Source organism: Dendrobium catenatum, unplaced genomic scaffold (genome assembly GCF_001605985.2).
Source record: "Dendrobium catenatum unplaced genomic scaffold, ASM160598v2 fragScaff_scaffold_716, whole genome shotgun sequence".
NCBI classification, from domain to species: domain Eukaryota; kingdom Viridiplantae; phylum Streptophyta; class Magnoliopsida; order Asparagales; family Orchidaceae; genus Dendrobium; species Dendrobium catenatum.
The window spans coordinates 20,865,335-20,937,423 of record NW_021319178.1 but is presented as its reverse complement, the minus strand read 5'-3'; the positions used below and the strand labels follow the sequence as shown (position 1 = coordinate 20,937,423).

The 72,089-nt window shown below is 35.4% G+C and overlaps 2 protein-coding genes and 1 long non-coding RNA gene across 3 annotated transcripts in view; 1 reads left to right on the top strand and 2 right to left on the bottom strand.

Annotated features, from left to right (window-relative positions):
* Window positions 1–5,593, bottom strand: part of LOC110105169 (phospholipase D alpha 4) — a 14,615-nt gene extending 9,022 nt beyond the window's left edge. Inside the window, exon 1 of the mRNA XM_020834560.2 lies at window positions 4,850–5,593. Coding sequence (XP_020690219.1) covers window positions 4,850–5,386 — 537 coding nt within the window. The 5' untranslated portion in view covers window positions 5,387–5,593. The remainder of the gene's footprint in view (window positions 1–4,849) is intronic.
* A 36,392-nt stretch (window positions 5,594–41,985) lies between these two features.
* On the top strand, window positions 41,986–43,394 carry LOC110105168. The gene is made up of 3 exons (XR_003701167.1): window positions 41,986–42,218; window positions 42,447–42,563; window positions 43,132–43,394. It is a non-coding gene; the product is annotated as an uncharacterized LOC110105168 (long non-coding RNA).
* Window positions 43,395–50,262: 6,868 nt separating this feature from the next.
* Window positions 50,263–64,072, bottom strand: LOC110105164. Its single transcript, XM_020834555.1, has 3 exons — window positions 63,805–64,072; window positions 51,005–51,471; window positions 50,263–50,967 (listed from the first exon to the last, which is right to left on the bottom strand). The coding sequence occupies exons 1-3, from the start codon at window positions 64,070–64,072 to the stop codon at window positions 50,263–50,265; spliced, it is 1,440 nt and encodes a 479-aa protein (XP_020690214.1).
* Window positions 64,073–72,089: the final 8,017 nt, after the last annotated feature.

Sequence of the window (72,089 nt, the reverse complement as noted above, 5' to 3'; positions counted from 1 at the left end):
CGACTTGCCCGATCAGAATATTTTTAGTTGTAAGGATATTTTTTTAATTCAAATAAATAAATAAAATAATGAATTTTATTTATTATTTGCGAGAGGGCAATTGTCTAAAAATCTTTATAATAAAAATTAAAAAATAAATAGAGGGGGACAAATTACCTAAAAAAAAATAATATAACAAGAATTTTTTTTTTGGGGGGCAATTTCCCCAAATCTAAAGGAGGTTCCGCCCCTGCTCACTCAAGCCAATATTTTTTTTTAAGAGTACCAACACAAACTTAAACTAAATAAGATTTAGCGTTTGCTCAGGCCAACTTTACAACTACTTTGTTTTTCAGACATCAATTATAATTTTATTTAGCTATTGCTTTCTTACCGCTTTTAAAAAATTAAGTTACTTTCTATTAGAACAACCAAATAAATCATTAAATTAAATTACCATTTATTGTATACGTGTCATTATTCTATTAGCTGATATGTATCTCTTAGGTTATATATACCACACTCTGTACATGAATAAGAGAAGCTTTTACATTCTCCTTTCTACCTATCTATGTATTGCTTTCTTGCCTCTCGGTCTTTCCGGTTCTACATGGTATCGATGACCTAGGTTCGCTGATCAGCTCCGATGACAGATTCTATCTCCTCACAATTCCACGGTAGCGCGACGGATGAACACCAGGAGCCGTATATGATCCCTTCCACCCTCAAATTTGTGGTTTCTAACATCAAGAACATCATCCCGGTATCTCTCACTCAAGAAAACTACGCGGTATGGTGACCCAAAATACTCAAACTCTTTCGAGCCAACGGGTATGAGAAATTTCTTGATTCTTCTACCTCTTCTCATCATCCTTCCATTCTTGGCTTGGACGGATCTTCTCAATCGAATACTCAATATCATCACTGGCATATCACCGATCAAAACCTTGCTGCATATTTGTGTTCAACCATTTCTACATCTATTCTTCCATACGTTGTTAATCTTGAATCTACTTCCGCCATTTGGTCCACTCTTGCACAACGATTTCAAGCCACCAACATATCCAAAGTTTTCCATCTTAAAAACACTCTTCACAATATCTCATTCAAGAACACGATTGATTCAATACCTTTCAGAAATCAAGATTCTTGTCGATCAAATTGCTGTCGCGGGAGCGGAAATTGACAGTGAGGATATCATTTTATATATCTTGAATGGATTACCACCTACCTACCAATCTTTCAAAACATCTATACGCACAATGCTTACTCCTATCAGCCTAGATCAGCTATATCCGCTTCTTCTCAGTGAAGAAATTCACATTGCGTCTGATGCTGCCAAGCACAGTCCAGCCGGTGATCCAAATTTCGCTTTATACACGAATCGGGGTCGTGGCCGCCGCAACAGAGGTCGATCTTCTTCCTCCTCCAATCAGCAGAACATATCATCTACCAATCTGCCAATTACATGTCAAATTTGTCTAAAAAGGGGACACTCTGCCTCTGACTGCTGGCACAGACTGAACGCGAACTATGCTCCGACTCCGTCTCAGAATTCAAATCGTGCTCTGGTAGCTGCCGATGAAACCTCTACAAATTCTTGGTTTCTTGATTCAGGTGCTACATCTCATCTCACGAACTCCATGGACAACATGTCAATTTCCCAACCCTATGGCAGCTCTGACAGGATCGTGGTAGGAGACAGTAGATCCATAAGCATCGCAAATTCTGGGGTCGGGTTACTGCCGCCCCCCTCCAGTAAGCTAAAATTATCAAGCATCCTTCATACACACAAGGTTTTCGTTATTACGTTGTGTTTGTGGATGATTTTACGAAGTTTTCATGGGTCTTTCCAACGCATTTTAAGTCTGATTTATTTCAAATTTTTACTGTTTTTAAATATCAAGTTGAGAACTACACTTCTTCGTCTATTAAAACCATAAGAACAGATGGAGGCAAAGAGTTTACAAGCAACCAATTTCAATCCTACCTCCGCATCCACGACATTATTCATCAAATGTCCTGCCCGTACACTCTGGAACAAAACGGGGTTGCGGAGCGCAAACACCGGCACATCATTGAGACCTCTAGGACTCTTCTTAACACTGCCAGTATACCCTATATCTATTGGATGGAAGCTGTTTTAACTTCAATTTATCTGATAAATAGAATGCCTTTTGCTCCTACCAGTAATATCTCTCCCTTTGAACTTCTCCATAGAACCAAACCGCAATATGATCATCTTCGTGTCTTCAGATGCGAGTGTTTTCCTCTTCTCCCCCCTCACTCAAGACACAAGTTCCAACCGAAATCTAAACCGTGTGTGTTCTTGGGCTATTCCGATACTTACAAAGGATATAACTGCCTCGATACTACGTCTAATCGGATCATTATCTCTAGACACACCACATTCAAATAAACAAAATTTCCGTTCCAAAACATATATCCTGATTCCTGTTCTTCTCCCAACTCGGGCATTCCTCCGTTTTTACTTCAACCTACATCCAAGGCTATCCAAATTCAGCCAACTACCTTACCTGCTAGCAATTTTCACATCCCACCATCTGCTGTTTCCTACAACCAACAAAATATTTATGGAAATTCTCAGAATGCTTTTACCACGTCTTCACCTGCTTCCATACCTTCTCCTACCCTTTATAGCAACCCTGCCGGTCCAACTGCTCCTCATAATACGCATCCCATGGCTACTAGAATCAGAACTGGCTCGATTAAACCCAGAATTCGATTGAATCTTTTTCATAACAATGATTTACAGGACCATTTGCAGGCCCCTACATCATACTCAGAAGCAGTGAAACAATCAGAATGGAGAAACACTATGGCTATGGAATTTCTAGCCCTACAACAACAGGGAACATGGAGCTTAGTCGAGCCACCACTAAATTCATCCATACTTGGGAGCAAATGGACTTATCGTATTAAACGTCATGAAGGTGGCTCCATAGCAAAATACAAGGCTAGATTGGTAGCCCAAGGAAATCATCAGGAATACGGCCTGGACTACACTGAAACTTTCAGTCCAGTGGCCAAACTTCCGACGATTCGCATTTTGCTTACTATAGCTCTTCACCATGACTGGCCTGTGCAGCAGCTAGATGTCACCAATGCTTTCCTGCACAGAACATTATCGGAGCAGGTCCTCATGGCGCAACCCAAAGGTTTCGAAGATTCCATACATCCTGGCCACGTCTGCCAACTGAACAAAGCAATCTATGGGTTGAAACAAGCACCTCGCCAATGGTATAACACGTTCACCTCATATCTTGTTTCAATTGGTTTTGTTCACAGCAATGCCGATCCCTCTTTATTAGTGTTTCGCTGCAAAGAAGTTCAAATTTATCTACTTGTGTACGTGGATGACCTGCTTATTACTGGTAACAATTCCAAAGAAATAAATAACGTGATATCCAAACTTCATATGCAATTTAATATGAAGCATCTTGGACACGTTCATGATTTCTTAGGAATTAAAATTGAGCTCCAAAAGAAGTCTTACTTTTTTATCTCAACAGCAGTATGCGGAGTCTATACTCAAACAAGCAAATCTCCAAAACTGTAATACATTGGCCAACCCAAATTGCACAAAACTGTCGTCTGTTATTCCAGAAATAACGTCTCTGTCCGATCCTACGCTATACAGACGGATTACTGGGTCTTTACAATACCTAACACTAACTCGTTCGGATATTGCTTTTAGCGTAAATCAACTTTCAAAACACATGCATGATCCCAATCCCGAGCATATCTACCTTCTAAAAAGGCTACTTCGGTATATTAAAGGTACGATAAACTACGGTATTCAATTCGTTAAATCTAATCTTGTGCTTCAATCCTATTCTGATGCAGATTGGGCGGGAGATCCAAATTCCCGCAGATCTACATCAGGATATTGTTCTTTCCTCGACAACAACATCATTTCCTGAACAGTCAAAAAGCAACCCACAGTTGCACGATCTTCCACGGAGTTAGAATATAGAGCATTAGCTGCCTTAACATCCGATGTGATATGGCTTCGACGTCTTCTAGCAAATTTCGGCATACCTCAAAATCAACCGACCAAGATGTTCTGTGACAATAAGTCAGCTATTGCACTGGCAAACAACCTAGTCTTTCACGCCAGAACAAAGCATATAGAGATAGATCAGAAATTCATCCGGGACCATATACACAATCACAACATCAGTCTACTTCCTATCAAGACAATTGACCAAACAGCTGATATATTCACTAAAGCTCTATCAACTCCCAGATTTATTACTCTCAGACACAAACTGACGGTTCAACAGTCCCCATCAGTTTGCCGGGGAATATTAGAACAACCAGATAAATAATTAAATTAACTTACCATTTACTGTATACGTGTCATTATTCTATTAGCTGATATGTATATCTTAGGTTATATATACCAGACTCTGTACATGAATAAAAGAAGCTTTTACATTCTCCTTTCTACCTATCCGTGTCTTGCTTTCTTGCCTCTCGGTCTTTCCTTTAGCTATTGATTTCTTACCACTTTTCAAAAATTATATTACTTTCTACACACTAACTTTACAATTAAATAAAAGCACCACAAACAAATCATCAATCTCAAAACTAACTACATCAAACAACCACATTATATTATTATATTTCTCTTTGTCAAAAAATAATAAACTTATATATCATCAAAATCTGAATTAATTATAAAATTTGCTGTATTGTTTTATTTTTCAATAATTTGATCATATACATATTATATATATTTTTTATTATTTTCTTTTATTTAAAATGACAACTTTAAAATAAAATTAATTTCATGGCATAGGTGTAAATCTTGTAAATTAAAAAAAAAATGGAAATTAATACTTACAAGAACCAAGTTGGGATTAAGCGACCAGCCAGCAATACACACCAACTTCTCCGCACCATCAATAACTCTGTACACATCTTCCCACAGCCGCCTCGGCCTGTACTCCCCCGCCGGAACCCTAAACTCCTCTCCATGATCCGCATCCTGATACAGCAAAACCCCGCAATTCTCCCTCTCCGGAAACGACCCCAACACCCTATCCATCATCGCATCCTTCCCCCAAAACCTCACCGAGAACTCCAACCTCCCTTTGAAATCCCTCCACTCCCCCTCATCGCCCATCAACTCACTCGCCAAAATCCGCACCTTGGCTAGCACAAGCAGCCGCGCCCTCAGCGCCACCGTCACAACGGCGCCGGCCGAATGGGCGCACAAGATTCTGAAGCTTTGGTTCCATTCATGGTGGCGGTTGCGGGTGGTCTCGGCGACCGTTGTGTCGTCGATGTGGATGGTTACGAAGGCGGTGAAGCTTGATGAGAGAGGTGCGGCCTTGTGGATTATGGCCTCGAGGGTTCCGTGGAAGTAGTTAGTGGCCATTTTGTTTTGTTTATTTATTCGTTTTTGGTTGATGGTATATATATGGGGGTGGATGATGGTGAATGATTGATTTGGTTGGTGAGAAGGAAGGGGGAGGGGGAGTTGTTCTTAGAGGCGAAGTTAGGATGGGAGTTTGCTGGAAGAAATGCATAAGGTTAGTGGGATGGGACGGAAGCACGCATCACTGATTTCAAAATATATCGGGTTGGTGGGTCGTGTCGGCCTGTCGGGTCAAATTCGGATTGACAATATTGATCAGTTTGTAAAATCTGATCGGTTTAGGGTCTATTCGTTCCAAACTCAACCCTCGGACTTGTTTGGACACCCCTACGTATCAGTTGTCTTTAATTCTTAATCTTTGAATTGTTTAAGGGAAGGGAAACAAATGGATAGGAATATGATGATTTTTATTAGGAGTGTAAATTAGTCGAGCTAAGTTCGAGTCATTTTAGGCATGAGCTTGATTAATCGAGTTCGAGCTCGAGCTTTATTCCACGAGTTTGAGACTGTTTGTTTGTAATGAAAGAGAGAAAATGATTATTAGACAAAATAAAAATAAAAATAAAAAATAGAAGAAAAATAATAAAGAATTACTTAATATAAAAAAATGAAATATAATTTTAAATATTTTATCTTTAAAAATATGAATGTTAATATATTTTAAGTGCATTTTATATTAATATATTTTAAACAAGCTAGCACATAATAAGCTAATAAGCCAACTCAAGTCTGACTCAAGCTTGACTTCTTAGCTCATTGAGCTCACCTCACAAGCCATTTATCTAGTCAAGTTGGAGCTGGTTTGACTCTCTTACACCCCTACTTATATCTCTTTGTTTAGACAAATAACTTTTGTAAAACATTAGTTAAATCTATAAAATTTACAGCTTAAATTTTAGTTGAATCCTTTCACCCTATCTGTGTTTGAAATCTTATGCTTCATGTGGGGTGATTTTTTTTATTATTTTTTAAAGCAAATTTTTAAAAATTTTTGTACTAAAAAACTGCTTTATAAAACATTAGTAATTCTAACTAAAGTACTGAAATGTTCTTCTGTTCACAGTTCTGCTACTAGGGAGTAGAGTGGCGGCATCAGCAGCTTCAATCTCTGCAACAGAAGAGGCTCGTGCTTGGCTGATACTTGCATGGGTGAGCACAGTGGCCGGAAATCTCTCTCTTCTTGGATCTGTTGCAAACATGATGTCTGTGAGCAGGCTCAAAGGGCTCAGTTTTATGGTTATAATCTCTCCTTTTGGTACCACTTAAAGTTTGGAGTTCCTTCTACTATTATTGTCACTGCAATTGGTTTGCCCCTCATAATGAGTTACTGATCTCAAACTGATTCTGCTTCCTACAGTAAGTGGCATATCGTATTCAGTTTGTCAAAATTTAGGATATGAAGAAATTGCTTTGAAGCAGAACCAAGTTTATCCTTTTTTTTTTTTTATAGTCTGATGTTACTTCATCATGTAGTAAACTGAAAAGCTTCAGTATCTTTCGAATTCGTAATGATAAGTAAAGTAGTTTTCTTGCCTAAAAAAAAAAAAAATTAGGTGTGGTATTGTCAATGAGATCACAAGATTGGTGGGGATGGCATGCGGTTTAAGGTTAGCCTACAGGGGGTAAAATAAATCTTAATTTTTAGCGTGGACAAAATAGGATTGTAAAGTACATAATTATATAAATGAAATAGGAACTTCATAATATGATTTCTCTAAACCAATAAATATTATTTGCATATTCTCTTAAATCTCTCTATATTTTTCTATCAAACTCGATAAATGTAAAACTTGTATATCACACCTATCTAGCTCGAATTCAAATTTAAAACGATCCATCTTAATTCCCTTAACCCTAAATTATTCTTTCAATATTTGATTGCTCTCAATCATTTCAAATTATACTATTTTAGGATCTTGGATTAATTTAATTGCAATGCTTGATTTGACTATAGAAATGCGAGATTTTAAAATTATTTGATCCTCCAATTAATATCCTACAAATTTTTGTTATGCTTCCTCTGCTTGATTCAGACCAATTTGAAGCTTGATTGGATCAATTTTAATGTCAATAGGTTTGACTCATTTAGAGATTCATTATAGCGATAGTTTTGTTAAAAAATGAGTTACAATTATCCTCAATATATATTCATAAGTTTCTAATTTAATACTTGATTAAGTTGACTTTTGTTGACGTAATAATTTTCTCATATTTTCGAACAAGGAGGCTTGAAACGTATGAAAGTATATAATAAATCTTCAAAAAATTTAACGGATCAACATGACTACTCCCTAGTCATCAACATGAATCTTTCCCTAGAGACCATAACTAAATAAATTATAAATCATAAGTGCAACTTTTTCTAAAATTGACACATCAAATAGAGTAAGAATTATAGAAAATTTTACTCCAAACTTAATAAGTGCAATTAAGACTAAAATATTGAAGAAGAGTCATATAAACCTGCAGACCATTGCCATTGCTTTAATTTTTCTCCACAAACGACACAAATATTATTCTTTGATAGTTTAAAAGATGTCGGAGAAGATCAACACATATAGTCCCTACAATAAAGCTATGATCTTCAATTGAAAAAGGTTTGGAATGTAATCATCGAATGAATTGGGTATAGAGATTCAAGGCCCACAATTTCTATGACGAGGCTCTAATCTTACTCTGAAAAAAGAAGATGACTCTCATCATCAAATAAATCGGGTTTTGAGACAGTCAAGATCACAATCCTTGTAAAGAAGCTTCAATATTGTATTCACAAAAGAATTGACTGCCCATGTTGAATGAATTATATTTGGAGGTGATCGAGGCTCATAATCCCAACAAGGAGGTCTCAATCCCCCATCAATTTAAGATCTTTCAATCTCCAATGGATATTCTTAACAAAGTTTTTATATTATTCTAAAGCATTTTGAGAAAGGTTTATCCATTATTATTAAGGACAACATGCACTATAAATTGTTCTAACAAGTCTATGCCCCCAATATTTGTTTCACCAAAAATTCTCATAAAAAAATCATACTACCATAACCCTTTTTACTTCTCGATTGAAGTGAGAATCACCTAGGGAAAAAATTCATACTTCATCATTAAGCTTGAAGGTTTTTTAGTGATATCATTTTAGTGATCTAATTCAAAACAAATCCGTGAGATCGGTTGGAGTAATCGTTTGGATCAATCAAATCAAAAAAATCTGAAGTTTCTAAATCACAAGTCACAACAGCATAAACTACATTCAAAACAATGAAACGATACAGAAATCTTCTCAAATATGAACAAATTAAAATTTGTAAAAGTTCATGAACACTACCCATAGATGCTGGAGAAATCAATTTACTCAAAAAAAGTTGAATGGTTTATAGATTCCAGGTATTTCACTTGCACAAAAACTAACTACAAAAAGGGCATAAAAATACGAACCACGAAACAGGGGAACTTGAAAATCCAAAGAAAAAGAGAGAGAATAAGAAGGATGTGGGCATAATAGCGAGCTGAGAACCGGTGAAAAACCAAGCTCTAGCTTTCTGAAATGCAACGCTCGATCTCGGATCCTTAAACCAAAAACCATTTTACAGGTTTCTTCCAACTCTCTCTCGGCTTATCCAGGCAAAATCAAGAGAGAAGGAAAAGATCCTACTAGGGTTTTCCTCGATCACTGGCTTAAATAGGCCGTCCAAGTGTTCTTCCTTAAGGAGCTGCTAAGGCCGGCTTAGGACAGCCTTTTATTGATTTTTAATTAATTTTTTAGCACAAAATTTTTTAATCAAAAACATTTTATATTAAAAAATTATTTGAAAAAGATATTATTATCCAGGATTTGAAAATCGGACCGGACAATGAACCGGAAGAAGAAGAGGTTAGCAGTTCGATGGTTCGACCGGGGTCGAACTGGGGTCGAATCGGATGATGTAATAAATATTTATTATATATAAATATTATAATATTTATTTATTTTTATAGTTTGACACGATTCAACAATATAAATTTTTATCAAACAAATACAAGATGCCAAAATGCTAAACTCCACTTGCACTAAAAATTTGAACAGATTTATATTCTTTACAGTACAATACATTTGCAACCATTTAAACAGTTTTGATGCCAACATTCGAACAGAGGTTGGAATTTTGGTTTATGCTTGTGTGTGAAATAAATGGCGTGAGTAACAGAGAAGGATGGGAGCAGTAAGTGATCGTGTGTAAAGATTTATAGCCTTGTGATTTCAAACTTTGAGAAAATCTAAACAATATAGTAAATCAGGTTAAGGAAACACAATCCAAGGAGAAGTAATATTGTATTACAGCGTTTATAAAAACAAATCCAAAATTCATAAATCAAAAGTTGCTTTTAGGTATTGAAATGCTCAAATGCCACCACAATCTCACAAAAGTCGATAATGCATACTCACCGCAAGCGATTTTGCTTCTCGAACTAGATGAGACGACGGAGGCGGAGAAGAAGACGACGGAGTCAGAGAAGATGAAGGAGGCGGAGAATGCCAGCCACGCGAGAAGAATATGGTTTTTTTTTTCTCGTGCCACATGAGCGAATACAAAGAGTTTGCTGTCCGCTCATAACGCATCCCAACCGGCCATTTTTTTTAGCGAACAGACCGGTTACAGGAAACCGGAACCGGTTCAGCGGTCGAACCGCAGGTTCGAGTGGTTCGACGCCGGTTTTTAGCAAAACAGGTTTTAGTTTGACACGTGACCGACCGGTGAGCCGGTTCGCGGTTCAACCGGTTGAACCGGCCGGTCTGGTCCGGTTTTAAAAGCCTTGGTGAAATCTAAATTTTTTAATTACATCTAGGACTATAATTAAAGATTTTATAAATACTAAGATTTAATAATGTATATGTACATATATAGAAATAATATTTTAATTGTATATGTGAACTAAAAAGATATGATATTCCGTGGCGCATAAGAGTAAGGAAATCCACCCAATTTTGAATTGAATAAATAGATAAATTGATAATAATAAGAAAATGTACTTTAATAAAAGAATTATAATTAAACGATAAGATCAATTTTAGTAAACAAAAATATGTCTAACTTAAATAAAATTAATTAACATTAAAATCTTATAAGAAATTATGTATGATTATGGGCATTAAACTAAATGAGACGGAGTTTAAAAATTAAAGGACCAAAGCAAGTTTTCTAAAAATAAGGTGGGTAATTATATTTCTATGTAATGGAAATAATGCTCGTTCCTTAAATCCAATGCATTGATTATAATGTTCTATTTTATGCATTTGATAATGTGATTATTACCAGATTGTTATGAACTTCATGAATTAGAGGCCCTTTTGATGTATTGAAATTAATGTTACTAGAAAGGTTATGAATAATAATTTTGCTATTATTTAATATTAGTAGTAGTATCTAAATTTTGGGCTAATTGTTTGTTCCAGCCTTGATATTTTAAGCTCTCAGGCCAGGTCATAAAAAATTATCTCACTTTCTGTTATATAAATGATTAAAATAGGTTAGACTACAAACGGGAAATTCAATAGGTATAAAGCCCATCCCAAAAAGAAAAAGAAAAAATCATCCAAAGAAAACTAATAAAAGTGAAATCCAATAGATTGTAATAAACTCAATAGAGGGAATGTAAGTGGTTCATAAGGCTCAGGATCCAAAAAAGCATATGATTCAAATACTTCCAATTGAATTAGAACATAAGCATCAAATATAAAAATGTATGCTATATGTTGAATGCTTCAAGATCCAGCTTCTAAAATGCACGAGAGCTTTTATTTGAAGCACATGAAATAGGTTTTTAAAATACCTCAAGAATTCACCCACAATAACAGACACTGGGAGAGGTTTGATATGAAGCACATGAAAAAGAAGCTTCCACACACAATTGCATATACTACTCACAACTTCGCCTTAGACAGCAATCTAAAATGTAGAAAATCTTATGAATAGTTACATTATTTACAAACCTCGTCATCTTTTCTTAGTATAAAAAACCTCAATAAATGGAAAGAGAATTGAAAGCTATTTATTTCAAGTCTCAGGAATGATAGGAATCAACAAAAAATGGTGCTTCAAGTGGACTTCTAAATCATAAAAATAGTAAGTAAATGTAGTCATCAGAACAGGAAATACGAACTATTTAGACGAGGAAATAACTAACCTTAATTTCTGAAAGCCTCTCCTCTCCAACTCCAGAACCTGGATGCGCTTCTTCATCCATAATTGTTGTCACCTGTCTCCTCTTCCTTTAAATCCTGTAAACTTAAAAAATAAATAAATGATTATTGCAAAAAATTAAGTTTAGATTAATTTAGTAATAAAATTTGGCAGGAAAGTGCACAAATTTAACGTAATGTATTTTAGCCCGATTTGAACCAATACGCTAAACCCTGCAAGTGTATGGCTTCACAAGATTATAGTACCGAGCGTTATAGTATGGTCAACTGAATAAGTTCTTAATTTAATGCCAGGTTATCATGCTCTTTTTATAATAAAAGTAGTATCATCATCATCGTTATCCCTATCATCCCCAACTGCTTGGCTGGACTTCTCATTCTCTTCCCCTTATTCCAGATGAGGTTAGATTTATAAATCGTGTGTCTCAACTCTCAGCACGCAAGGCAGATTCAGAAGGCAGTCCTTTGCTCCCTTGGACCAACAATCATTCCTAAGGGTCTCTAGCGGCATCGTTTTTACTAATACACAAATGTGACCAGCTTGTCTAATTGCCGTTGCTAGGAATGTAATGAACATAATTTGAGAAATTTATGGTGATTCATTTCATATTGACCAATGCTCCAACAGTATATATTAATAATAAGCAAAAAATTTATTTATGATAGTATTCATCAATGACATTATTGTCTATTCAAGAAAAGAAAATAATCATACCAATCATTTGTATATAATTTTACAAACACTTAAAAGGAATGAATTATATATATATATACACGAAACTTTATTTGCAAAGAAAAAAATTATGATTAATTTTATTAAAAACTTTTTTTGAAGCCTAACATTAAGCAAATTCTTGACTACATTGAATGCAATGTTATATTTCTAGACTCTAGTGATGTTGAAAATGCCTATTTTCTTTGAATTAATAGCACTATTTATTACATTTTAAGGAAAAGGAATGACAGGAAATTTGACTCTATTAAAAGCATCCTCACTGTTCTTGCACTCTTTCTAAAAGTTGTCAATCTAAAGATTTCTAGCAGGAAAAATGCGCATGCTATTAGGAAAAGCTTTGTTTATTATGGCTTCGGGTTTCCTAACTGGACGATGATGTAAAGCCATCTTGATAGGTTTTAGCGTCCCGTTTTGGATGGTCTTTGTTCATCTTAGGCATCCAGAGGACTATTTTTGGGTTCCTGTCTTAGGGGTATGATATCATATGATTTCTCCCTTCCGCTTGAGTCCAATTCTTCTTCCCTCTTTCTAAGTTTCATGTTTCTTCTTTTTGTTTCATTCCCCCTTATTTTGTAGAGCATTGCTCCAGCTCATGTAATTCCCTCTTCATTTCTGAGTTGTAAACAGGCTTTGGCCTTTGTAACTGTTCTCTAACAATAAAATGGGCTTTCCCCTCATCAAACTCAAAGAGAAAAAGATTTACGTGAGCAAACTTTCGGACTCTGAAGGAGAATCCAGTTTAATGCTCAGTGGGCATAGCAATAATGACAGGTCAGACTATTGGAGCTGAACGTTTTTTTAAAACTGCAGAGGACAATTTTCTATAAGTAGGCAACTTTGGGCAGCGTTAAATGCTCAACCTGGGGATGTTGTATATAGATGCCTGTAGCTCGTTCGAGAAATCACAGACTTGATTATACCGTACACTTGTGATGAGTATGAACATATGAATCAACTCTAAAAAAACAAAGAAATTTATAACAAAAACAGTTGCTACACAAACACTAAGGCTTCGTTAGTGACGGTTTTCTTACTGCTTAAAGTAATTTTTTGTAAAAAATTAAATTTTTTTACTAAAAAATGGCTTTAAAAAGCAGTCCCAAAAAAGCTTAATGTAATTGAGATTTGAAATATGTATAGAAAACTTGAAGAAGTTGAAGACAGCGAGAACAGAGATAAGGAACAAAACAAGATATAATTTGTATATTGCTTATCTGTCCAGTTACATCAATGACCGATATATATAGAGTTTAAGTAGGATAATAAGTACACGTGTAAAGCTATGATTGGAAGTAAGAATAGTTATTTAAGTTATCTGCTCTAACATTCCTCCGCAAACTGACGAGTAAGTGCTAACAGTCAGTTTGGAGCGGAGAACTTTGAACCGATTAGTGGATAGCGGTTTTGTGAGTATATCCGCAAGTTGGTCTATTGTGCTGACTGGAAGCAGCTTGATATGCTTTTGCTGTATATGGTCACGAACAAATCGTTGATCGATTTCTATATGCTTTGTTCGAGCGTGGAAAATCGAGTTGTTTGCCAAAGCTATAGTAGACATGTTATCACAAAATATGTCTACCGGGTTGGACAAGGTGATGCGGAAGTCCAAAAGTAATCGTCTGATCCAAATCGTGTCCGCCGTGGCTGCTGCCAAAGCCCGGTATTCTGATTTTGTTGACGATCGAGAGACGGTAGATTGCTTTTTAACTGTCCATGAAACTAATGTGTTGCCCATAAAAGTGCAATAGCCAGACGTCGACTTCCAGGTGACTGGATCTGACGCCCAGTCGGCGTCCGAAAATGTGCGGAGCTGAAGGTTTGATCTGGTTATGGGTATACCAAGTTCTGTAGAACCTTTGATGTATCGGATCAACTTCTTGAGCATTAGAGTGTGTTGCGGAGCCGGATCGTGCATGTGTTGCGATAGAACATTGACGGCGTAAGCAATGTCTGGCCGCGTCAATGTTAAATATTGTAGGGAGCCAATGATACGCCTGTACAATGGTGCGTCAAAACACGGTTGAGCGTCGGTTTCTGTAACAATGGGTTTAGAAAAGGAGGGGTTAGCGACCGAATTGCAATTCTGCAATCCGGCCATTTGAACGATTGATTTAGCATAAAGAGATTGAGAAAGAAAATACTTATCTTGATTGGATTCAATTTTGATGCCTAAGAATTGATGTGCTGCACCTAAATCCTTCATAGTAAATTTAGATTTTAATTGATCAATAAGATCAATCATGGCTTGGCTGCTGTTACCGGTTATTAATATGTCATCCACATAGACGAGGAGGTAGATTTGAAGTTTATCTCGGTGCAACAGAAGAAGGGACGGGTCCGATTGGCTTTGTTGAAAACCGATTTGAAGAAGATATGAGGTGAACGTAGTGTACCATTGCCGTGGAGCTTGACGTAGACCGTATATTGCCTTTCGTAGAAGACACATGTGATTCGGTTTGGAGGTGTCTTCAAATCCCTTCGGTTGACGCATATAAACGGTCTCGTTGATGTCACCATGTAAGAATGCATTAGCAACATCGAGTTGGTGAACTTTCCATTTGTGAAATAGTGCTATCGTGAATAGGATGCGTATAGTCGGTAGTTTGGCCACCGGACTAAATGTGTCGTTGTAGTCGATTCCAAGTTCCTGTTGGTTACCTTGAGCCACCAAACGTGCCTTGAATCGAGCTATTGATCCATCGGAATTAAATTTCGTTCGGCATGTCCATTTGGAACCGATTATGGAGCCGTTTGATGGTGGCGGTACCAACTCCCAAGTGCCTTGTTTATGGAGTGCAAGAAATTCTTCTGCCATGGCATTTCGCCATTCAATTTTCTTGCAGGCTTCATTGTAGTTTGTAGGATCGCTTAAAGTTTGTTCCTGATGAAGCAGATTAATTCTTTGAACTGGTTTAAGTGTCCCAGTTTTAGTACGCATAGTCATGGGATGAGTATTGTGAGTAGTAGGTGCTTCAAACGTGGCCCGACTGTTGTTAAGAATATTGTTAGATTGAACAGTAGGTGGAACACATTGTGGTGACTGTATAGTTTGTTGTTTATGAGCTTGAGTAGGTTGCAGAATTGTGGACGCAGGAATAAGCAGCGGAGGGGGTATGTTGGTTGTGCCCATAGGAATATTTGAAGACCTGTTGAAGCAGGGAAAAACATATTCATTAAATTTGACGTGTCGAGAGACTATGGTATTACCTGTGGCCGGATTATAGCATTTGTAGCCTTTCATGCTATCGGAATAACCCAAGAAAATACACGCCACTGATTGAGGTGTAAGTTTTGTTCGGTTTGTCGGAGGCAGTAGTGGATAACACTCGCAACCAAATGTTCGAAGGTGTTCATAGGAAGGTGTAATGTTAAACATTCGTTGTAGCGGTGACAAATTTCTGGTGTTTGTGGATGGTAGACGATTGATGATATACGTGGCAGTGGACGCAGCATCGAGCCAATGAGCCATCAGTAGACCGGCTGTTTGAAGAAGAGTTCTCGTGGTGGTAATGATGTGCCGATGTTTACGTTCGGCAATTCCATTTTGCTCCGGAGTATACGGACAAGATGTTTGATGCTTGATTCCGGCTGTCTTTGTGAATTCTTGAAATCTCTTGTTGACAAACTCGCCACCGCCATCAGTTCGAATTATTTTAAGCTTTCAAGAGGTTTGCCGTTCAATAAACGTAACAAATTGAATAAAGACATTAGTTACGTCAGATTTATGCGTGAGCGGAAACAGCCAAGTAAATCTAGAAAAATCGTCTACAAATATTACATAATAGTGGAATCCTTGTTGAGAGGAAACCGGGGATGGTCCCCAAACGTCAGAGTGAACCAGATCTAGTGGAGCTTTGGTACTAGTACGAGATCGTTCAAAAGGTAGTTTATGAGCTTTACAAGAATTGCAGGAATTACATTGAAACTTAGACAAAGAAATATGTAATGAAGGATTAACATGAGAAATGTTTTGTAAAGTTCTGTAATGAGGATGTCCGAGCCTCAGGTGCCAAGCGTAGGACGAACTGCTTGTAGCCGATAGTGCTTGAGGCTGCGTAATGCTAGGTTGAGCTGCAACTTTGTATAATCCATCTTTGCAAGGACCACTAAGGATGATTTGATTGGTCACTCGATCCTTAAATACAAAACCGTTAGCATCAAAAGTTATAGAAATGAAATTATCTTTTACAAGATTGAAAATAGACAAAAGATTATAAGATAAGGATGGTATGTGTAAAAGACGCGATAAGAGAATCTTACTGGACGGGGTTGGAAGGATGCCCGTCCCGGTGTGACTAATTTGGACGGACCTTCCATCCCCAATAGTGACCATGTCATTGCCATTGTAGTTTTGATAGCTTGTCATGTTGTCGGTGGTGTTGGTCATGTGCGAAGACGCACCCGAATCGATGTACCAATCCGTGGCTGTATTGACATCATTGTTGGCAAGAAGTGCGCTTGGATTCTTGGACAGAGGCTGAGATGGAATGTAGTTGATATTGAGACGATGCCAGCAAGCGTCGGCCATGTGCCCTTTCTTCTTGCAAATTTGACAAATGACAGCTGAGGTAGAATTTGGTCTTTGCGTCGTTGAGGAGTCATTTGTTTGCCTGCCTCGACCTCTCTTTGGTCTTCCACGATAGGCATAAAGAGCTGCATTGTTGTCTGGCTGCTTTTGAAGTTTTAGAGCAGCAGATTTCAGATGTATTTCCTCACTGATAAGGAGGGCATACAGGTGATCTAGAGTGAGCGTATTTTGCATTGTTCTGCTGATCAAGTAATAAAGTGAATGAGAGATTGTCAATCTCATGAGAAAATAGATGAATCACAATTAACTCTAATACTACCTACTCAAGCTACAATATTTATCATACACAATGAACTAATGGGTTAATTACTATAAACATTGAGAAATGCAGAAGATAATTAAGTTAAGAAAAAATATTTTTTTGGAGTAATAATGGTGAATGAATCTATGTTCTCCTAAGCAGACTCGTCTAAAATTATTGTTAATCAGAGCTTGTACACCTTTAAATCTCTGTCAAGCTTGTAAAGGTGTAAAGAGAGGTTTATGACCTCCATATAGTTATTATATCCTCATAGAACCTAAAATCCTAATCATCATATATCTAGGCATGAAAGCATTGCATTTCAATACTCCTAATTATTCCAATATTCCTCTGTCAAGGCATTGCATCCTAGATTCTAAATTCATACATAACCACCGCACAAATTAAATTAAGCATGAGAGATATTGAAAATAATAATTCAAATTTATATACAATAGTCTACATTAGGATATATATATACACAAATTTTTACATAATCAGTCCAAAACTAGAAATTTTGTTTGCCATATAAATAGAATTGAACAAAACACTTTTCATCACTTGCTCAAGAAATAAGTACAAATAGAAAAGATGAAGAAATTAACACCCAAAATGAAGAATCCCAAATAGATCCCTGTAGATGGACCTTTCTCCTCATAAATGTGGTTTTTCTCTCTACAACAATGACTAGCCATTCCACAACATATTACTCACTATATGCTAGTCTCTCTCTTACAAAAGAAATTATAAAAAAACTATTTATAAATAGGCTCAAGTGTTGCGACGCTCGATAAGGTAGTGAGCGACGTTACATAAACTAGCACATTGGTGCCACTTAATGTGCTATAGTGCAGTGTTGGGTTGACTTGGCGTGACTGTTAGTTAATCAAGTGTGACACTTTGCTGACTCTATGCTTCACTTCTGCTCTCTAAATGTTATGTTGTGGTGTTAAAAAAGATGAGCATTACAATGTTTGAATATATCATCTGGAACTATGGTTCTCCCAAGATAGGTGGTTAGGAGTTGAATTATTTGCAATTTTTTTAGAGGCCCCGGTGCTATAATATTCTTTTGCAGTGCTAAGTAACACTACGGTGTTAACCTTTATTATTCTAGAGAGCTAAATTAAATAAAATTTTCTGAGGCTCCGGTGTCGCAATGTCTTGTTCTGACACTGGGGCTTTCAAGACATTACCTCATTGGTTCTTAACTTTGTAAATTTTATTTTTTTTAGAGACATTCCTGCACAACATCAAATAAAACACTTACCTTTACTTATGTTTAACAAAATAAAATACATCATAATTTTTGCTTAACAAATTCCCCCTAACTTAAGCTCTTGCTTGTCCTCAATTTATGTTTGCACATTTGATCAACTCATTATTACAAATAAGAAGAAGTTGCAAATTTAAAAAAATTAAAATGTAAGATAATACTCCACTATTTAGATGTGATGTAGTGATCAAAGTGTGACAATTTTAATCTAAACAATCATAAATAAAACATCGTAAGAAATAAACTTCATTAATATTCGAATTGAACTCCTCAACTACAAGTGCAATTGGAATTGGACTATTGATTTAGATTGAAAGGTTTATCATTTAAGAATTGGTTGTACATTAGTTAATTTTGAAATTCATTTTTAAACCTTTGTATATAGCTTTCTTACAATCTCCTTTTTTTAAATTAAGTATTAGAATCATTTAGGAATTAAGCTTCATCATATACTAGTTTTTGATGTTTTAATACTCATTTTTCTTTCTTTTTATCTTTTGGTACTTCATTTTTATTTTCTTTTAATGTATATGAGTACTAAAATAATGATTTTGAATATACTAAATTGAAATTATGTAAGGATTGTATGAATTTATTAATGAATTTATAATGAGTTTTATATATTAATATAATTACTTCCTTTTTTAAACTTAGTTATTCAATCTTGTAATGATCAATTGTTAGTGCTTTGGTATTATAGCTCTTGAGTTCAATGTGAAGTACTAACTTAGAAAAAAATTCTTAGTTGATTGTGATGGTTTTTAAATTAGAAATTATTATTTTTTGTTCATTCAATCTAGCACCTATAATTTTATATTATTCTTAATTTTAAGTATTTTTATTATATTTTTTATGTTGGTCAAATGAGTTATCAAAGTGCAATTATAAGAAGACATTCCAATAGCTAAGCAAATATAAAATTTAATTAATAAAATTTATATAAATAATAAACAATTTAAATATACTAAAGTGTGCAAATAACAAAATGAATAAAAAAAATATTAAAAATACCTTCTTAATTAGCATGATAATTAGTACAAAAGGTTTTTACAATAAAGTCTACTCAATCTATTACTATAAATAATATGTTCACTAATATACTCACCATCTACAAGAATATCTACCATCTTAATCATCACAAGAACTTTCCACGCAAAGAAAATAAAAATTAAAGAAAGTAAAAACAATAACATCATTATCATCTCTCTCTCTCTCTCTCTCTCTCTCTCTATCTCTCTCTCTCATGCAAAGAAAATAAAATCAAAGAAAAATAAAACAACAACAACCAAACAACAAGCATCAATCCCAAGTCTCCTCCTCCTCCTCCTCCTCATCTGCTGCTGGTGCATGGGTGTGAAACATAGCGGCCGTATGTAGGAGCTGGCCAAAAATGAAGATGATCAGAATTTTTTACAAATGGACTCCTCCTAAACATACCAACTAAAACTTCATTGAATTGTGAATCATAATTATATTACCTTTACCGTATGTATATTACGTGGGTAGCCTGATGTGACATCCCTTACTGCCACTTGCTACTCTCATCGCAGAAAGTGGAAACTCTTTCCATTGGCTCCCTAAGATCAACAAACTTATAACATAATAACTAGGGGTATGGACACTCTATTTATTAGAATTGGGATGATCGTTTAAACATGACTCACTTGGTCCTGCCTCTTCCTCATGTCCCCCCTCAAATCTTTTAATTTTTTACCTGGTGACAGCAAAAATATAAAAAAGTTTCTCTTCACCCAAGTTTCCTAAAACAACAACAGCTGCACAAAGGGAGTACACTAAGGAAGGGTGACCTAAACCTACAGAGGTGGAGTGCCTAATGATGTTCATCAAGGAAAAGTTAATTAACTTACCAACATCAACTGAGTGACCCACTTTGATAGTATAATTTACCATTGCACACTCTTGGGTCACTTTACTTATATCTTTGCTTAGCAAAAAGCGTGTAGAGATAAAATAGTGTCAAGCTTTAGAAAGTTTAGTTAAACAAAATGATGGTAAATTAATCACTTCTCTCTCTATCTCTTTCCTTACAACTTCACTTTAAGGACCAATCAAAATTCTAAGAAGCTCCTAGGTGTCAATTGGTGCTAGATTGAATGTAAAATAATCATCAAATTCAATATCCTTAAGTTTATATTTTTTTTTATGCTAAGGGGATCAAAAGATACATACTTACATCTCACAAAGCACTTGTTATTTTGTGTAATAGCCATAAATTTGACTTAGATAAATAATTTTTTTAAGAGTTATCATAAGCTCAATCATCAACCATAAATTTGACTTAGATAAAATATTTATATGAATTTTATACTATAAATTGATTAACTTATATAATTATATTAATATTATAGTATAATTTTATCATAAAATCTAATTACACTATCTTAATTCATTAAAACTATTTTAAACTCCTATTCATCCGACTGGATCTAAAACAAATAAATGGAAAGAAAAAAAAAAGTGAGGAGTGAGAAAAAGAAAATTTATAATTGGAGGCCGTAGAGCAGTTTTATCTTTTGATCCTATTAGGAGTTTTGCTCGTCTCACAGTAACGAATAGGAGTTTTGCTCGTCTCATAGTAACGAATCATTATATTATTTCTTATTTTAATAATTTTTTATTTTTTGATCAAATTTATATTTTATTTTTTAAAAAATGAGGATAATTTTGTATTGGTAAAACTTTCATCGCGTAACTTTTATATGTTATAGAGATTGAGACTATGGACGTTTTGACTATTTTTGCACTAATTCTTAATATGTTTTGCATATTGCCCTTTTTCCTTACGTTGAGTTCAGTTGTATGATTTGGTCACTTGGTGAACTCTTGAACTCATTATATATGGTTAAGAGGCTGCTTGGTTGTCTGAAAAATAAATGCAGTGTAAAGCAAATGCAATGTAAAACAAATACAGTGCATTCTGAATACTTTAAGACTGTTTGGTTGTCTGCAAAATAAATGTAGGAGAATTATTTCTCTTGTTTGGTTAGGTATTATCAGAGTAAAGTAAAAGCAATTTTTTGTAATAATTTATTTTGACATTACAAAAATTAGTGTATTTATAAAAGCATTAGCTACATTCTTCCAAACTTGAATGAACAATTTATTTAGCAACTCATGCATTTAATAATTGACAAATTCAAGTAAAAAGGAAATAACATAATTTGGTAGTGGAAATCAATCATTAAATAGCTCTCATAATTAATCCTTTCGTGGAATCAACTAAAAGAAAATAATAAAAAAAACATAACAAAATATGAATGTTGAAGTTTCCATCTCCGTCGATCACGCCTTCGATGCTTCTCTTGACAGGTCCCCATCAACGTCGACGGAGAAATTTATGTAGAGATATAAACCCTTAAAGACTATAATAGAGATGAGAGCGCTCAATTAAACGATGTAAACGTTTAGTGAAAATTTTAGATTGATTAAATCTGTAATTAAATGAGTTATTGAGTGATTAATCATTCATGAGGTTCACTCTGTCCATGTTCTCATTCTAAAATCTAGTTCCATAGCCTGTCAACATCTGCAATAGAGCATTATGTACAATCGTCACTGAGAGAAAAAAGAATCTCAAACCAGAAACCACAAGAAGAAGAATTTTGAACGAAACCTGGAGCGAGCGGCGCCAGGTCGAAGTTTAACGAAGTCGTAGGCAGGGCCTGTGTGTTGCTTCATCATCTCACTATGGATCTCCGCGAGATTCATCTTGGAGAAGTCTGGAGGCGGCAGAAGGTCCTCCGAGCGAGTCTTCTTTTGCCCCCATTTCTTCCATTCCTTGTCTTCCTTGTCGTCCACAACGTCAGAAAGATCGTCAGGGATGCTAACTCTTCTCTTCCCCGCCGCCGCTCCCAAGAAGAGAAGAGGAAGGCATCATCCTCAAATTCTGGCTCTGCAGGATCAGAAGGATGCATCTCATCCATCGATTGCACTATCGCCAAAGGACTATGTGCATTTGACAGGATTTGGCCGATGAAGCGCGTGAAAGGGAGAAAGTTACCTTCACAACTAACGAGCTCTCCTCCTTATTTCGGATGAAAATGTCGTAACTTTCGATCCGACAGGCAACAGGAACGTCGTCGAAGGAGCAAAGTCGAAGAAGAACGAAGGAGCAGAAGAAGCCACTCGTGCAATCTTACACCTCCTGCGAAGCAATAGACGAGAGAATTTGTAACCCGCTCGATTTGAGCGGGTTTCTATTTTGCTGGAAAGAGCTCCCGTAATACACACCTAATTCTTTTTAGGATTTTCTTTTGTTCCGCTCAAAATCAACCAAACAACCTAATTTAACAAATACATGTAATTATTTTACATTACACTCCTAATTCTGCATAACAAACAACCCCTAAATAATTTCAAGTCAGGGCAAGAAAGTAGGAGTAAGAGATTAATCAGGATCCTTCATATTCAAGTTCATATTATTTTAGCTATTCTTTTGTACTCGTGACATATATATATTTTCAAAAAAACTCTACAGGCCTAAATGACTCTAATGGTCTCTAAGGCTCACAGAATGTGGGGGGTATCATACCCAAAAACTGGAATAATGTAACATCCTAGCAATGCCCACTTAGTGTGGGAAAAACAACGATGCCCACTTCATGTGGGAAAACAACGATGCCAATGGCACAATAGGTGGCCTACTCTACAGGCCTAAATGACCATAATGGTCTCTAGGGCTCACAAAATGGGGGCAAGCTTTAACCTATAGGGCCAAAGCTTCATTAGTGCGCTACCCTATGACTGGCTACCTAAACATGCTAGAATACCTATTAACAATATGTGTGTGGAGTGTAGCAGTTTCGATATATAATTAAAAGACCTTGCTTTACAAGTTGCAGAGATTATACCTGACTGTGGCGCTGCCACTTAAAAGCTCCAAGCAAGCAAGTTATTCTCGACCACGCAAAGCATGTGGCGCAGCCACTTAAAAGCTTCAGGCTAGCAAATCACCCAATGTACATCGCAAGACAAATGAAAGAAAAATACACAAATAAGCGTAGATGCCATTCAGAAAAGAAATACAAATAAATAGAAATGTAACTAGCAGGAAGTTTAATATTAATATTTATAAAACATGTACAAGTAGTAAACACTGAATAACAAAAGAAAATATCGGCCTAACCTAGAGCTAGAAGTCGTGCCCTAACAAAATAAGTCTAGGTGTGTGTAACGATGTGTAGTCTTGGATAGGTCCTATATAGGATGGTTTAATTATAATTGCTTCCATTTGATTTATTAAAAGGGCAAAGAGGAATTTTAATTCAAGTTTAAATATTAATATTTTAGGATTGATTTTAGAAATTTTTATTTTAGTATTTGATTGATTACCACCTTTGTTTCACACCGAGGCCGTGAGGTTTATTTCACCCTCATTGGGGCTAATTTAATAGCCTCGTAGGCCTGGGTTACCCAGTGGAAACCAATTTTTGTTGAATTATTAGTTGGTTATAAATTACAAAAGAAAGATAAGTTGAATAGTTTATTAATCAAATTTGTTGATTGATTTTAAATGTTAGTCTAAGATTTGATATTTTAGGAGTCTATTATCCTAATGGATTTTAGCTTATAATTTGATCTCCTAATTAAATCTACTTCTTTTAAACTTTATGTTAGTTAGGAATTGATTATTAAATTAATTAGATTTGATTTAGATTTATACTTTGGGTTTATGATTTAATGATTATAAATATTAATTACAATTTAATTAAGAATTAAGTGTTTTAATATATTTTAAGAATTAGATTAAGATTGGTTGGTTGATTATTAATGGATTTAGAAGAACTAAGCCTAGAAAAATGTGTCACTAAGTTTTTGTTCTGATGTCTCTATCCTATAAGGAATATGCACCATAAGTCTATATTTTCTAAGAGTCGGTCATTAATTTTTGTCCTTAAGTGTCACTAAAATTGTAGGACTAAAAGGAGTCTTGTTTTCTAACCCTTAGGACTTTCGTACATGTATCAATAATCTTAAGAATCTATGGCAAAGCAGTAGAAAGAAAAGAATGAAAGTCAAATATAAAAGGAAAGTAGGCATTGTTGTTATTGGGCACACTTCTTTGAAGCCAAGTGTGCCTCTAAAACAACATTCTCCCCAATTCAATGTAAAACGAATAGAGAAGAAGGCATTTTCAATGCCCTTTGCTATCCCCACATTCCAAATCAAGCACTTGATACATTTGACTCGACTACCCACAATAAACTCTAAATAAAGCCCAAAACAGCTAAGGGGAACAAGTTCCCAAAATTAAACTAAAAAAAAAAGACAAATCCTCTTTTGTTTCGCATTCTTCCAAAATCCAATTTTAGAAACAAACGCAAACAAGAAGGAAGACAAACCACACATAAATAAGATCGTTCATTCTAAAAAGACAAAAAGTCTTTCAATCCAAAGATAGCCATAAAGCTCCAAACCCCAAAACCTACTCATGAAAGCCCCAAATGAAACAACATATGAAACCCCATATCGAAAAGAAAACTAAACACCAAAAGCACAAATTCTTTTTTTGACACAGAATCAACCAAGTGCTTTTCTTATATTTGGAGTGGGGTAGGAATCCATGAAGCATTACAACAAGAAAGTTTTATAAAACATCTCATTGTAAAGCATTCACGAAACTCAAATCATCCAACTTCTCAACATAAAACAATTCGCAAAATACAATTCACAAAATTCATCATAAAGCTTTCAAACCATAGAGCCATTCATAAAATCTTTCAATACAAAATATTTCCTAAAACTTATCAATCATAAAGAAATTCGTAAAATTCTCACATTAAACAAATTCATAAAACTTTCGTGTAAAGCATGCAACCTTCTCAAAATATTTTGTAAAGAAAATTGCGAACACCTCAACACAAAGCCACTTATGATACCTCTAATGCGTATGCTGTTTTGACTTTCATGTAGAATTTAAGCAAATAGAGAGAAAATAAAGAGAGAAATGCAGATTTAAGAAAACATGGAAAACATCTCATCTTCTACCAACAAATCGAGAGAAGTATTTCATACCACACATAAGAGTGATAGTGCAGCTTCTCTTTTCTAATTTCCACATGAAACATTGCAAAGCATTTTTTACTTATTTTATCACAGTAAGCTACTAATGCATATGACAAATTTAATAGAAGCTTTCAAATTTCTCTCCAACAACCAAAAGAAAAATCCTTTTCAGATTAACACCATTTAATCAAATAGAGAAAGAAGCCTCCAACTCTTAAAGGCAATGAAATGTGATCAGTATTCAATCCAGAAAACATGCTAAATGAAGATCTTGAACATAAGAACCCATATGCTCATATACATGCTTTGTCATTAATGAAAGACTACTTGGCAACGAAATGAATTTCAACACATTGTTTGCAAAGAACTCTAGGCTTATTCTCTATAATTTTAAAAGGAAATTTCAGCAATATTGCATTTAAGCCATTGTCTAGCAACTACGAAACATAACCCCTTCTCATAAGCAACAATAATGTAAAGGTTTTCAAAAGATGTCATGGCTTAAACAATCACCTTTATAAAGTAAATTTTGCTTCAAACAAATTCACACATGTGTATTAATCAAAACAATCCCAAAAGCATTTGTTGATGGGACTCTACATGATCGTCAGATACTATTCATGTAAAATTTTTGGAATTAAAGCCCAATGTAATGCTCTATATGTGTATACGTATGCAAGATCATGAATCATGATAGAAAGACTATAAATTCATATCCAAGTTTTGTATTTCATAAGATATACGAGTGTATAAGGAAAAGATTTTGTTTTGTTCCACTTTCTCGTCGCAAAGGTAGATGAAACAATGAATGAATACAACTTCCAATGGTTTCCCCCTTTAATTTAGATATATATTAATATCTTCACAAACATTAGCACAGACACTCCAAGTGTAATTCCCCACCTCTTTTTTTATGAAGAAATGTTAAAGTTTCCATGATCCTTCACATGCATAAAACAAGAGCTAACCAAATCATCATGATACTAAAACAATAACCATTTGGGTGTGTATATGTATATGTACCCATAACTTTTTGGCATTAAAATTTTCATGAATGACATCCACATATAAGAGGTAATAAAAGAAAGCAATCTCTCTAAGGCATTTAATCATATAGCTAGCATGTAGGGTCCAAGAGATGATATAGAACAACTTCTTTTTGATGTATTACCATGCCACACTCAAACCGCTAAGCCATAAAACATGATTCAAAAGTAAAACTCATACATCAACTATCCATTCCAAAATAAGCCAAGTCAATATATATTATGGCAAGATGAACAATGGCCATCACAAAGTATCAATATCATGAGAGTTCCATAAAGTTACTTGAAATGAGTCAATATGGGAACTAGTATTTTGCATCCACACTTATGAAAAGTTCGTACCCATATTTAATTGGAACATATCACCTAAAACCTTGCTTAAGGTTCACCCATATTTATCATAAACAAAGTGTTTCACCACAAGATTCATGAGTTGTGATTAAAGTGAAGCTTCATCTCAAACCAAAACATTCTCATTATCTTCCAATGGCATTTTACCAAACATCTTGCATGCATATCATGAAGAATGCTAAAGCCTTCTCCTACTTATACATGACATTTTAAACCGCATGTTGTATGATGCAAATCAAAACAAAAATTTCCATAGCTCTTTTTCTACATAAAAAGGACATAACTTCAAACCATTCAAATATTGTCATAGAACGTGACTATACCTATGAGGTCGACTAGCTTTATCTTCTAAATGAGGTATTCATAAGAAGAAAAGCATTTCATGAATCAAGCTATGAGAAATCAACCACAACAATGAAAGGTAAATTCTACACAACCTCTTTTGATAAGCTAACCACTCAACCATTATCACTCTTATTTTAGATTCTTCTTTTTTAGTCTCTAAAAAAAGAAAGGCATGAAGAAACTTCTACTTGAACAAACTCGCCACATAAAGCCTTAATGCAAACAAATATTTATAGCTTTCTTTTGGGAACATTTCATCGAACTCTTGATATGCAAAGTTTCCAAAGTCACATAAAACAAGTTAACATGAAAACCATGATTTGGACACATGCTTGATTGAATACAACTACACAAACTTCACAAGATTACTCATGACTTATGCAATGGCCATCTCAATCGTAAACATGCATGAAGCAAAATGGAATTCAAATACCCTTAGCTCTCAGATTTTTGCAAAGGAGAATGTGTGGTAAGAGAAAAAGTGAAACAAGTAGGAGAAGAAGAAAAAATAATAGGAAGAAGAAGATAAAGGAAGGGGGAAGAAATGTACAGGCTGTCTAGGGAGTCGGTCGAGAGAGAAGAAGAAGCTGACGTCGGACAAGGCGACGGTTCCGACGTCGCCTGGAGCTCGCGATCAAGGAGGACTGGGCGAGGCCGGCATCGGGCTTTCCCCTAGAGCTTGTGAACGGAGGCATGGGGGCTCTGATCTCCAGCAGTGAGACCGGCGGCTAGGGCCGGTTAGTGGGCTCTCGGTCCGTTCATGAACATAGGAGCGGTAGAGGGGAGAGCGGGGGCTTCGGCCTTGGAAGAGAGAGTGACCGAGAGGGGGAGAGAGTGCCGGTTTCTGGATTCAGACGGAGGCAGGAACTATAGGAGCAGGAGCTCGGCCTGGCTCTTCTTGCGAACAGAAGGAGAGATCAGGAGAACGGATTTTGGTCTAGGAACTAGCCATCGAGAGCGAGCGAGAGAGTTCGGATCAGCCAACCGAAGGCTCCCTACCAGCCTTCTAATGTCTCCCGACGCTTTGCTCTGCTTCCGAAAGCTCAAAACGGAACTGCGACATTCTGATCTCTCATAAAGTTGTTCGAATCAACTGCTCATTCGAGGGCTCACACGACCGAAGCCTGCAGCCTCAACAAGGTTTGAATTTCAGGAAATCTGAACCGTCGAAACAATTTCCTGATCTAGGAAATGAGTTCAAACCACTTAGAAAGTCAGATAGATTTAAATTGAGATTAAATTGAGCTGGCTTGGATTAAATAAGAGTTCAACTTGAATCTAACTTGATTCGGGTTGAATTGATTTGGGCTCGATTTGAGTTAGGTTTGGATATGGATTTGACTCAAATTGATTTGATTTAAAATCGGGTTAGGTACGATCAATTTAATCAAATTAAGCTCAAATTGGAATCGATTCGGATCAAATCGAGCTCGAATTGGGCTTGATGAGGACTAATTAAGTCGATCGAAAGTGTTCGAGCGAAAATCGAGGTCAACATGGTGCTCAATGATTAATCATAATAAAAAGGTGAGTGATTAGAGTAGCATTGAATGCAATGTCTCATCACTGTAGATATTAATGATTTGGCATTGCAATGCTACATATGTTGGCTCTGGAACATTATGGGAACATCTATAGTGCTGCGGTACTTAAATTTATAGGGTTGCAGTATTATATTTTGAATAATTTTCTTGAGACTACAACACAACAGTGCCAAGTTTAAATATTATGGTGTTTGACAGGTAAATGATGCGGTGCTTAAAAACCTAACACTGTGACACTAGTCCAATTTTTACTTATAACATAAGATGCTCAAAAAATATAATGTAAAATCTTAGTCAAAATCATAATTAGTTTACTCATCACAAACACACTCATAATAATTTTCACAATACTCATAGACAAAAATACTTTTCACTAAAAATATAAATACACTTATACAAAAAATATAAAATAATAATATAATAACAACATAAAAATAATTTATACAAATAAAATCAGACAGATTTTTCCATTAACAGAATTGGATTGCCTCCCAAGCATCGCTAACTTTATTTTCTTCAACCAGACTTTATCTAGATTTTTTATTTTGGCTGGGTAACATCACTACTATTCCTCAAATGCTCCAAACTTTGATCTTTCCCTTTTTTCTTTGGATTGATTTCAATGGTACTAGGTAAAGTTCCATGGGGCCTACTGCTAAAGGAAAATGCTAACCTCCTTATTGATTCTCCAAGTTTTTAATAGTAGCAGCTTGGCTCTGTAATTGATTTCTCTTTTAAAGTAGTAAATCCTTTAAATGCGCCTTTCTATCTTTGAATTGATTGTTATGATTAAAGCCTATGGGATAAGAAGGTCTAAGATTCATTATAGGTTGTTGAGGATTATTATAATATCCTACAGGGCTAGGCTGATTAGTATTCCACTTATTTCTACTATTGTTATTACTCTAACTAAAATTATGGTGGTTCCCCCAACCTGGATTATAAGTATTTGAATAGGAATTATTTGAACTTCCAATTATATTTATATTCTTAGTTTCTAGAGCATTACATTCACTAACAACATTCAAATCATTCTCCTTTAAATGCATAGGTGATTCTAAAACTAGACTAACTCTAAAATTATCTAACTTTTTAGACATGGTAGATACCTAAGTAGTCAAAACAGATAAAGTATATGACTCCTAAACAATGACTACTCTTTTAAGATTCATCCCATTAGAATGACACTAGAATTTATTTGTTTCCATATCCTTTATTAAGGCATATGCCTCTTCAAAAGGCTTTGATATCAAAGACCCTCCGGCTGCCACATCAATTATTGACCTAAGGGATCCTACAAGCCCATTATAAAAAGTTTGAATCACCAACCAATCAAGTAAATCTTGATGAGGGCAAGTTTTAAGCATCTTCTTGTATCTTTTCTAGCTCTCATAATTTGAATCTCCATCTAATTGAGAAAATGAAGTAATATTATTCTTAAGCTTAGTAGTATTGGAAGGTGGGAAGAACTTTTCTAGGAGCTTATGTGCCAAGTCATTTCAATTTGTTATGGGGTACAAGGACAAGGAATTTAATTATATTTTAGCTTTATTTCTTATAAAAATAGAAATAGATGAAGTTTAATAGCATCATTATTGACTTCATTATCCTTGAATTTTACATAAATTTCTAAGAAGTTAGCTAAATATAAGTTGGGATTCTCAACATAAGTTTCCCAAAACCAAGAATTTTGTACTATTTGGATTATGATTGGTTTAAACTCAAAAGTATTGGCTTGGATAATAGGTCAATTGATACTCTGAGTAATTTCATCGATTAAGGGAATGACATCCTCCCTAAGAAGTCTAGGAATGGTCCTGATTTGGGTTTAGTTTAGTCATTCCTATAGTTAAATCTTTTTAGTTTTTTGAATTTTGTAAGGGTCATCTCTATTTGTAATACAAATAACAAGGGTCCCATACTAGATCTACTACACATAGAATAACAACAAATAAGAACTTAAATGTAATAAAATAAACTAAAAAAAAAATTATAAAAAACAAACATTCATAGATTCACAACTTCACAAAAGAGAAATGAAAAGAGAAATGATAATAAAATAAGATACAAATCAAGAAGGAATAATTTTTTTAATAATATAAAAATAATTGCAAAAGTACACACTACTTCCCCAATAGTGACACTAAAAATTTGATGGGACTTTATATTTGTGTGTTTGTTTATTGGAGTTTATGCTTTGATTATGGTTAAATTATATACTAATGAAATTGTATGCCACTATAGATTCATATGCTTAATACTTCTAACTAATGCAAGTGCACGTGCCGATCAAGTAATAAATTGAATAAGAGTGTCAATCCCAAGAGAAAATTAGTGACTCACAATTGACTCTAATATTGCCTACTCAAGCTATAATATTTATCCTACACAATGAACCAAATAGTTAATTACTAGAATTACTGAGAAATGTAGAAGATAGTTAATAAAACTAAAAATAAAGGTGTTTTAGACTAATGATGGTGAATACATCTATATTCTCCTAAGCAGACTCATCTATAATAATTATGAATAAGAGCTTATGCACCTTTAGATCTCTATCAAGCTTATAAAGGTATAAAAAAAGGTTTATGCAATCTCTACAATTATTATATCTTCATATATCCTAGAATCTTAATCATCCTATATCTAGGCATGAAAGCATTCTCTTTTAATACTTCTAGTTATTTTAGAATTTCTCCATCGAGGCAATGTATCACGTTAGATTTTAAATTCATACATGGCCATTATATAAATTAAATTAAGCATGGAAGATATAAAAAAATAATTTATATTTATATATAAGAGTCTACTTTAGAATATATACAAATTTTCATATCATTAGTCTAAAAATAGAAGTGTAATCGGCCATATAAATAGAATTAAACAAAAATCTTTTAATTACTTACTTAAGAGAAAAGTAAAAAAAAAAAAGATGAAGAAATAACATCCAGAATGAAGAATCCAAAATAGATCCCACCGATGGACTATTCAAGGAGTGATTCTGGCCTTACACCTTCACTCGCCACACTCCTTTCTCCTTCTAAGTGTAATTTTTCTATTTGCAAGGATGATTAGCCACTCCACTACATGTTACGCACTATCATCTGGTCTCTCTCTTAAAAAGAAATTATAAAAATTATTTATACTTAACATAAACATGATCAAGTGCCATGGTGTTCAACAAGGTGGTGCCACATCATTATTATATGAACTAGCACCTCATCACTACTTAATGTGCTTCGCTATAGCATTGGGCTGACCTGACTAGACTGTTGTCTGATCCAGTGCGACACTTAGCTGATTTGGCACATCGCTTGTTTTCTTTTACTACTATATCATGATGCTATAAAAGATGAGCACTATGACACTTGATTACATCATCTGATGTTATGGCACTCTCGAGGTTGGTGCATCAATGTTAAATTATACATAATTTTTCTTGAGACCCTAATGTTGCAATGTTCATTTATGATACTATGGTGTTGAGTAGCACTACGACATTGACCTTTATTCCATCGAGGCATTGAATGAAATGAATTTTTTTAGGGCTTTGGAGTTATAATATCTTATTCTTGGGGCAGGGTATTCAAGAAGGTGTGGTGCTGATAGTTATAGTGTTATATCACAGTGTTAGGTGTAAATTGTGTACTATTTATTGTGTTTAAAATCAATAAATATGTCTTATTTTAGTTGTATCTTTGCATAAAATATTTAGAAAATGATAAAATTCACATGTATTAAGCATCACCGCAGTTCCCATATGTATAATGTCGCAGCATAGACATCTATGATACCTCAATGCCTAATTTTAGCATTACACTATTAACCTCATTTTAGTATGAGTACACTAAGACCCACTTGGGTTTCTTCCTGGTGACCTAATGACTGGAAAGTATCTACTTCATAATCATATAGATCCTAGGTAAGACCCAATTCAATCCATATCAAACTCACCTCGACCTTCCAATTCAATCCCTGATCCAGCTTCCAACCAACTTTCAATCAACTTTCAAATCATATAAATCAACTTCCAAATCATATCCAATCAACTTCAGTCATCCAATTGACTTTCATTGATATGGATTGTCCAAGTCCAGCCATTTAACTCCTAAATCCAATCCAAATCTTAAATTCCAAATCAAATCTTTAGGTTAAGAACCTAGGTCGTGAAACCCCTTCTAGGTGATTTTTCTATCACCTTGAAACCCTAGTCAATTGGAACCTGATTCAGAATTTATCAATTGCATGTTGATATGATATGCCTATAGTGCTAACCCTCCAAATTTGAGCTCATTTGGAGGACTTTAACCTCAAAAACCAGGTTGATTTCTAAAGGTGGCAAAACTTTCAAATATTTACAGCTTGTACCATTGGACATGCCATCTAACAGAATTTGACCTTGGGACCCCATCCAAACCTTCCAACCATATCCATGACCTTTGTTATAACTTTTTGATCAATAACTACACTTTGCTAGACCCAATTTGACCCAGTATTGACCAGGGGTTAAAATGACCAAAATGCCCTTTAAGGGGTTTTTTGGCCTTTTCCCCTAAATCAAACATGACCTTCCCTCATCAATACTCAAACCCTATCTTAATGGTTCATAAATATCATTTGGGATCCATTGGGCCCAAACTCAATCTTGGTTTGACCTGGTTGACCAAGTCAACTAAGGTTGACCAAAATGCTCCTTAAAGCTTCAAATGTCAATTTCAATTTAAATGACCTCACCAATACATCAGACCACCTTCATTGACCTTAAAACACTCATTTAAAGCTATTTGACCCAAACTCAATCTATGGTTTGACCAGGTTGACTAAGTCAACCATGGTTGACCAAATCAACTCTTAACTTATACTAATGTCAATTTCAATGCTTGAACCCATTTCAAGTCAAATCAATCCTCTAAAATCATTCAATTAGACATTCCATAAAAGTCCAAAGATTTTCAAGTGAAATCTCCTTAGGTTTGACTTGGTCAACCCATTTGGAGGGGTCAAAACTCTCTCCGGCCAATTTCATGTATTTGCTCAAAACTTCAACCCCTTGACTCTATACCTCTTGGGATAGTTTTCTACAACTCCCTTAACCTTCTCAAGACCTATCTTAATCATTATTGATAGGTTAATAGGTCAAGAAGTCAACAACCCACTTTGAGCCCATGAGAAGAGGTCAAATTATGGCCACATTACCAAGCCACCTTAACAATCCATGTCTTAATCTAAAAGCTGCTCAAACCTGGTAGAAAGTGGACAATTTCCTTCCCTATGAGATGCTAAACCAACTCTTCAAGCCAAGCCAAGCATTGATTCACCCAAATGGGGAAAAAGGTGTGGTTCCCTCCCCATGGACCAAGAGAGGTCCCTCTCCACTCCAACCCCCTCTTCAGATTTTTAGAAGCCTTGGGGACACTTGCCACCCATCCAAACCACCCAAAATCAAATCTCAACCATCCAATCCAAAAGCTAAGGGTAAAGTGGGGGGAAACTTGACCTAAGGGATGCTTCTTCATTATTTACTCTCCCCTAACACTCCAACAGCCTCCACTAAAAAAAAACCCATCTAAATATTCTCCAGTCATTTCCAAGGCCTTCACAAGCTTCTCCCCATCATTCCCAAGCCTCAAATCACTATTTTAATGTGGAGAGGCCATTCTAGTGAGAGAAACCCTTCTCTCTTCAATAATTTCAAATTCAGCCATCAAAACCTCTTGGGGAGAGGCCATTGTAGAGGACTTCTCTAGGAACAAACTTGTAGAGGACTTCTCTAGGAACAAAAGGAGCCCAAGATCTCAAAATTCACATGCTAGATTGTAAGATATTCTCACTTTTAGGTAGAATTTCAGTTTGAAACAGCTCAAAATTTTTATTGCATGGATCCTACAAACTCTAGAGAATTAAAGTTCAAGTTCCCATGAGCTTATGTTTTAAATCTCATTAAATTTGGATAGGTATTTTTGAAGTTATAAGTGTTTGAATTTTTAGTTCATTTTTGAATTAGAACCAACTGATCAATCAAAGCCATTTGATTTTCCCTTCATCAAAATTAGACAAGTCAAGATCAGCCGAATGGTGTGCCGCTCCTAGGGGTGTAAACGAGTCGAGTCGAGTATTAGCCTTATCAAGCCTAGCTCGTTTGATCCTTAATGAGCTCGAGTTCGAGCTCGAATTCGAGCTCGATTAATGGGCTCGAGATCTACTCGTTTATAAAATATCAAGATTGAGCTCGTTTAGAAAGCTCAAACTCAAATTTTAAATCTTTTAATTGGCAAGAGTCCTTAATTTTAAGCCAAAATTTTCTTTTTTTAGAAATCTTTTTCTTTTAACACTTGATTAAATTTTGTTTTCAACAATAAAAAAATAACTTAAATAATCATAAAACGTCTAGAACTTTAACTATTAATTTCTTTAAAAAAAATGTAAGTTATAGAAGAATCAATATATTATGAGCAATCATGTTTCTTTAAAAAAATTTATTTAAAAATTTAATCAATATCAACTTATCAACTGAAATTTTTATATGGTTAAGTACTATAAAAACTTGAAAAATATAGTAATAGAACTTTTAATAATATAAAAATTTGATCAAATTGCATTTCATATCATCATTACAAAAAAAGTAATTAGAATCATACAACTCATTAAGAAGATTCATAATACAACATAAGTAAAATCTGAATAGAAGATAGAACTATATATTTCTTATATGTATGATATTTGGATGTTCCATTTTCTTCAAATTCTTCCATCTCTACGGTACCAATTAATATGATAAAACCTGTAAATTAAGATAAAAGCAAAATAATAATTATTTTAGAAATGTGGTAAAAAGAAAATTATTATCTTACAAAATATTTCACAGACAAAATTCATAAGCAATCTTACCGCTCAAACCTAACTAGCAAAATTATCCAGCATATGTTTTTGAAGGTTAACATAAAAAATCTACGGAATGACGAAGCAAGTAATTGTGAACCGCATGAGCTCCCAAACTTATAAGAGAACTGTACAACCTATAAGAAAGCAGAATTCAATGCATAAGAGAGAAAATTTTGCATCAGAATATAAGAAGAGAAAAAATTATAAGATTTATTAAATTATCTCAGTCGTCTCTTCTACATTGTCACTATACATTCAAAAATAAGAATCAAAGAAGTGAAACAGCTCAAATACAAGAAAAAATATGTTGTACTAGTATAGGTTATTTCTAAGTAAAGCATGAGTGAATTTTTTTTTTTTCTATTGAGAAGGAATTTAAAAGCGTCAACAACATTCTTAACCTTCAAAACCCTGTAAGAATTATGTAACATTTCTCAAACTTGGGCAAGAAAAACAAATGGCCACCATATAATTTCAGGAAAAAGAAATCTGTTTACTGATAGATAAGGATTATAAAATGAAATCTGTTTACTCAAACCTGGGCAAGAAAAACAAATGGCAACCATAAGCAGTATACCAAATTTCTCCTAAATATGCTTCATCATTTTCTGGGAACTAAAGCTTTAACCTAGAACCTCATATCCTCACAAAATTCTGTACTAGTAATTATATCAAAGTTTTCTAAATAAACGGAAAAATGACCAATCATTTGCAAAAAACTTCATGGGTAACTAGTAAATGAAACGGCTTCAGGTAAGAGAAAATTTCAGGGTATAACTTCATGGGTATACCTATCAAACGACTATTTACTGAACATTTCTTGTAGATCTACAACAATCATCAAACGGCTTATAATATACTTATTAACTGAAGCAAAGTTATAGTTTACCTATCAAACGGCTTCAATGAAATTTTCCACTAGCTGGCAAAGTCCAAAAAAAAAAAAAAAAAAAAAAAAAACAACGACTTAACCACAACTTATGGTGGCAGATAGCAACACCGAACTAAAGCAAACCGAATGAAAGCAAAGTTTAACCGGAGCAGATAGCAACTCTAGCACCTGATGAATGAAGGCAAGAAACGATGATGAAGGCAAGAAATGACCTAACCAGAGCTAGAAAACTGGAAGAACGAAGTCAAGAAACTATGATGAAGGAAATAAGAGAACTAACAAGAGAAGAAAACAGGTGGAGCACCGGAAAAACGAAGGCAAAGAAAGATGCCCTAGCGCCGGCGCCGCACTCTACGTCTCTGCCTCACGATTGAATGAAATATGTGAACCGGCTCTTCACTTCGTAGAGATGGAAGTTTATTTGCTTTCATCCTGTTCATATTGAATCCGGTCTAGGTGTCCAGCGCTACCATCTTTTGAGACCACGGCAGTACCGCAATAGTGCATTCAGAATTTTCAGAAATTCGCCCGCTCGATTTAATCGAGCCGGCTCGACGAGCCCTCGAGCTGGACATGGTTTATATCGAACTCGAGCTCGTTAATAGATCGAGCTCGAAATTAAGCTCGAACTGAGCTCGAAGCTCGATAAGCTCAGATCGCGAGCTCGTTTACGAGTCGAGCTCGAGTCAGCTCGCGAGTCGGCTTCACTCGCTTACACCCCTAACCGCTCCTAGCCAGTTTCAAACCCATGCCAGTCCGGGCCTGTTATCATTTTATTCATATCAATAATAAAAAACTTCAATTTGATTGTCTAGTAAGATGAGATCTATTTATGAAAAATATGATAGATAAACACTACAGGAAAACCCGTTATTACCAGCGGACTAAATCTGTCGGAACATATAGATAATCCGACGGAACTATAGGTTTCCGGCGCACGTTTCGGCTGAAATTTATACGCCGGTTTTGGTCGCGTCGATAATTTTTTTTCGACGAATGTAATACGCCGGAAAACATTCCGGCGCACGTACCGACGTCTTACCGGCGTAAAACATCGGGTTGGTGCCGACGACCATGCGACAGAATCGGTTCAGAGCTCGTTTTACCGACGCCATTACCGTCGCATGGAGATGCCAGAAAATTTCCGTCGTATTATGCGCCGACAAATGCGTCATAATTTTTCCGTCGCAAGATTCAGGAGCATTCCGCCGTTACCTGCGTCGTTCATTATGGCGCAAAAAAATCCGCCGGAAAATTCGACGGTAATCGCGTGTTTTCCCGTAGTGAAAATTTTTCAAGCACAATAGTCATTCTTTATGAAAAGCTAAAAATGATTGAGTAGATTCAAAAATGCCACACTTATAAGTAAATAAGTATTAATTTTAACACACATGTTGTTGAGCTCTTGAAATTGCATATCTATAATAGTGTAAAATTATTTGATTTGATAATGATGTCTATTTATTATACTTTTAGTACGACATCTTAATCTTCCTCGCAGCACAAATGTATTAGTTATGTCTAGAATATTTATGTTATTCTTCTCACAAAATAATCCAAGTTCCTTAAATAAATTATCTCACCCATTATTTTTCATATTTGAAGTCTTTGTTTAGAAACTTTGACCAAAAGCATGACAATTATAATGTCTTGATCCTTTTTTTGAAGTATTTGGGATAACTCATTTGTAACTCGTAATGTAGTTTTCATCATATGCAAATTAAAAACAAATTTAAAAGCTTGCTTGGATGTAAGTAGAGAATATGCTTCGCCTTTTTGCTCATTGCTAGATCCCTCATGTATCAATATCTCAAGAACCTCTGTTATAGACCCATATAGTAGAATTAAATTAATGAGTGAATTATAATCAGAATCCTAACGAATGTCTCGTGGTCTTTGAAAAGCAATTTCTTGATTTAAACCTCTACCTTTGGCAACTCCTTAACTTTCTAGTTGCTCAAATATTTTGTCATAATACTTTCCTCTTAGCATATCTCTTATTTTGCTTGAACTATCAATGATATTTAACAAACTAGTCACATTATTAAAGAAGAAAGTAACTTGGACATGATTCTTTCTGACTGTAACTAATGCTAATTGGAATTGATGTGTAAAATAATACACATAATAAGCTAAATAATTTTCTTTCATGATTAATGTTTTTAGTCCATCAAACTCACCTCATATGTTACTTGCTCCATCGTAACCTTGACTATGTAGTTGAGCCACACTCAACGCATACTTTGAAAAAAGTGATTCGATAACCAACTTTAGTGTTAGAACTGACATGTCCCCAACATGAACAATCCCAATAAAATGTTCAATAATACATTCACATGTATCAACATAACATAATGCAACATCAACTTATTCTTTAATTAATATATCACGAGATTCATTAAGTAAAATCGCAAATATATCATTTCTTAATTCATCGATTATAATATTTGAAACCTTAATTGTTGTAGCTTATATGATTTCTTTTTGGATTTCTAGAGCTATTAATTTATTATTTTGAGGAGCGTTTTCAAAAATAACTGTATTTATATCTTCATTATGTCTAGCAAGAAAACACAAAAGTTTAAGAAATTTCCCTTGATTTTTTGAATTCTCAGATATATCAGGCCCATGCACGGAATGCTAATCCTTATTGCAAAAGAAAATGTACACAATCAACACTTGCATTTAATCGTGTACGATAATCTTTGTGATTTTGATCAAAAGGCCTTTCAAAAATAAATATGATATCTCTTTTTTGATTCATTAAGTCTTCATACTTATGTTTAGAAATATTGTGTGTACTGTTGATATTACCGACATGAATATTTCCAATTTTTAAAACTCTTCATGCCAAAACTATCACCGCTAGACTGTTTACCATTTTGAGGTCTATACAGATAACAAACAAAACAATAAGTTGTAAGTTTGCTTGTACTATATTCTAACCAAACTTTGTATTCATTAAACCATACATGATTAAATCTATATAATTTATCCCCATTTTTTTTACGTTGGAATTCATGATCATGCAGTCGACACGGTCATTTTAGTAAGTAATTTCTTCGAACACTATCCCTTTCATTAGGATGAAAATCCATAATTCTGTTCTCAATGCAGGATCGGTAGGGATATTAGTAAAATCTGTTTCTACAAAGACTGGTTGAATTTGAGTATTTTTTCCTCACATAAAAGTTTCTCATCATCTCCTTCAATTTTTTTTTTTTTTTGAAATACATTTCCATATCTAATTTTAATAATAGCTAGTTTAAGAATTTTATGCTTGCAACAAAAATAATTATATGCTGGTAAATTAATTAATAACTTAAAAAATATACTAGTCAATTATTACATATCAGTAGATCACTTACAATTCTTTGATTCTAGAAGTGTTAAGTGATAGATGGCTCATGACTTGCTTCCAAATATCTAGGGTTGCAAGTGAAATAAACGTTCAACGAGCTACTCTTTGCTCGGTTCAATTAAAGCTTATTTGTGATCGTTTAATTAACTAAACATATAAATTTGAACAATATTTTAAATACTCGATCCTTAAAAAACAAGCTTGAACACTAATATGTTCAACTCATTTATATTCATGAACAACATCATTTGAAGCTTGTGAACAAGCTCGATATTACGCTCGATAAGAACCTCGATTCGTGTTCGATTCAGAACTCGTGAATAAGCTCAATAAAAACTTAATTAATATTTGATTATAAAATTGATAAATATATATAATAGAAATATTTTATATTTAGTATAACTATATAATTATTGTTAAATAATAAAGTGTAAAGTAATTAAATATTATAATATATGCTAATTAAATATAAGATGAATCATAGGTATTTTGTTCGTGAATGAGCTCTTTTGATAGCTCGAAAAAACTAGTTAGATACGTTCTTGAACTTGCTCATTTGATAGCTCAATAATCCTTGTTAGATATGTTCATGACCATGTTTTTTTGATAGTTTAAAAAAATTGCTAAATATGTCCACGAACATACTCGATGTTATTATTTATTATGAGGTTCGATAAAGCTTGTTTGTTAAGTTAATAAACATCTAAAAGTAGAGCTCATTTATAGCACATTAAGGCATATTTGTTTAAAGCTCGATTAGCACTAAACGAATAGAACGTGAACCGAACATGAACCAAACATGAACACATTAATTTAAACGAACCAAACATGAACACAAACAATAAAGCTCGAATCAAACACAAACCAAACTTGAACAAACTGATAATAAATGAACTTAAACATGAACACTCATTTACTCGGCTCAATTAATTTGCAGCCCTACAAGTATCTCAAGAAATCACCTTAACATTACTACTTCTACTGTTCTACATTTATAATTCCTGGAAAGTGGAAACTATTTCACAAGTGGTTAATACTAATTAGAATCAAATACCTTTTGATTTCTCAAATCTTCCAAAGAGCAGGAGCAACTAAGCAGGTCCTCCACGCGAAATATGCTGCCTACCCGCAGGCTTCGTCCGCCCTTTCTCCATCCGGTCGCTAGTCGGGGCCCCGCCATGAACAAGAAGGAGATCTCATTTGAACGTTTTGCGGTTTCCCACTTTTGATTCCTGTCGCAGAGTTTCTGTCGTTATGTCCACCAAATAGAACAGTGCATCGGTAATTTCAGAACTAAAAACCCTAAAAGCTATTTTAATTATAATTATATAGTAATAAATACATTTAATTATACATTAATTAAAAAGTCAATGGAGACCAGTGCCCCAAGCCCCCCATAGTAAATCCACCGCTTAGTGATAGGCAGTTGATAATGAGTAGCAACAATGGGTTTACTATGGTTATAAAGACATTAAAAATAAATTAGATAATATTTTCTTAGTACATTTAAAAGTTGCACAGTATTTAATTTTTATTTTTTAATGCAATTAAATAATAAAATTTTTAAAACAAAATGTATTTTGTTTCCAAATATAAATGTGCTTTTAAAAGTTCGGGAACTCGTGTACTCTTTTCAAAAAATTAATCAAATTTATTCGTGCAGGAATCAATCTCTTTTAAATTATTTGATAACAAAGCATTTCCGAAGGTCCAACGCCCCACTCGCAGATGTGACCGAAGAACAATATCTTATCTCTATTGGTAACTTTGCTTCGGAAATAACCCTGGGGATATTTTCGTACCATCCTCTCGGGCACCACAATTTAACTCGGCACGCGGCAGCATACGGTACGCTGATTGGCGGCCCAGGCCTGTCTGCGCTACTGACACGTTTAATCTTGCCGTCCAAAAATATTAAAAGGCACCCAATTGTTTACACCCACCACGCACTCGCATTCTTATTACTTGACACGCGTCTGTGCTAAATGAGTTTTGTTTACGCTATCAACAACCGACAAGCTGTACCCTGTCATATATTCATAATTCCGTAATTATCTAAATTAACTAAATAAAGTACTTTTTCGCTTAATATTTTTTTTTAATTATTGTGATTGATCGAGATATATTTATGAGATTGGTGAAGAACAAGGTCAGAGGCATCTACTTTTCTACTTATGACTTCTGGAGCTTTCTTCGATGGATCTAGGGTTTGCGGTGATCTCTTCTTGCACTGCCGGCGGGCGATTTGATCTTGGGTTTCTTTATCCAACGATCGTTCGGAGGATCGGGAGTTTTTGTAGGGGAGTGACGTTCCAAGGTGGATGATTTGGCTTTATATATTGATCTCCATCTGATCTGCGAAGAAGAAGGTATGATTGTGCTTTACTTATCATTTCTGTTCTTTCTCTGAGATGAGGTTGCACTGTTTGATTTAGGTGGAGAAGTTGAGGTTTTTTCTCAGAACTTGCTTTTGCGCACCGCCCTGGTTTACACGCTTGACAACGAGAGAGAGCACGCTGGTCAGCACTCATGGGATGGCTTCCATGACTGTTTACTGGCGTGCTCTTTCTCGTTGTCATCCATTTTTCTTTGCCAAGGCTGCAGAATCACGAGCATCCTCATGTATGTTCATTTGGCGCGCTCAATGAGCTTTGCTCTTTTTTCAGAGTTGAGCACCGCTGTTGGGTTAGATAATCCATGAGCCCCAATATCTGGTACGGAAGATGTTCTTTTAAGTTGAAAATTTGCATATTTACTTCAAAGTTTGGGTTTGTTTTATACTTTATGTTTTTATTGTCTTAAACTTTATATAGTGTAGCATATCCCCGGCGATATTTAGCTATATATGTTTCTAATTTGGGAGGTTTCTTCTTCCTTATTTGCGACTGCCAAGCTTGACTGTTTTTTCGATTATTACATGAATTAGTTTCAGAATATTAAACCTTCATATGTTTTCCTTGTGATAATAGTATTTTTCTCTTGTCTTGTTTAGTTTTCATGAGGATTAAATCCATTACAAGCTTGTAGCAAGCATAACTCATAGACAAATTTGATATCATATTATACCCCTTATGGTGCTAACTATTTGATTATCACATAACAGTTCTGTAATTAGTTTTGATTTGATATTCTTATCCTCATGCTCAAGCTTTAAACGAAAGCATGAGCTTCACATTGTATGCGTCGGAAGGCCATGATACTCTTTGTGCTATATTCTTGCCACTGTTTATGTACTGTACACCTTAGGTTTGATATGACGTTATATGTTATCGTTATCTTCAGATCTGTATGTATCTGAACTATGAAGTACATGACGCTGTTTGGGTTCTCCGTTGCCACTTCTTATGTGCATCCCTTGGAGCAAGTGATGATAAGAATTAGCTGTTGATTGAGAGAAATTATTCCGTGCGGAGTCTGGACGGTAAAGAAATGTCCAGATGTGAGTGTACACTAAGTATAGTTTCGAGCATAGTTTGATTTTTTTAATACACAGTGTATACGAACACTGTGTACACTCACATTCAGATGATTCTTTACCGTCCAGACTCCCCTCGTTGATTGAACTAATGTCACAGTGATCTGTACATGTCTTTATACCCTGAAAAACTTTGGGTAGCTAGATATCCTGATGTTACTCTGGCCTTCAGGTGATTGATATTCAAGATATTGATTATTAACAGTGATTAATGTCAAATTGCCAACTTTATACATCGTATCCTCTTCTATGCTGTTTTTTTAATTTAATATTTTATAGTATCTTATGTTCCTAGAATGATCAAGTGGATAGGCCAAAATCCATGGTTTATTGTACTATTAAATGTTTCTTATGCGAGGAATTGGATTGTACACTAGGTTGTGTTCATAAAATGGTATTTGTCTGGAAGAAACATTGTTTGCATTATGAGGAGACTGAGCACAATATGTGACTAAGACATCTGACTTTTTATATGGTCCTTTATTGTCGCTTTCCAAGGAACGGAAGGCCATCGTAATTCCGAAACTCTTGTACTGTTTTGTGAGATATTGATATATATTCTTATTTTACTGTACTTCAATTGGAATTTTTTGGCGTTTACAGCATTCAGAATGTTTTATTTTCTTATTTTATTCTTTAACTCATTTGTTTTTTTTTTTAATTTCTTTCTATATTTTTATGGTTTCTGATAGTGATTTCTTGAAGCGTACTTGAAACTGAAACACTCCTGACGCATCATTTTACATCTATCTGGAACATGAATATTCCCAAATGTTAAATGTCTCTAAAATTTGGTTTAAGATTTTTTCCCACAAGCTATGTAAGTGTAGCTTGAAATTATTCACTTTGTAGATATATTTAGATTATACTGAAAATATTCTATAATGAAAGGTTGGTGGAAGATTGAAATTGAACTTCTATTCATCATCATCAAAATTAACTTTAGCCTTTCATCAAAATCATCATTAGCCTTATCTAATCCATTTAAGACTAATTTTATTAATCTTCATTTGTTATTCATTCTTGTTGACATTTTTGTTGAAATGTTAAGTCAATTAATTTTTTTTTTGCACATTGTTTATTAATGTTATATTTTGTCTATTCATTTTTCTTGATAACCCATTCACAATTATTTTATCAGCTTTTCCATTTCTTCTATTCTTCATTATACTTCTCTATAATTCGGAGATCATTTTCTATTACTTAATCTTTAATTTGGCATTTCTTTGGCCCTCATATAACCATTAGCTCATCTAACTTAATAGTTTTTTTTTCCACACTCAACTTGACTAATAATATCTTTATCTCCCAGTACCCAAATCCATATAATATAGCTATTTTAATTGTAGTTTTACACAACTTTTTGAAAGACTATGACTAGTGATTAATTTAGATATATTAGAAATGTCCTAGAATGGTGCAAATATCAAGGTGCTTGAGTTCATATAAGGGTGGCCCCTCCTTAATTATAGTAAGCTTAAGCATGACAAAGTTCATTATTCAAAAACTTCTTTCTACTTAATCCTATCTTTCCATTTTCTCCTTCAATCCTTTAAAGCTCTCTCATCTTTGCAAATTCATACATTTCCCAGTCACTCAATAATGGTATCAAAGCCTTATTTTGATTGTAGGTGTTTACCTATGCATAGGTGGCATTGTATTAATGGCCAACTTTACAGCATCAAATTCAAAATTGATCGTCATATTTAATCTACTCTTTATCTTTGATGGAGAAAATTATGATGTTTGGAAGAACAAGATGCAAGTTGTGTTCTAATTGCAATCTTTGGCTATTTGCCAATCCACTTATCAAGTGCTAATAATTGAGAATCAACACATAAAACTGAGCAATTGTAGGTGAAAAATGAATTGTCAATAAAACCCATGTTGCAAATATTTTTCTAGTGGATATTATGTCAAAAAATAACTATAATGAGTTGTGATGTCTTATTATGTGAAAATTTATTGTATTTGCTCCACCATGAAAAATTCATCAGAATTGTTCTATAAAAAATTTGTTGATAAGTGCACTAGAATTTACCTAGCGAAATATGTGTGGGGGAACTTTTCGGAGTGACTTTTTGCCCTTAATTCGTCGTAAACCTAGAGTTTTTGGGTCTTAGAAAAACTAGCAGCACAAACCATCCCTAGAATGTCGATCATCTACATCATATCACAATTTTGAAATCATATCAAGCCTTTTATATTCTTAATTCAATGTCTACATAACTATAATCTAATTGAATAACTTGTAACATTAAATGTGTGGTGGAGAATTTTTCCGAGTGACTTTTTGCCCTTAATTCATCGTAAACCTAGAGTTTTTGGGTATTAGAAAGACTAGCAGCACAAACCATCCCTAGAATGTCGATCATCTACATCATATCACAATTTTGAAATCATATCAAGCATTTTATATTCTTAATTCAATGTCTACATACTGTAATCTAATTGAATAACTTGTGACATTAAATAACATCAATGAGGAAAGTGATAGGAAACACTTGAAGATTTCAAGTAAAACCTATCAATAGAGATAAAAATCATCAAAATGCTCCAAAAATTTCATGGAAAAATCAACAAAAAAGTAAATTTTATTGAAGAAATCAAACTAACGGAAGAAATAAAACAAGATACAATTGATCCTCTATTCAAGAGGAGGATCTATCTCTCCCAAATCTCTAGACCGCTAGAGCCCAAAAAAAACTAAACCTAAGAGATCTCAAGTTTTAGCTAAATTCAAGATGAAACCCTAACCCCTACAAGAGAAACTATTTAAAGCAAAGAATATTACAAAATCTCTAAACAGCCCCTAATTCAAATTTTCCCTCCCAAAGCAATATTTAATTGAGTTGTTCCCTCCCAAAGCAATATTAATTGAGTTGTTCCCTCCCAAAATAACATTTAATTGAGTTGTTCCCTCCCAAAACATTATTTAATTGAATTGTTCCCTCCCAAAGCATTATTTAATTGAATCTCCTAATTCAAATTGGACCGGTCTAACAATTATCTCCTCCCAAAGATCTACCTTGTCCTCAAGGTGGAAGGATGAGACATTGTTGATAGCTTTGTTCAGCTGCTCTGTTAGTGGCTATGTTATTGTCCATTGGAACAAAGCTAAAGCTTTCCTCTTTAGACATAGCCATGCAACCATAAACTTCACCTTCTCAGTCAACCCATTCACCATGAAATATATCTTTACCCGGTACACCCACCCATAAGCATCCTCCCTTTTAAATTTTACCCAACTTCCTTACCCTTGGATTACTACCACCCCAATAGCTTCTTCATTCTCCAACTGTCCAACATAGTGGTTGTCGTGATCCCTCCATGTTTCTCTCATGTATCGTGGGTGGGAATCCCACCTTCCTTCCCTTCGCCTCACATGACCCCTGATCCCCATGGTTCGGCCCATCCCCCTCCTTCGGTCATCCTCTTCCCTTGCCCAAAATATCTCCCATAGGAGTCGGCCACCCCACCACCTTCACCACGAAATGCCCTTCCACTGTCCCCCCATATGAACCCTATTCTGCTCCTTTTCGGAGCCCTAGGAGGTAACTCTTGACCCCCTCCTCCGATAACTTCCCTTGCTCAAAAATACCTCTCATAGTGATCGGCCGCACTACCGCCTCCACCAAAAAAATTCATCTTTGTTGTCCCCTCATCCAGAGACCCTGATCCACTCTTTATCAGAGCTATAGGAGGTGGCACTTGATGAAAGAAATTCCCCTTGTCAAACTCTTGCTTCGCTTCGGCCAAGGGAATCCCGGTCAAATCTTGGTTAGGGTTAGCCATCAGAACAACTCTTGAAGTTTTGTTTGCATCTCCTAGAGCCTTCTTAACATCTCCTCCACTCTTCTAAATCGGTTTTCGATATGGTTTTCCATATATGAAAATCTTTCTTTCATGGTAGAGAACTTCTCCACGCTGGTTTTGAATTGCTCCATCTCGCCTTCCAGTGCCTACATCTTCTTAGCTATCATTAATGAGATCTTGGCTCCAATTGCAAAAACAACGAAGATATCATATTTTTCCGCCCAAGAACACACTCTGATACTAATTTGATAGGAAACACTTGAAGATTTCAAGTAAAACCTATCAATAGAGACGAAAAACAACAAAATGCTCCACAAATTCCATGAAAAAACAACAAAACAGTAAATTTTATTGAAGAAATCAAACTAACATACGAAATAAAGCAAGATACAATTGATCATCTATTTGAGAGGAGGATCTATCTCTCCCAAATTTCTAGACACCGCTAGAGAAAAAAAAAATTAAACCTAAGAGATCTCAAATTTCAGCCAAATTCAAGATGAAACCCTAACCCTTACAAGAAATTATTTAAAGCAAAGAATATTGCAAAATCCCTAAACAACCCCTAATTCAAATTTTTCCTCCTAAAGCAATATTTAATTGAGTTGTTCCCTCCCAAAGCAATATTAATTGAGTTGTTCCCTCCTAAAATAATATTTAATTGAGTTGTTACCTCCCAAAGCAATATTTAATCGAGTTGTTCCCTCTAAAACAATATTTAATTGAATCCCCTAATTTAAATTGGACAGGTCAAACAATACTCTCCTCCCAAAGATCCACCTTGTCCTCAAGGTGGAAGGATGGGAAACACTTGAAGATTTCAAGTAAAATCTATCAATAGAGACGAAAGATAGCAAAATGCTCCACAAATTTCATGGGAAAATTAACAAAACAATATTTTTTATTGAAGAAATCAAACTAACTGAAGAAATAAAGCAAGATACAATTGATCCTTTATTTGAGAGGAGGATCTATCTTTCCCAAATCTCTAGACGCCGTTAGAGAAAAAATAAATAAATAAATAAACCTAAGAAATCTCAAATTTCAACCAAATTCAAGATGAAACCCTAACACTTACAAGAGAAATTATTTAAAGCAAATAATATTACAAAATCCTTAAACAACCCCTAATTCAAATTTTCCCTCCCAAAGCAATATTTAATTGAGTTCTTCACTCCCAAAAAATATTTAATTAAGTTGTTCCCTACCAAAATTTTATTTAATTGAGTTGTTCCCTCCCAAAGCAATATTTAATTTAATTGAGTTCTTCCCTCCAAAGCAATATTTAATTGAATCCCCTAATTCAAATTGTACCGATCTAACAAAAAGTAATATAATTTTTTTAAGCCTATTAATTTTTGTTTCACTCCTTTCTCTCTCTCTTGCGTTTTTGCTCCTCACTTTCCTCCTCATCGTCATTGTATTCCTTCTCACATCATTCTATTTTGCATTGTTGACTCATTCATTGTGCAATGATTCATTAATTATTGCTTGCCTTGCAGCATATATATACATTTTAGCATTCATACATTGTATTCATATGTTGGAAATTCTCAAACATTGTAACAACATAACACATTACTTTTTTTACATCACAATCTTCTATAGCCAAATAGGAGATATAGAAGGATCACTATAGGAAAGTTTGCGGCGGACTTTACTGTGTGTATTTATTTTTGCTGAAAATGACGATGAATTTGCAATGGAAATTTTCAACGAATTTTTTTTTGCGACGGATTTGCGGAGGATTTTCCGCCGCCAATTTGCGGCAGAAATTGCCACTGCAAAGTCGCCCCAAGCAGAGTTATAATATAAAAAAAAGCTTTATGTTTTGATTTGTCTCCGCAACCGAATGGAGAAGGGAGTTAGTTTAAGTGAGGTGTAGGTTTAAATCTCGGTTAGGCGAGATATGGTGCGGGCGGTCCGGTCAGGTCGGTTAGACGGGATATGGCGTGGGCGGTCTGGTCAGGCACATGCAGCCAATCATGTGTGGAGAGCGCAGCCTATTAAGCAGGAGAGGGCAGAGGGCAGCTAATTATTCTCAGCAGAGGGAAGTTCAGTCAGGCGTGGGCAGCCTGACCAATTTTTTTTTTGAAATTTTACTGCAAATTCGTCGTAAATCCAACACCACTTTTTGTATCTGATTTATATTCCACAGCAAATTCGCTGCAAATCGTATTTTGCGACATATTTTCCTTATTTTCCTGCGAATTTTTATTCCACAACTAATCCGCCACAAAAATTTGAGGATGTCATTAAACATATTGTGCAAACAAGTTGAGCCTCGTTATACAAAATTCTTTCTTATTTGACCAATAGGGTAACCGGGAGATGCTCTTTCATAAAATATAAGATTATTTGTTAATCTCTTAAGATAAAAGATTTTTGGGAGAAAAAATGACAAAAATTTCTCAAACTTGTGAAATCACATATTGCCTACTTCAATTAGAACTTCTTTCCTTATACATGAGCGTCAAGTTATAGATTAAATCTGTAGAAAACATCATATTGAAAATAAATATCTATAAGAAATTACAAGGACAAACATATACAATACTTATGTTTTCCCATAAGGCTCAATTTACTTCCATTGCTCTTGTGTATCAGATCCACATATTGGTGTTTGTTGTTTGGGAGGATGCTCATGAGGGCTTTAGAGGGATTGTAGGAGGGGTCAACCAAGGTTTAAATTTGCGTAAATAAGCCTCGAGGCAGTTTTCATCCATGAGGTGATGCATAAGCCTCAAGGCGGTGTGAGACATAAGCCTCACGGACGCAAAATTGCGTAAATGAGAATTTAAGGGTCTTAGCAGGTAAATAATAGCAAGATTCTATCATACAATACAAACATCTAAATGACAAGTGAAATTTGTGGAAATTAAGAAAAGAGATGCAATAAAATCATGTTCCAAAGTACAAAACCACAAAATTATAGTCTATCAGAACTCCCAAAGTACAATTAAGAAGGAACATATAAAATTCAATCATATCCTATCACTAAATGGGTCTTCAAGGAAATATTCTTCTCCAATTGTATCTATGAATGTCATATCTTCATCATCTTCATTGTGACTCACTTTTTTTTCCTGTTTAATAAGAATGATCTTTATCATGTTAATTGATCAAGGGAATCTTCTTCTCCATTCTGTTGATGTAAACATTGCTTTCAGAGGTTGTCTCACATCCAACAGTCTCTGCAATGTCAAATAAGATGTGGCGAACCTGTAGAATAAACTTGCATTAGGAATTGATAATGATTTGCATTGCACAAATGTAATAACATAACCTAGTGGTTGCAGGCGAATGATTTCCTTCTTTGAAAACTTTCTCATCAAGGCTAAGACCCATGGATCGATACAATGTGCTGCGCAGGGGGTCCAATATAGGTGTTTCCTCTTCTCCATCAACATCTGACCAGCTGCTTTGTATGCACTGACATTATCAGTCACCACTTGAACAACCAATTGCTCCCCAATCTCCTCAATAATTCCATATAGTAAATTGAAAATGAATGCAGCATTTTTAACCTCATCTGAAGCTTCAACTGATCGTAAAAACACTGTGCCGTAGGGATTGTTGACAAGGATGTTAATCAAGCTCCTGCTCTTCATGTCAAACCATCCATCACACATAATGGTTACACCAGTCTCAATCCATGTCCGTTTAATCTCATCAATGCTCCGCTCTATGTTCTGTAGCTCCTCCTTCAAAATCCATATTCGTAACTCGTACATGGAAGGTACCTTCAACCCTCTCTCATACAACCCTACAGACCGCAGCATATTGAAGTAAGCCGGCGATGTCGCAACATTAAATTGTATGGCATTCTAAAAAAAAAAAAAATCTGCCAATATCCATGCAAACCTGACGTTGACCCTCTTTGGTACTAGCCGCAGGCATCATCTCTGCTTGTCCTCTATCCTCTCCTGGATTAGTCATATACTGGTCCATCAGACCCCGTGCACCTCTATTATGTATAGTGTAGGAAGAGCCCTTTCCACTCTCACTCCCGAAGTAAGCACCATGTTTGACCCTTTCATCAAATTGCTCATGTTGTAAGTGTTTTGCCGTGGTACTTTTCTTCATGTAAGCAATAATTTCATGATTCACCTTGTCTGGCACATTTGCACACAGTGCTACGTTCTTATGAGAGCATGATAAGTGTTCCTTCATGCGGGTTACTCCGCCCTTCACAACTTTCTCGCAAAAATTACTTTTCAAATACACATAAGTCTTCTCACCGCCGCTTATGTCAACTTGTACACTGTATTTCCAAGAATGGTCCCTCCGCAATGACGGAATAGACTTTTCTTTGCCTTTAACCATATTTTCTAAAGTGAAAAAGCAAATTAAATCAAAAAATTTGAAACCCTAGCTTTCCTATAAGTTGAAAAATCTTATCCTAAATTAAAAAAAAACTCTAACAACTAATCAAGGAAGGATGAAGAGGGGTGGCCAAAATTAATGGGCTCACCAGCGAGCGGCGGCGCCGAAGGAAGAAGCGTCGGAGACGGTTCGGCCTGGAGCTCCTTGCGGGATCGGGAGCAGCAGGTCACGGGCACGTGAAGGATGCGGGATCGGGAGCAGCAGGTCACGGGTAAGGAGTTAAAGTGGGACCCAATCAAAATTGCGCACGCCTCAAGAAAAATTGCACAATTGCGCACTTGAGGCGCGCCTCACAATGCTTGAGGCGTACGCCTCTACTAAGGGCAAAATTGCGCAAGCCTCAAGGCGTATTTGGGCAAAATTGCACAAAGGCGCGCCTCTTATTGCGCAATTTTAAACAGATGGGTCAACATTTTTGGATGGTTCTATGTGATCTGTTGGTGGTAGTTGGGATAGTAATAATGTTGCTCATAAGATAGATGATATTATATAAATGAGTTTGCATGATAGTATATAAATGAGTTTGCCTTAGTAATGGTTAAGGAAAGGATGAAAAAGGTTGAAAAGGAATGATACGTGCATGATAGTATATATGAGTTAATCTTCTTTCTCAGCCCGTTGAAAATAGATGATATTTATAGTGGGGTGGGGCTGTCTTTTCTATTAAATAATGTCTTCAAAAAATAATGTTAGAAAACTATCAATTAATGTTAAATTAAAAGATTTTACAAATAAAATAAGAATAGTAATATCAAAATTTAATGTTAGGAAGTGCAAGCATGTCAATAGTGAAATTATAAATTTATATAAAATTGATAGACAAATATTGATTATTTTTTTCATTCAAATCAATATCAATTGTAGTTAAATCATTCCTTGTAGACACCAACCTCTATTTTTTAGTGAATCCATCAACCTTTTGTTATATTCCTTAGCATCATGTAAGTTTGTCATTAGTTTAGTATTAATAATATGTTGTATGAATTTTGACATCTCATCTTCTTGATTAGCAATCTCTATTAAATGTTAATGAGTAGTCCTACCTCTTGGCTTAATCACAATCATTACTAACCAATCTATCTTATCTTTAGTCATTTAAAATAGTTCGCATAGTACCCTGCATTAAAAAGGCATTCAATATGTACGCTGTGGTGCCCCTCAATTCGAGGCAGATCCATGGCGCATCGAGGCATAAGCCTCACCCGTTCGAGTGAGGCATGCAATATTTTTAAATGGGGCGTATGCCTTAAGGTGGAATGTCTCGAGCTGTTCAAGGTATCACCTCATTATTTTTTTTCCTTTTTAGAATTTCACGCGTATAATAAGTTTTAGGGTGTCTGTCTTGGCATCAGCTGCGAGTAGGGGTGTGAACGAGTCGAGTCGAGCTCGAGTCAGGGGGTGTTCGAGCTCGACTCGCGGGTCAAATACCGAGATCGAACTCGAGCCGAGCTCAAAAGTCAAGCTTGACTTGTGACACTGAAATGACATACATATATATATATATATATACATATATACATATATATTGTATATATACATATATAAATTTAAAAAATCCAAAAATTATTCGAGCCGGCTTGCGAGCTCATGAGCCGAGCCTCATCAAGCTCAAACTCGAACTCGTTTACTGAATGAGCTCGACTTGTGTGCTTGATAAGCTTGGCTCGCAAGCCCATGAACGAGTCGAGCTCGAGCCGGCTCGGCTCACTTACACCCTTAGCTACGAGTGTGAAGTATCACCTTGAAAGAGAAGCTCTCCCCCTCCGCTTACTTTGGAAACAACTGTCGAATCGACTGCGAGTGTGAAGTATCGCTTTGAAGGAGAAGCTCTCCGTCTCCACTTCGACAATGATTGTCAAATTTGTAAGGTGCTAAGAACGAATATAACGATCTTTCGTCATTTGAGCTTTTCCTTGACTTCGCTTGCTTCGTATGAAATAGAGTTTTGAATGAGTCGCTCTCCCATCACAATGAAGGTGATGAAATTTCTTTCGTTTCAAGCCTCGTTTTGGTTTCATTTGCTTCGTGTGAAGTAGAGCTCTAAATGATTTGATCTTAGCAACGAAGGATGAAGGTGATAAACTCTCTTTTCCTTCGAGCGCTATGCATCTGCTTTGGCTTACTACAGAAAAATTAGCTATTTGTGGCAGCAAAATTCACGGCGAGATTCGAGAAGTTCGCCGTAAATCTTTATTTGCAGTGGATTTGCGACAATATGGTTCTTATGGTAAAACGAGTGTCACAAACATATTTGTGATGAAATAATCTCTATTGAAATGATGGCTTCACTTTTGTGGTCCATCTCAGATTCCATCACAAACGTCGATACCAGATCGTTGTATTGCCATTTGCGGCAGATTTTTCGCCGCAAACCTATAACATAACAAAAAAAAGCTCATACAATCTTTTTTTTTTTGCATTCCAACATTAACAGTCCAAGTAGTTGTAAAAAATAGTTATGAAAAACAAATATAATTAAAGAATACTAGTCAAACTACACAAATTAATGAACAAACACTATAGGTAAACCAATGATTTTTGGTGAGCTTTACAGCGGAAATTTTTTTTGACAAAACTGTGATGGATTTGTGGCGGAAATTTCCCTCACAAATCTGCAGCAAATCTGTCACAAATAAGTGTATCTAAATCGATATCTAGCTCATTTCTTTCATTCACTCTTGACTTTGTTTGTTCCTCCTGCGCCCTCGCCCTCAGCAACTAGCCCCTTGCTGACGTTCCTTCGCGAGTCCTAACCGACGTGAATGTTCTTCGTCTCCTTCGTCGCTTTAAGGCCTTGCTCCTTCAATGATGTTCTTCCTGTTGGATCGGGATTGGAAGGAACAACGGGAGCTCGCTTGTTGTGAAGGTAACTTTCTCCTTTTCGCAAGCTTCTTCCGCTAAATCCCTTAAATCTGCCAAGCTAAAGGTTTATTAAATATGGGATTTAGCTAGGGGAAAAAGAGGGAAACAGAGGTTTTGTTGGTGGATCGGAAGTAACAATTGGAGCTCGCTTGCCGTGAAGGTAACTTGACCTAAGTATTTTCCAATTTATGTTGGATTACATCAAGCATCAACCTTAAGCCCATATCTTTTTGCTTTAGTCATGGATGTTCTTACTAGAGATTTGCAAGAGGATGTTCCCTGGTGTATACTTTTTGCTGACGATATTCTTTTTGTTGATAAGACTAAAGAGAGAGTTAAAGGTAAACTTGGATTAGGGAGGTCAACCTTAGAATCTAAATGTTTTCGTTTGAGTAGATCTAAAATCGAATACATGGACTGTAATTTTAGTAGTAAAAGATCTAGTGGGAGGTTTGTGACTTTGAGCAATCAAGTCAATAAGAGTACACGTTTTAAATATCTTGGGTCTATTATTTAGAGTGATTGCGAAATAGACGGGGATATTATTAGTAGAATTCAAGCTGGATGATTGAAGTGGAGGAATGCATTGGGCTTGTTGTGTGATAGAAAAATACCACTCAATCTTAAGGGAAAATTATATAAGATCATGGTTAGACCTGCAATGCTTTATGACACAGAATGTTGGCCATTGAAAGATAAGCATAATATTAAGTTAAGTGTTGCATTGATGAGGATCCTCAGGTGGATGAGTGGCGTTACTCTTAGAGACAGGATAAAAAACGAGCATATATGTGAAAAGGTTGGAGTAGATCCAGTGGCAGATGGTTGGAAACTTTTCCTTCATCCATGATTTGGTTTGCTCCACTTTTCCTTCCAAAGCATCCACCTTATTTGCTGTCATCTCTCAAAAAACTCGTTCTGATACCAATTTGGTACATTTTATAAATAAAAACAACAAATAAAAGAGAAGAACAACGTAGGAACACAAAAATATGTCTGATTTTCTTATTTCTCCTTCGAAAATAAAGCATTATATAATTGATCTACTATTTGAGAGGTAGATCAACTTTCCCATAAACCCTAGATACTGTTAGAACTCTCAACAAATACTAGGAAAAAAAGCATCAATCTCCTCCCTAAACTATAGACAAACTCCCCCTTAAATAGCCCTAGAACACAATTAGAACATTCCTTAATTAACAAAAACATGATTTAGGAAACCTTTCTAAAGAAATAGAATATTCCTAATCAACATAAATATAATTTAGAAAATCTTCTTAAATAATTAAACTTAATTTAGAAAACCTTCCTAAATAATTAAACACTTCATAAATAGCATAAACACAATTAGGAAACTTTCCTAAACAGTCCACTTTTTTTTAGAATAATAGATAATGGAGACACATGAATATGCATGGATCAAGTTTTCCTCGATTTTTTACACTGTTAAATAATTTTGTAAGCAAGGTTATTTGAGGCGTTGATGTGAAGAAAGAATTTGGTTAGAACTTGTGTATGACTCATGAATCCAAGAATCTTTTTAGGTAGCCAATATATGATGTGAGCAGCTGTTAAAATAGCTTCTCAGTAATATTGCTTTGAAACGTTGTTTTGAAAAAGGAGTCTTTGTGGTACCATATTTATTCTTTTATTCAACAGCTCCATTTTGTTGGATTGTATACACACAAGATAATTTATGCTTTTTTTTTCTTACAAGAATGAGCAAAGTGAATGGCTAAAAGTCTTTAGCATTGTAGGATTTAAATTTTTAATTTCAGTTCTAAATTGATTTTTGATCAATTGTAAAAGTTGAGAAAGATGATGTTCACATTACTTTTGACATTTAGTATAAATATCCATGACACCCTAGAACAATCATCGAAAAAAGATACAAATCTCTAAGTCCAAAAGATGTTATGCGTACACAAGATGGTACTTAAATGTCACTATAACTGATAGGAAAAATAATAAGATTTCTTGTGTCTTTTAATGGAAAGCTAGTACATTTGTTTTGCTCTAGTCCATAAACATCTTTTCATTGTTGATTTCTTCATTTAATGAAGAAAATATAATTTTGAGAGTAATAAATGATAGGTGATCAAGATGCTGGTTTTGCATTCAGAGCTTATCTTTATTAGATTTAAGAGTTTCTAAAAGAAGAGATAAAATTGATGGTTGTATGGAACTTTGTTGATTATTGGTTTTGGTAAGGTGGGAGAGGTGATCCAATTTTCTAGCATGGCCAATTATCCTTCTAGTCCTTGTTTATAAAAGACAATGTCAAGGACAAAACACAATATTATATTTAGAATTCTTAGTTAGCTTTTTAATAGTTGGTAAATAATTTAGGTATGTGGTTTGTTTTGGGATTTGTCATGTAGTTTCTAGTATCTTTAATTTGTATGTTGAGCCTTTTTGTTATCTCTATTGATCATCTTTGTGGGGTTGGTTAGTTGTGCGGTCCTCAATATGAGAGGGCTTTAAGTCGGAGTTTTTCGTATCGAGAGCCTTGAAAACTAAGGTCAAGCCTTCCACGGAGTTGTGGGTGACCACAACTCCTATTCTTTCTACAAATTGGATAATGACAATGATTTCTCTTAGTGATTATAAATCCTCTTTCTTTTCGGAGAATTTTTGTCCTTATATCATCAAACTCAATATTTAATAAAACCTAAAAAATATCATATATTTAGTCATTTTGAATAAAGCTTCCATTTGGATGCATTGATAATAATTTTTTTTTTATTTATAACTATTCATCTCTTACCACAGACTTTGTAATAGGTTAGAATATTGTGTGATGGATTGCCCTTATTTCATTATGGATAAGATCTTGATCTTGACATTTTTTATTTGTGTGCAATCATGGACTTTAGAAAATATTGATTTTCTGTATCTCATATTTTCTTTGATGAAGGGAGGAACAGTGATGCATTACTAATCTTTGAAACCATAGAGTTCCTTAACTAGGACATCACCAAAGAGTATTGTTCATCCCATAATTTAAACATTTAATCTCCTTGCTAAGGTCATCACAAAATAAATGGGATTTTTATATTTCTTTTAAGAATGTGGGAACCCATTGTGATCACTTAATTTAGTTCTTTCCATTGTTTTATAACTCTTCCATTGAATTTAAATAGTCAGTCTTAAGAGGATTTGAGACCAAGGGATTATGAGCAATATTGTTGTTGTCTATGGATAGAGAAATCATGGCAATAGTGCATTCACAGAAGCAGAAAAAGAATTGAAGTTGAAAAGTTTTTTATATAAAAAAATAGGAACAACAGGAAAAGAAGAAGACACTTAGATAAAAATTCATTGCACGGATATAATTAAATTTTTTTTTAGAATAATTGAGTTTATTTTATTCCATTATTTACACACAACTTATGTAATCTTAGAAAACTTCTATTTAAAAATATACAAAATCAAGGATTGAATAATAACTACAAAATTAATTACCATAAGATAAACTATAAATGTTTCTTTGTACGGTTGGGTAGCTTACATGGACTGCTGAGGTGGTTGCAAGGATGCCATTGATCCATGAGGTGGCAGAAAGAAGATCGTACTGTTTGTCTAGGAGCACAACGATGGAAGAGAAAACGGTGTGCGTGTTTAGAACGGCAGAGATGGATGCGGAGGTGTTGTAGGTCTTGGTGGGATTGGAAGTCTAGGAGTAGGGGCTAGAAGGGTCCTATTTTATATTAACCTTGTTGCAATATAGCACAGATAAGATATATCTCAAAGAATTATATATATCAAAGGATTTATCTATGACTAGTTCATAAATTTTGTTTACATGAAATCTTACATATGATCTAAATCAGGTTACGAATTCTTCTTTGGTATTGAGGAGTCTTTATACTACTAGTTATTTTATGTTGTTGACATCATAGTAATAGGTAATAAGTTGAAAGGTACTAAGACTTTATAGAAGGCGTTACTCTAAAATTTTGAAATTAAAGAATTATGTAAGTTTAAGTATATCCTTGATATTGAGGTTGCAAACTCTGGATATGTAATTTTCAGATCATAACAAAAATACATATCATGCTTATTGAAAAAAAATAGACTAGTTAGGAACATAGAATGCAAGCCTATCAAGGTTCTTATGAAATGTAGTCATAAACTTGGGATGTTTCAGAAGATACAATCATAAAAAATTCTCTTATGAAGGGCATGTGGAAGACATACCTATATATCATGTACTATAACTAACAATGCTTATATTACTGGTTGGGTAAGTCAATTCATGCATAATTCTATGAAATCAATCTCAGCTTTGTATATCAGATTTTACAATATCAGAAAGAACTCTCGGTAAGGAAATTTCATTCAAAATTGGGGGTGATCTAACACTTGAGGCATGTATAGATATAGATTATACTTGTTTTATTATTGATAGGAGGTCAATTTCAAGATATTGTACATTCTTAGAAGGCAACCCAATGACTTGAAGAAATAAAAAATAAAATATGATGGCTCTATGGAAAAGAAGTCTAATTTATCACTAAGAATTTGTGAATTATTATGACTGAAAATTATCCTGAATGTTAAATGTTGAATGGAATTATCTATAAGGCTCTCTTATGACATGAACCTATGATGCACCGACACTTCTCCTCAAAGAGGCGTGCAGTGTCCGACACGACACTCGTCCGACATGTGTGGACCGAAAAGTGGTCCAATTAAAAAATATTAAAAACAAATTGGGACACGTATACGACACGCCGATTTAAATATTTTATAATTAAAAACAAAAAATAATAATTTCTTCATTTGGGAGATTCGAAACTATTTTCTTGTTTCCTATCCACACACAAATCAACGTCTGCATTTAAAATTACATTCATCAAATATTCTCATTTTCATTTCTCCTTGCAATGAAGGTATTTTCATCTCTCTCTGGTGATGGTAACGAATCGATTATCTGACTCTCGCATATATACTATCATTTTAAGCACAAATTCTAGTTTAAAGGACTATTATTTTTAATTTTTTTTTAAATTATACTTATTTAATTTTATACCTAATTTTAAATAAAAAACTATAATATCGTGTCAAACCGGTTGTTCGTGTCTATATTTTCAAATAATTGACAGGGCTCTGTGTCCGTTGTGTATTCGTTGTCGCAGGTCCATATTGTGCCATCAAGACAAGAATCATTCTCATATGAAAATATATTGAAGTGGATAGACTTTTATAAAGCAGAAAGCTCGATAGTGGTCTAATCTATACTTTGTTCGGTGTCACTTGTGGCCAAAGAATTATTATGAAAAATATTTAAATATTGAAATGCTAGTTTTGAATAACAAATCCATTTTATAATCTATAGACATTAATATTAATTCGATAATTATTATTTTACCTACTTATCAATTTACTGCGTATTATTATTATTATTATATTATTATTATCTTGATTGTTGTTTCATTATAGGAAATTTTCTCCCAAAATATATATAAATTATCAAGAAATATTAATGAATGCCACCAATTCTTTTAATTTTCTAGTCAATTATATGTTAATAGAATTATTTTGGCAATTGATTAACGATTCTTTTTTTTGAATTGAGTGGAGATAAATCCTTAAGAATGAGGTCTTAATTATTTAATGAATTACCAAATTTCTTTTGACTGAGCAAATAAGTTGTTGGTACAAACATAATACCTAAAATAATATTAGTCATGATTCTTTATTCAAATAATTTTTATTTTCACTATTAACACGTGCTTAAATTTGCACATATATATATATACTTATATTTCAACTTTTTGAACCAATTTACCATCCTTCGTTATTCTAATATGAGTACTTGTTTAGCTTCAGGTCATAAGATCTTTCAATTACCGAACTCACGACTCTTTATATCTCTTCTTCTACCATATTTCTGCAGATAAACCCTTCCATTCAAATTATTTTTTATTTTCTCTTGTTGATCATAATATTGAATATATTATCAAAAACATCGGTCTTAAAATGCATGGTATACACAGCTCACCTTGGCCTGTTGGTTGAGAGCTTATGCTTCCAAACTAAGAGGTTTTGGGTTCGAGTCTTTGTGTATGCGTTGTTTGTGTGAGTTTGCCTTAAATGGCCTAAATGTCCAAAAAAAAAATGCATGGTATTTAGATTGTCGGATAATATTTATCCTTCAACAGGGTAGGTTTTAATTAATGATTAACTTCTTTTAATTATGAGTGATATAATATTGTAAAAGCTTAGATTCTATTAACAGACTGACCTTGTAATTTTAGCTATTATGCAAACATTTTATAACAATCGATTTCTATTCAGTGTTCTTGGGGTCTTATTAATTTCTCCATTATATTCTTATAAAAAACATTCCATTTTTTCTAAATGTATGAGTTTTCGACAAGAAAATTCTATGGCAATTAGACCAACAATTTTTTGCTACCATTTTTCAATATGAAGAACTAAGATTTCTTGCAAAATAGGCTAATTCTTTTTGCTGAAACATTCGTAGACATAACTACCTAGGTTTCATAGTAAGTACTACTAGAAGAAGTAATCACTATTGATTTAAAAATTTTAGGTATAATAGTTAATAGTTGTGATGATGAGTAGTCGTTATGCACAGTCAAATAAGGAGCAAATATGAAAATATGTGGGTATGGTATTCGAAGCAATCGGCCTATTATTTGAAAAAAAAAAAGTTTAAGAGCCTTCTAATAGTGAGGCTTAGTAATTTTGTAACTTGTGCTGCTCAATAACACTTGGAACTACTTGTTATTTATTTATTTTTTATAAGAAACTTGCTTCAAGGTTCTGGGGTATGAATCATTGAAAACTTAATGAAAATTTTTTGATGAATAATATTGAGATTTTCAGCGGATTCTTGCTGGAAAATCCGTTGGGTTTCATCTCAATGACCTTTGATGCTGCCCAATCTCCTGTCTCTAACCTAATTACCATAAAAAAACTTATTAGAATTATTTTTTTCTAGTAGATTTTTCGGTGTTAGAAAGCCTTTGCACTGAGTTTTGTTTTGATAGATGTACATCTCCTAGAAACCAGAATTTTTTATTGATTTGTATGATTTTCCAAAGGATTTTTGGCTGGAACCCATTACTTTTCTGTGGTGAACACCTTGAATTGCTCTATATATAGATAAACTAATTTATCTTTATGCTCTACTCTATAGCATATTGACTATGAAAAATTACTAATCTTTCTCATGAGTATTGTTTTCATCTAAAAAAATTACTATGACCACACCTTCCATAAGATTATCAGTTCATCTATCATAGTTTGTAGAGGTACTCATCCATTTTATCCTTTGTATTTTGCGGACTAGGAATAATTAGTATAAAAAATGTGTATAGACTTATGCACATCTTAGGAGAGAGATCGTAAGGTGTAATTGTGCTGGCTGGAATGAGTAGTACGAGGCAAAATGAATATATGACAGTCATCAAGCTTTGTATGTGCGATCAAAGTGTTTCCATTTTGATTTTTTAGGAAACCATTGTGTGTGTGTTTATTATATATATATATATATAATATAACCTATTAAAAGGAACCTCATTTTGTTTACATTGTTTTTTGTTTGTGGGTTGTATCTAGGTGCTTCAAAATTTCTGCATTCAGTCTCGATCATGTCATCTTTATAATATGATATGTATTTATTGAACTGTTGTGTATTAAGATTATTTATCAGGTTAGTCTATTTCAACAATCAAATAAATTGATTGGTTGAAATAATCTTTAGGCATGCTAAATTCTATTTAAATGCTTAGCATTTTTAGGCCCACTAAAATCTATTTTAACTCTTAAATGCTCAATTAATTTTATCTCAAAATAACATTAACTTATCAAATTTGCATATGTTCTATCTTGTTGGATCCTATATAAGCTCTTCATGTCACCGCAGCCAATTAATATCTTAAAAGACATTGTACATGTTTTATTTAACAATTGGATGCAATATGGATGTCAGATGGAACCTATTGCAATAATTCAAAAGTATACCAATATTAGGAATATCTAGTTTCAATATCTTCATAGAGAAAATTAAATATAATGGAAGAAGAAACCATGGAAGAATATTTCTCTAAAATCATTACCATTATCAAAATTAGTCCTATGCCCAACTATTTAGGTTAGGCACTTACAGTTGATGAATCCTTATTTACATTCATTTTTTGTTGAGTGTTGTATGAGGTATTAAACTTATTCTTCACAAATTATTTTGAATTTTTTCTTTCTATTTTATACTAGGTCTACTCATTTTTTTATTTACAATCCTTTAAAATCAAGTTTATCTACTCGACTAATGAATGCATCTTCTACCCCTCATTGTACATGTTGAAATTATCTGAATAATTACAACTACTTATCTTTAATAGGTGTATTTATTTTCCTAATTTAATCATTCCATGATTTAATGTTTCTAATTTTGCCACATATTCATAATATTCTAATTTTCATTACATTTAACTAAGCTATCAATGATTTTTTTAGTATCCAACACTTAAATTTATACAATATAGTTGATTTAATTATAACTTTAGAAAAATTATGTTTAAATCTCTGTAATATTATCTTATTATATAAAATTTTTTATGTAGCCTTCCATTTAAATCATCTATAGATTTAACTGTTGAAGTTATATTCTTGTCTATATCAATGTTCATTTGCATAATATATTCAAGATATCCGAACTTATGACACCCTGGTTTAATTTTATCTTTTAATAATATTCACAAGTAAATATTAGTATATCATACCACAAATTAATATTGTATACTTAGTCATTATTTTACTAATTCTAAATTCTATATCTTCTTAATGGTTTCTTTATTATCATCATCTTTTAAATTATTTATAGGTCTGTCGATGATCAAAACTATATTATAGATGGAATCATACATCAGGGAACCTTTAGTATTTCTATAACTTTAGTATTTTGAAAGACATTTTTTTGGTTGCCTTGGACTCATCTCAAGATATGGTAGGGTAAAATTGCCCAATGTATTATATGCTTTTGATAGGAAATACTTGAGTTCACAAGTAATCCTATCGGATTTACTTGAATTCACAAGCAAACCTAATTAATAATCAGTAAAAAAACAGCGAGAAAATGAAAGAATCGTGGTGGAAGAACAGACAAATGATAGCAAATCTTATAACAATCAAGGAGAAACAAGAACAACGTAAGATACAAGAGATCCTCAATTCGAGAGGAGGATCGTCTCTCCCAAATCTCTAGACAAGATTGTCTAGAGCCCAAGCCTCTAAGAAACCCTAATTTCAATCAATCAAAACATAATCATACCTAATCCTTCTCCCACTTCTTAATACAAAAGTTTTCCTAATATGTTTTCCCTCCCAAGCCCTAAGCCGCCCCTCCTTTCAAATTTCTCCTTGTTTAGAATAGTGGGGCCCGCCCCTTTTGGCGGAAACGTGAGAGGAGGCGGATGAGTTCCGCCTCTTGTAAACCATAGGAGCTGGTCCCCCTTGGGCCGACTGGATCGGTTCACTGTGAACCGATCTAACAATACTGCCATCCCAAATAATCACATTGTCCTCAAGGTGAAAATCAGGAAACTGATGTTTCATCCTCTCGTAAGGCTCCCACATATCCTTGTATTCAAGGAGGTTCTTCCACTTGATCAACACTCCTTTAGTCCCATCTTCTTCCTGGCGAACCCCCATCAGCTCTAAGGGTTCCAGAACCACCTCTAAATCCTCAGTAAGTGTCGCCGATAATTAAGTCGGGGTTGGCCGTATAATCACCAATGGCCTGTCTCAATTGTGATACATGAAAAATCGGATGTATAGTCGTCGTTGATGGTAGTTTCAGTCGATATGCCACCACTCCGATCTTCTCCATCATTTCATAAGGCCCAAAGTATCTCGGAGCCAGCTTCTCATTCCTCCTGTTGGCGACTGTTTTCTGTCTATATGATCGAGGCTACAAGAACATCCTCTCCCCTACTTCAAATTGGATGTTCTTCCTATGCCCATCAATTTGTTTCTTCAGGATTTGTTGAGCTCTCATCATATGTCTCTTCAATTCTTCTAACACTCTATCCCTCTCATCCATGTACTCTTCGACTGAAGAAACTAGAGTGCCGCTACTCTCAAAATGCACCAAGTGGGGAGGATCTCTTCCATACAACACCTTGAATGGGGTCATTTGAGAAGCATAGTGAAAAGAGGTGTTGTACTAATACTCCGCCCATGATAGCCACTTAGCCCAGAGCTTGGGTGTCTCTGATACGAAACATCTCAGGTAAGTCTCCAAGCTCCTGTTGACTACTTCCGTTTTACCATCCGTCTGTGGGTGGTAAGATGTACTCCTCTTCAGAACTGTCCCCTGTAACCTGAACAATTCTCTCAAAAAATGATTGAGGAACACCTTATCTCTATTGGATACTATCGCCTCGGGTACTCCATGTAATCTGACCACCTCTCTGATGAAGGCTGAAGCCACTGTTACTACTGTGTAGGGGTGTTGGAGGGGAATGAAATGTGCATACTTGCTCAACCTGTCCACCATCACTAAAATCACCGTGAAACCTTCTGAACGGGGCAACCCATCGATGAAGTTCATGGAGATATCCTCCCATACTCGTCCTGATAGAGCCAATGGCTGTAGTAGTCCTCCTGGTGATATAGCCAGATATTTGTTCCTTTGACAAATCTCACATATGGCGACCATCTCCTTTACATTTTTATGCATCCCTTTCCAATACATCTCCGCCGCTAGCCTCCTGTATGTCTTCTGGATGCCCGAATGACCCCCCACAACACTTCCGTGAAACTCTTAGAGTAAGTTTGGGATGTGGATTAAGGTCAGGGGCATCACAAATCTGCCATGATATAGCAGTTTGTCTCCCTCCAATGAGTACCCTGGGTGGCTACCCTCTTCTTTCGACAAATATGACCCGATCTTTCCCAAGCTTTCATCTGTAGCACTTTCTTCTCTGATGGCCTCCCAGTCAAGCATCCAAGGAATAGATAGTGCAACTGTCTGTAGCTCCCCCCAACATTTGGATAAGGCATCTGCCGCCTTGTTCTCCACCCCTAGCCTGGCCTGTACTGAATCTAAAATCGTACCCCAGAAACTTGGACAGCCACCTTTGATGTTCTTCTGTCACCATTCGTTGTTCCAGCAGGTATTTCAGGCTCCACTGATCTGTCCTGATAATGAAATGCCTTTCAAGTAAGTTGGGTCGCCACTTCTGGATGGCCAAAACGATGGCCATCAACTCTCTCTCGTAAATTGACTGCATCCTAGCTCTAGCAGTCAATACTTGGCTGAAATAGGCAATGGGCCTCCGACTCTGCATAAGCAATGCACCCAGCCCGTACCTGGATGCATCCGTTTCCATAATAAAGGTCTGAGTGAAATCTGACAAAGCTAGGACCGACACCGTAGTCATTACCTTCTTCAGGATCTCAAATGCTAACGTGGTCGCCTCGCCCCATAAGAACCATTCCTTCTTCAACTGCTCCGTGAGTGGCCATGCTATGGTACTATACCTCTTTACAAACCTTTTGTAGTAACCTGTCAGTCATAGAAATCCCCTCAACTCCTTAAGGTTTTTCGGCACTGGCCACTTGAGCATTGCCTCAATTTTGGACTAATATGCTGCCACCCCTTCTTTTGACATAGCATGGCCAAAGTACTCAACACTGACTTGTGCGAAGCAGCATTTCTTCAAGTTGGCCCTCAGTTTGTGCTCCTGCAGTACCTCTAACATCCTCTTCAAATGCTCCTAGTGCTCCTCTATCCTGCTATAGACCAGGATGTCGTCAAAGAAAACAAGTACAAACCATCTGAAATAAAGTTTGAAAACCTTATTCATAAGGGCTTGGAAAGTAGCAGGAGCCAGGAGCGTTGGTGAGTCCAAAAGGCATCACTAGGAACTCATAGTGTCCCTCATGAGTTCTAAAGGCTGTCTTGGGTACGTTCTCCATCCGGATCTGATCGTAACCTGGTTTCAAGTCTATCTTACTGAAGATCACTGTTTTACTCAATTCATCTAGCAACTCATCAATGACTGGTATAGGAAACTTGTCAGGTACAGTTTCCTTATTGAGTGCTTGGTAGTCCACGCAAAAACGCCAGCTGCCATCCTTCTTTTTCACCAATAGAACCGGGCTAGAGAAGGGACTGATGCTGGGTCTGATGATTTCTGTCTCCAACATCTCTCTAATCAACCTTTCAATTTCATCCTTTTGGAATTGAGGGTAGCGATAAGGTCGTACACTGATGGGTGACACTCCCTCCTTCAACACGATGGCATGCTCCTGCTCCCTCTGAGGTGGCAATCCCTGAGGTGCCTGAAACATCTCTTGGAACTGCTGAATCAACGGCTGAATGGAGAGGGTGTCTCCTCCTCCAATCTCGCTCCCTCGAAATTGTGCAGCTCCACCCAATGCCCTCCGCCCGCCAACTGAATGTCCCTCACCATCGTTTTAAGAGAAACCAAGGATTTGGAGAGCCCCGCATCTCCTGTAATCATCACCTTCCTCCCATCCACCATCAACTCCATCGTGAGTGCACCCCAATTCACTTTAATGTCTCCCAAAGTTTGCAGCCATTTCATCGCCAAGATGACGTCTGTACTCCCAAGCTTTAGCGGAAGAAACTCTTCCCTCATCTTTATCCCCTGGATCGTCAGTTGTACTCTGCAAATCCCCTGACCTTTCTCCACCTTCCTCGTACCCATCATCACCCCGTAACAGTCGGTATTCACCAATCTCACTCCGAGTTGGTCGACGACTTGGGTGAAAATGAAATTGTGAGTAGCCCCACTATCAATCAGCACCACCACCTTCCTGTCCTCTATTTCTCCCTTCACCTTTATGGTGCGATTCATAATGAACTCTACCATTGAGTTCGGGGAAATCTCAGCCAGATCCAAGTGTAGCTTCTCATCCATCTCCTCCTCTATCTCCGCCTCACCTCCCTCCGCTTCCTCGTCACCACAGACGGTGAGAACATGAAGAGTTTGGTCCTTGCACCGATGTCCTGGCGTGTACTTTTCATCGCACCTGAAGCACAACCCTTTAGCCCTCTTCTCCTGCATCTCTTTCTCCGCCAGCCGCTTGAAATTTGCCCCGCTCCCTCCTCTTGTCTTCTCCTTGGTGGCCTCTCAACTCCCTCCTGTTGCAGGACCTTTAGATGCTAGATGAGTGGTCGTCATCCTATAAGTGCCCCCGTTGCCGCTATTCCTGGATCCTCTCTCCAAATTCCTCTGATTTTTCACCAGTTCGGCCAACTTCATGCCCCCCCCCCCCCTAAGTTACCATGCCCCCCCCCCCCAAGTTACGGGGCATCAGAACCTTCACTGTTGCTCAGATCTCCGACTTCAGCCCTTTCATGAAATTTTCCTCCAATACTGTATCTGAGAGTCGCTTCATCCTGCTATCTAGGTGCTCAAACTGCTCCCCGGTAGTCTGCTACCGATCCCTCCTATGTCAGAGAAAATAACTGCTCATAAAATTCTCCTCCCCAATCGGTTTGGAAACGTTGTATTATGTAGTCTTTGAATTCCTTCCAGTTCCTGATAGGCCTCCTCTGATCTCTCAACTGATACCACGACAGGGCCTTTCCTTCCAAGCACAATCCGGCTGCAGTCAGCTTCTCCTCCTCCGTCAGCCCATTGACGGCGAAGTATCGCTCCACCTTGTAAATCCACCCATACACATCTTCTCCTTCAAATATGGGCATCTTCAACTTCCTCACCTTCTTGTCATCCACATTTCCCCTAATTCTTTCATAGTTTCCCCTCTCCAAAGCACTAGGATGTTTTCTGGTCTTACCTTGCTCTGTCATAGACCAAACCCCCTTCGAAATCCCCCCTTCTGCCTTCAAAATCATCACTCGGCGACCATAGTATCCCTCCTGACGTTCTTCATTTCCACCCCCTCTTTCTTCCCTCTGGACAGGCTCTAGATGGGGTCTTCTTCTTTCTCCTTCCATGATTTCCACCTCATCTTCTTCCCAACGAATTTCCGAATTCGTACTTTTTCCTTCCCGTCCTTTTGCCACGAAAGCTGCCATTTGATTTTGAATTTCTAACATCTTTTTCATCATGTCTCGGATATCGGTGACTTGTCCTTCCAAGGAGGAAATCCTTTTCTCCATTGTCATTTTGATTTGATTCATCTCTCTTTCAAGCCTTTCCTCCAGAGCATCCAACTTTTTGGCCGCCATCACAATCTGGAGTTTGTAATATCACAAAATATGGATTTAGAACTCCAAAAACAGCAATCTCCCTTCCTTCCGTACAAAAAATAATTGCCAAAATTAGCCGAAAACAGCCCTCCATTGGCCCCACGACTTGCTTTGATACCAATTTGATAGGAAATACTTGAGTTTGCAAGTAATCCTATCGGATTTACTTGAGTTCGCAAGCAAACCTAATCAATAATCAATAAAAAATAACGAGAAAACGAAAGAATCATGATGGAAGAACAAACAAACGATATCAAATCTTATAACAATCAAAGAGAAACAAGAACAAAGCAAAGATACAAGAGATCCTCAATTCGATAGGAGGATCGTCTCTCCCAAATCTCTAGACAAGATTGTCTAGAGTCCAAGTCTCCAAGAAACCCTAATTTCAATCAATCAAAACATAATCATCCCTAATCCCTCTCCCCCCTTCTTAATACAAAAGTTTTCCTAATATGTTTTCCCTCCCAAGCCCTAGCCACCCTCTCCTTTCAAATTTCTCCTTGTTTGGAATCGTGGGGCCCGCCCCTTTTGGCGGAAACGTGAGAGGAGGCGGATGAGTTCCACCTCCTGTAAACCATAGCGATTGGTTCACTGTGAATCGGTCTAACAGCTTTACAGGATAAAACATTGGTCGTAGCTCACTTATGCTGCGTAGGGCGAGCAATCACTTTTGGTCACTCTGGAAAAGCTTTTCATACCTCTTTTTAAACCCAGGATATAACATAAATTGAATTAAATTATTAAATTTAACCTCTTATTAACAACTTGATTATCTATTATTAAGTGTAAATTATGTATTGTTTATTATATTTAAATTTTAGTGAAAATGTGTTGTTTTAGTTTTGTTTGTACAGAAAGTCTTTAGAAATGAAAATAAAATTATAAGTGTTAAGCAGCACTGTGGCGCCGACTGATATCACGCCACAACGCTGAGATCAATCATGCTGAGGCACCTATTTCAAACGTTGCAGTGCCGTTTTCTCTGTTTGTAAGCACCGCAGTGGTATCATAGTCAATGTCGCTACATTACACAGCGTCGTTGCGCCCAAAATCTTTTATGCAGCATCAGGAGCCTCAGAAAAATGAGCACCGGTACGCTTTAGCGCATAAATCACATTCTAGCGTCGCAACACTCAAACTTCTTGAGCGTTGAGGCAGAGCAATTACCAACATGAGGAGAGCTGTGCTGACTCAACAAAAAAAATGCGTTGTTTCAATTAGTAACCATGCCATGTCTGTCAACGCCACAATAGAGCAAACTTTATGTCGCTGAGGCAGTAGTTCATTTTTCATCGTCGCGGCGCTTGAACTCGTTCCTATATTTATTATAATTATTTTTTTAGTTAGAGAGTTCTGTCACTTGAGTGAATTCTTGTAATTTTTATTGAATTTTTTTAGTGGCCCTTAGAGTAAAGTCTAAGGAAGGCTAGATAAGTGCAAGATATTTTTCTTGTGGAGATCTTAGCCTGTTTGTGTAAGGGACTCTTTAATTGGTGGAAGAAGTGTAGAGAAGATTATTTGATCCATCATGGTGACAATTTTCTTATTACTTCTCTTGTATCTTTACTTCCAATGAATGAAATAAAAATAAGTTTGCTTGTTATATTTTTCATATCTAACAAATTCTCTAGTTTTTTGCTAATGCTATAAAAAGCTTAGCAAGTACTAATGTAGTCTCTTGTTTTTTAAACGATAATGATGTTTTCAATTTCTCATTATCTTCATTTAATGTATATAATGACCATGTGTGTAGTTAAAATTTAGTGCGATGTATAGCCTCGATGAAGGAATACTAAAACATTTAGGAATATTGACATGCCTAGACATAGGATATTTGAATATTCTAGGTTCTATGGAGATAGTTAACTATAGGAAAACCTTAAACCTTTCTTTTCACCCCTACAAGCTCGATAGAGATTAGGTATGCATATGCTACGATCCGCATCTACAAATAAGAGTCTTATTAGGAAAAATATGTTATTTACATTCATTAGTTCAAAATATTTTATTTTCATGTATCAAAAATATTTTTGCGAGTCTTTATTTTTTTTTAGTTACAAAAACTTCAAACATCATTTTTATTTTCAGTTGGATAAGCGGTGCATTTGAAGTAAGCAATAGTAGTTAAGTTGCAATTTTGCAGAACACTTCCTCATCAGTTTGACACTCTACTCTTTCACTTTATTACTTGATTCGACACATATACTTGTGTAATTTAATGGGTTGTTATTAATTTTATATCAAAGAAAATTTAAACATATTTTAAATTTAGAGAGTCACTTATTAGCTCACTCTAAGTAGCTCATTGTGAGCCCACCATCATCTATTCAAATAAAACTATGAATGAAAAATTATTAGCCTTTTAATCTTTTATGAGTTAAGATGATGTGAAACAATACATGCGAAAATGACTTGCTTAAGGAAGTTTGCACTTGTAAATTTTAGAGAGCAATGTTAACAAAATCCTCTATTGATGTAAACGATAAGATAACATTAAGGTGATAAAATAGCTTAGGTCTAAACACATGCGAGAGGTTGAGATCATTAAATAGTCAACTAAGTCTTACTTTGCATACATGAGTGGTTTCAACGAGAAATTCCAATGCTAACAATAAGATTAGTATTATGAAGGGCCTCTCTCACAACTCATTCAAATACTAGGTTTAGCGGAGGCGATAAAACATGCGCTTTGTGAATCAAATTATAACCACGAGTAGAGTAAACTCAGAAGATAGAGAGTGAGTGAAGAGTTTACAAAAAAAAAAGAGTTATGAAGCTATGACGATGGCAGGAATGAAGGGGCAGCAGCCTTCAAACTTCTGGAACCACTCATCAGCAATGGGAGTCTCTTCGGGCGGCTGGACGACACTAGATCTCCTCAGGACAGCAGCTAGGACTGGTTTTGGACGGCTGGACAGCACCCTAGTTTGCTGTGGTCAACAGGATAGCAACCTATTGAGCTCAGGGAAACTTCTAGACAGGAAGAAGGGTTGTGCCTGAGATCTGGACAGCAATTGTCGCTCCCGGGATGGCTGGACGTCGGTGGGCTGCTGCAGGAATTTTCAAACAACAAATTTAGATGTTGGGCAGCAGTTTTCCTGGAGCTTTGGAAGGGATTTGGGAAGGAAAAATCAGCCAACAGCTGTGGGGAATTTCGGCCAGCAAGGAGGGGAAGTGTTTGAATTAATTCCTTAGTTAGGAGTAGTGGATTTGGAAGGAATTAAAGGGGTGGGGAAGATTAATCAAAAAGTGATATTTAATTTCAGTTTTGATTAAATTGAGAGGGAAAAGACTTGAATTTTGAATTTCAAGTCATAGGCATTAATGCCTTGAATGGGGGAATTAATGGAGGGGATCCAAGAGGGGAGGAGGCCGGCGGTTTTGGAAGGGAGAGAGGAGTTTCAAAACCAATTCTGAAATAAATTTCAGAATTTGAAATTTTAGAATAGAAAAATTATTTGAAATTAATTTCAATTT

What these genes read in the sequence shown, in the direction of transcription:
- LOC110105164 (XM_020834555.1), bottom strand. Translation starts at nt 64,072, where the DNA reads ATGGGGGTTCGCCAGGAAGAAGATGGGACTAAAGGAGTGTTGATCAAG. An exon ending in TCACGTTTCCGCCAAAAGGG is followed by an intron (nt 51,472 to 63,804) that starts GCGGGCCCCACT and finishes TTTTCACTTTAG; the next exon opens with AAAATATGGTTAAAGGCAAA. An exon ending in CCAAAGAGGGTCAACGTCAG is followed by an intron (nt 50,968 to 51,004) that starts GTTTGCATGGAT and finishes TTTTTTTTTTAG; the next exon opens with AATGCCATACAATTTAATGT.